At 49.4% G+C, this 60,948-nt stretch overlaps 1 protein-coding gene across 1 annotated transcript; it reads right to left on the bottom strand.

Moving 5' to 3' along the window:
- Nucleotides 1–849: 849 nt before the first annotated feature.
- On the bottom strand, nucleotides 850–51,713 carry CAMKK1 (calcium/calmodulin dependent protein kinase kinase 1; the record flags this gene model as incomplete). Its single annotated transcript, XM_082294469.1, has 16 exons — nucleotides 850–922; nucleotides 3,890–3,937; nucleotides 8,573–8,676; nucleotides 8,996–9,124; nucleotides 10,360–10,447; nucleotides 14,670–14,743; nucleotides 15,659–15,712; nucleotides 16,369–16,568; nucleotides 28,049–28,137; nucleotides 30,084–30,105; nucleotides 32,371–32,407; nucleotides 32,996–33,129; nucleotides 33,688–33,739; nucleotides 40,908–40,961; nucleotides 42,640–42,687; nucleotides 51,285–51,713. 16 exons carry the CDS (start codon nucleotides 51,711–51,713, stop codon nucleotides 850–852), a joined length of 1,635 nt encoding a protein of 544 aa, XP_082150595.1.
- Between the last annotated feature and the right edge of the window lie 9,235 nt (nucleotides 51,714–60,948).

Here is a 60,948-nt window from a genome sequence, read left to right as displayed (position 1 = left end):
GAACAAGGCCCATGGGTGCAGGACTGGGTGCAGCTGATGGGGTTGCATTCCCAGCTCTTTAGGAAGTGCAGCCCTGGCAGATGTCCCTGGAGCACTAAGCTGTTGTGTGCAGCAGCATATCCCCATGCTCCAGAGCACTGTGACACTCCAAGGCTCATTGCACATCCAGGGAATCCTCTGCTTTACAGCACTACCCTGACTAAAGCCATAGCTGGGGGCAGGACTGAGACTGTGCAAAACTGAGGAGTAAGAGGAAAAGGGAAGAAAGAGAAAGAAAGGCATAGGGAGGGACAGTGTTCACTCCAGCAGCAAGATCTCATCCTCACTGATACCCATAGGCATTTTGCCATCGACTCCACACCAGGAGCAGGATTCCTGATGGACACAAGTACTTTACCTGTGCATTAAATAAAACAGTTGCCTTCTGACACAAAACCTGGCTCCAATGCCATTTTTTTTTTTCCTGATGCTTGAAGTAGAGAACGCAAAAACGCAAGGACAAAGTGTCCGGGGGAAAAGGACCCTTGAGACAAAGGAACCCCCATTCCTCAGCCAAGACCCCTGACAGAGCCCCGAGGTGAAGCACGAGTGGAGAGCAAGGCACACGCACGGAGGAGCCACGGACACCTTGCCCAAGGAACGCGGCCGCGCTGCCGCAGGGCTCGCTCTGCTCCTCGGCGCTGCTCTGATCCTCCTGCCTGGCTTTCTGGCTTGGTCCGTTTCAGGTGGGTTTGTCTGGTTCTGGTTGTGCTGTGCAGGCCCCGGGCTGGGTGATGAGGGCGATGTGACACCACGATGGGCACGGCGGCGGCGGCTCGTGCGCGGCCTGCCCGCGGCAGCCGGGCGGCCTCAGGACGCGGCCTCGTCCTCGCACACGTCCGGCAGCTCCGGGTCCCTGGCTGCTTCTCTGCTCCCTTGTGTTCTACAGGGGTGGCAAGGAAACAAAGAGATTGTAGGCACAGAGCAAGGCAGGAGGTGTTTCTTCCAACCCAGGGCAGCAATATCAACAGGGAATAGCAATGGACCAGCAATGAACCAGCTGGTTGTGCGGGTACCATGTAAACACCTCGGCAGTATCCCAGCACGATGCCCTGCAGTGATGTGCAGCTTGTGCCTGGACACCTGCTTGGCCTCTGCACCCAAAAACTGAGCTCTCCGCTTCCCTGAATGCTCTTCTCCATGAGGAGACATCTGGTTCTAGGGGAAAGTCTTGCAGACCAGCAGCATGGTTTCCAAATTACCTAGTTTGTATTCCGAGAGTTCTGGCTTGCTCTACTTTAATCTGAATTTTTTTATAAAAATCAGAGTGATGGGTTGATCCCACAACTGCTTCTCCAGAGCCCCACTGTAAATGGCAGGAAAACTAAATGTTTCTACCAGAACCCAGTTTGTCCTACACAAAAACTGTGTGATTTCAGTTTCTGTGAGTTTGCCTGGTCCCCAAAGCAGCAATTCCCAAAACCTGAGAGCAGCAGCCCTAGAATCTCAGCCAAGGTAACTTACTTGCATTGCACATACACCACGATAATTTCAGCCTTTTCCTCCTACTCCTAACTTTTGATGTTTTCTCATGTAGAAGGCTTGAGCTGCAACACCTCGAGGAGCAACACCTCCGCCCAGCCCAGCCACCCCCAGACTGCATGTGACTGTGACTGGATGGAGAAAAGGGGACACCTGCAGGTGCCACCCACAGCAGAAACAGATTGCAGGCAGATGACTTCACCTAAAACACCCATTTCTCCACCATAAAAATATCCACACACACAAAGGAGGCGATCATCTCCAAGCAGTTGTGTCTCCCAGGTGTCCAGCCTCACTCACGCCAGTCTGGCTGGATCACAGAATCATGGAATGGTTTGGGTTGGAAGGAGACCTTGAAGATCATCTTGTTCCATCCCCTGCCATGGGCAGGGACACCTTCCACTGTCCCAGGCTGCTCTGAGCCCTGTCCAACCTGGCCTTGGACACTTCCAGGGATGGGGCAGCCCGTGCCCAGTGCATTCTGTGGAACCTGCATGGACAAGCCAGCTGGGCAGTGGAGTGTCAGTGCAGCTGCATGTGCCTGGAGCACGCAGTGTTTGGGGGGTGTGGGCTGGGGGCTCTGGGGGTATTTCCTGGCTGGGAACAACACAAACTACACACAGGTCTAACCCGATTTTTGAAGAAACCAGAAATGATCAAAAATCATGTTCCCTTCTCCCTTCACTTCAGCAAAGCCCTGCAATAAACCTGACCTTGAACCTATGGACCATTTCCCTGCAGGGGAGGCTGAGGAACAGCCCTGTCTTCAGTGCCTGTCACCCCCTCTTCAAATGATTGATCACCTCATTTAGCAGCACAGGCTCTGTTCTGTGGCAGCTCAGCACAGCCCGGCTCCCTGCCTGGCACATCCTGCTGATCCTGCTCCTGTCAGGGATATTCAGTGCTGTCCCACCACTCCAAGCAGCCTTTCCTCTCCAAACACCCCATGTCAGGGTGAGAGGACCCTCACGGTGGCAAACACCACCCAAAAAGCTGGGGCTGCCTGTGAAGCAGCAGAGATCCAGTACCAGAGCTCCATGTCTGCACAGGAGCCTGGCTCGTGCTGTGAGGCCTGAGGCTGGATGGGAACCTCCAGTAAATAACTCTTGGTAAGAAATAAGGCTCTATTTCCCCCACATTTTTTAAGCCACAGGGCAGCAAAGCCTGATCTGTGCAATTACCCAGGAGAGTAGGTGGCTGTCACCCACAGCAGCTGTGGGGGGTCACAGCCACTGGGCATTCACACGTGTTTGGTGTCCAGCAAGGAATGAGCCTCCCCGCACTGCCCTCCCAAACACAGGAGCACGGGACAGGGATGGTGTGGGACAACCTACACAGCACCAACACACAGCCCTGGCAAGTACTTCATTCCTCCACTGAGTCCCCATTCAAGGCAACAATCTGCCCTCATCCAGGCTGCTGAAGTCCCTTCCTCCCTGTGGAAAATGCAGCAGCAGGAGGCGGTGGCACCAGCTGTCCCCGCCGGCGCCACGTCAGTCCCCGTCTGCCTCCGCCTGCCTTCTCCTGGCTATTTTTGGAGAATTTCTGCAGGTCTTTCCTCACTCAGAGCAGGCAACATCCTGGCTCTGGCTCATCCATTTGTCTCAGAGCAATAAACCAGGCCAGGCAGAGTCTCTGGAGTGCTGGAGTTGCTCCCAAAGGTATTTAGAGATGTGTGGTTGTTTTCCAGTCTCTCAGTCCAGATCTTCCCAGCCTGGCTGGAGACTGTGTCCTGCCTAACCACTGGATCCTAGGACTTCCACTGAGCTGTCTGTAAGCAGCTGATCATGGTTTTAATTAATGTTATTTTGTTATTTAACAGAATTAACTGGACCAACACTTCCTAGAAGGGTCTGTGCAAGTGGTTGGACAAGTGACCATGTTTTGATGAAGTCCTGGCTGAGGTGGGGTGGTCACATGGAGCAACCAATTTTGGTCTGCCCAGAGCCCTCCCAGCACTGCACCAGAGGCAGAAGCACAAGGGAGTGGTGGAGCATCTGGAGCAGAGATGGCTCCAGCCCTTTCTTTTGCATAAGCACTAAATATTAAACTCAAATTACAAAGCTCAGCCTTTCCCACATTCTGTAGCTATTCCCTCTACAAATTTCAGCTCCTGCTGAAACCCAACTGGCTTTTTTCACCCCTCCCTCCCTAAAAGCAGCTGAAATGCCAAAGAATCACAAATAGAAATAATAATGAAAAGCATACATAAACATTAGTCATCACACCCCCAGAATGACTGCAGGAAAACTGCTCCTATAGGAAGGAAGGATGGACCCAAATGCTCTCACTACCACACAAATCACACAGGCTGAGGGGGGGACACAGGTTTCTACAGCACCCAGGGGAAGCACAGACATGGAATTACCTTAAAGACGGATGCAAATATACAGATGTGTTTAAGAGGAATCTGTCCCTGAGAGCGAAACAATGAGACAAAGAAAGAAAGTGATCATGAAGACAATGGCAGCAGGTGAAGGAGCTTGTATTTCTGTGCCTAACCAGCCTAGAGAGCAGAGCAGAATGAGGATGGAACATCAGCCACATTCACCTGAAGGACAGATGAGGACAGCACTGGTACAAACCCACTCCAGCCCCTACCACTGCGGAAAGCTCCAGGTGGCTCCCAGCACACTGCTGCTGTCCAGCTGTGCTTCCCTGGGCCGTGTCACTTGGCACCTCTGGGCTTTTGTGTCCTATCAGCACCTCTGCAATGGGGCAGAGCCACAGGAGCACTGGGCCCCTCACTGGAGGGACCTGCTGATGGTGGCTCATTCCAGAGGAAAGTTCCTGGTCCTGTGAGGATACCTACCTGCAGTGGGGCATGGCTCTTCTGACAAAACATGCAGTTCTCTCTTTGGGAGAAGCTGTTTCTGCTTGGAGACCTGGGCCAGCCACTTGATTTACCTCCTTTTCCCCCTTGGCTTCCTTGTGCCTAACCTATATGGATAACACGGCCCTAAGGGCAATGACAGCCCTTTTGGTCTCTTTTTGGGAAGGCTGGAAAAAGAGTAGGCTTTTTAAACACCAACTGATCCCCCATAGAGGAGCTGACAACCACATTTCATCAACAGTAATAGCAGCCATAATGGGAAAGTAAATTGGGTCTGTCAAAACATAGCAATTAATTTGATAGGTAGTAGTTGCAATAAATGAGAGCAAAAAAATGTGGTGAAGCCAGGGCTGACTCAATTAGGAGAAATGTGGAGCAGGCAGAAGAAATGCAGCAAACACTGCTACCAGAAACCCAGAACTTAGCTGTGAACGCTGAACTGGGCTTAAAAAATACTTTGGAGCTGGAAAATTAGAAAAGATCAGTTGCTTCTGCAGCCACTATTAATGATGGGTTTGAACCTGGCCATGGTCTGCAGGATCTGTAAGACTCCATGAATCACTGCCTCTCCTGGGGATCCTGCATGAAAGGCAGGATCCAGTGACACCTGGCCACTGCCCAGCTGCCAGGGTGAGGTGACAGCTGGCAGCACTCACACCATTCTAGGTGTGCAAAACAAGGACTGCTAAATGGGGCATCTTCATTTTAGTTCCCCTCCACCTGCTGAGTGCCTGTGCTGAACATCTGCCTTTTAAACTGCTCAGTGCTGATAAACAGAGCAATAAAAAACAGCCAGGAGAGGATTTGCTTCTTCCAGGTCTAAAGAGTGCTAAAAAAGCTTTCTCTCCTCCCAGTATTAACTTAAGAACTGTTTCATATCAGTGGTGTCTTAATGGTGTCCTCTAAAGGCAGGGACAGGAAAGCCTCCTGCCACCACAGACATCTGCACAGAGCATTTCCAGGAACAGAGCCCAGTAGGTAATGCAGGGAGAAAGTAAAAGAAGATTCAGCCACATGATTTAGTTTCCTTCTCTCCAAATCCCAAAGAGTGAGCTTGAAGGACAGCTCCATTTTAGGAGTCATCAATTAGGCATCAAATACCAGAAAGCTCTGGTACCAGAGCTCAGCTCAGCTGCCAGAGGATTTCCTACAGAGTATAGCCTCAGAAATGGCACAGATGTAAGATGCTTGAAGCAGCAGTGAATGGGGCTCTGGCAATTTCACATGCAGCCTAATTAAATAAATGGAATGTGAAACTGCAGTATTCTAATTGCTTTCCTTTTTTCTTCCATACAAGTTATTTCCTACCTACAACGAGAAGGAGATGCAATATTACAAAAGCTGACTTATGTCCCTCTAAAGACACTGCCACAAGGGAGGAGGAGCTCTGTGGAGGAGAGCTTGGGAGCGTGTGGCTCATTTCTTGCTCAGCTCCTCATGGGCAGCCACATGTCCAGAGCACAGTGATGGCTGCAGGCACTGCTTTTCTGGCATGTCCCCCTTTTGGGGTCCCCTGTCCAGCTACAAGGGTGATGGACATGCAGAAACTCTACAGAGCCTTATTACTTCAATATTATCTGCTCCTGCAAGATCCTAAAAATTTACAGAAATCCAGACTCCCTTGAAACTTATTTTAACTAACACAGCTCTATTCATAACATTGGCACTGATGTTAAACTTTATATGTGTACTAAGGGTGGCTTTTCTAGGGAACAACCCACTATGAATTAAGAAGTGGATGAGCTTGGTGTCTACTCTGTTTGCCCCTGTGGAAATAACACTGTCATCAAGAGATAACTCACTGAACAATGAACATTTCCCATTTAGCCACGGTTCACTGGAAATTAACATCATTAGATCCAAGACATCTATTTAAATTTGAAGTTATTTTCATTAGATTCAGTCAGTAAAGCATTTTCCAAAGCCTGAAATAATAATCCATATGCCTTAAAAGGAGCATCCCTGCTGTAGTGTTTAATATACAACACCATTTGTTGGAGAGACTTGGCAAGTATCTCTCTTTTAAACAACAGTTTCGAGATGGGTTCTCAAAGCTTCAGTTGTGCATGAAATAATTCAGGATAAAGTCAATTGTTACTGCCAAAAATTGGCACTGATGGCATGAGACTGAGAAATTAAGCACAGGGATTAGTGCAGTGGAGAACTGGCACATTCACATTGATTTTGGATATTTCTAAGTGCTCACACAGCTGGGCAGAGGCCAGCCCAGCATAGCTGCAGCTCCATCCCTGGCCTGGCACGGTTTTGTAAACTAAGGGCACTGGACACAGCAGCACAACAGTGGAAATTACACACTGCTTTAAGAAATAAACCTTTTAGTCTGTACAAGGAGCCTGAATAAAACACAGGGCCAGAATGAGCTGAGACAGAGAGAGATGCTGGGTTTGAAGGAGCTGAGAAGAATCTGACTAGCAGCTTTAAAAAAGAGACAAAAGTCAAAGCTTACAGTTCATCTTGAAGGCCCAAGAATATTTTATAAAGGACAAGACATTGATAATGTGGCTGATCAGAAGCTTCACAGCTACCTGAGATCAAATGAACTTTGTTTTTTCTGAGCAGATACTAAAGAACCTAGTTCCAGGCAGGAACCAGCATCAAGGGTCAAGGAGTTTTCCCACCACCTGCGTGAGTTTTCAAGCATCTCAAATGAAGGTGGAAGGGAACAGGTCCCTTTTGGAAACAGGTTCAGGGTGACCACCTTGAAATACCAATTCAGGCAGGGCTTGGAAAGAAATCCTGCCTTGCTCCGAGTTACTGTCTGGGAAAGTGGGAATAATAAAATACATTTTTATTCAAACTTAGGAAATGTTTCCCCATCTCAGAGCAATGCAATGCAGTGACCAGGAATGATAGTGAAGATATGGGTAGGGACATGTGTCCAATTAGCAATAACTAATTTGGAAGGCATTGAGCCAAGAGAAACAAATCAGGGCAAATCCCTTGTGCTGAGCTGGCAAAGGAGCTGTGCCTGCCATGCTCCAGATGTGTCCTGCAGCAGCACTCATGTACAGGGTGTTTAAATGTCAAACTGGTGTCTGGCCACGGACTCCAAGGCAAAGTCTTCACTAAAGCCTCCAATACACAGCTGGGGACCTAGAACATCATCATTCTTAATTGAGCTGAGCCCTTAAATCCCCACACACCTGTGAGAGATTCTCCTAATGGCATTGTCAATGGAGCAGTGAGACTCAGCACACCCTCGTGGGAGTCTGCTAGGAATGATACTGGGATTCTGGGTGGAAAAGAAGCATTTTGGGACAACACAGATTTGTTGTCAGTCACAGCCTTACAGAACCTGTGGGGTGAGAATTTTATTATATAAAAATAATTGTCCCAGATGAGGCTACTTGTCCAGCTGTTATTTACTGGAGTGATGGCCCAGAATCCTGGCTCTGAAAGGAATCAGTAACAAAAATGAGGGAGAAAGAGTAAGAACCAAGTAAAGGACAGAAGAATTCTCTCCCCATCCCTGTACACACCATCATGGTTAAAAAGTGCTGATGAATCCATTAGTCATCAAGATCTCTATTCCCTTTTTAATCCCAATATAGTAATTTATACCAACCTCCAAATATCCCCTCGCAATGTGTTCCACTATTTCATTAACTGGCAAAAAGCTGTGTGAAAAAACACTGTATGTGTTCTCAAGTGAAAAAGCAATTTCTAAGTGTTCTCTTTTGTCTGACCATGGTGTCTCTGCCCAGACTCAGGCCCCAGACCACAGGTCAAATCCCATCATCTAATTTTGAGTTAAAAACCCCACATACACTGCTCATCTGGTGCCATTTCTGTTGTCCATAGAAAGGAGAGGAGAATTAAACCCTCCAATATGTATCTATACTAGACCCTAATTAAACACATTTTAGTTCACCAATCTCTTAATGGACCTTTGATCAGAGCATACTATAAACTAACAGGTGAAAAAACAGACTCAAATTTAGCACCTCACATGTGTTTAGGCCAAACCCATCTTACAGAGAGAACTGCATCTATAAAAGAGCTTTTAGGCTGCAGTAATACACTGTATTTCAATCCCAGAGGACTTGAGGTAGATTTTTATCTCCAGTGTTTGATGCAGAAGGGAGTTTTGTCTTTAAATGCTACAGAAAAGATTTGCAAACTGCTTCCCCCACCCTCCCTCCCCACGCACCTTGGCCCTGCCCGTGTGCAGAGCCAGGCATGGCTGTAGGTACCTACATCAGCAGGTTCCCTGGAGCAGACATGGATCTCTCCTCCCGCCTCGTCTGGACCTCGAAGGGATTCCCAAAGGAGCGTTTCCTTAGCATGGCCTTCACTAGGATCTTTGAGGAAGAGAACAGACCAGTGAGAACAGCAGGGCTGACTCCTGGAAGCCAGTTCAAAGGAGTAACAACAGCTTCTTTAATAATTCAGCTGACATTTTACAGAACTACAGCAAAGAGCATGAAGCAAAGGAACCCACAGAACAGCTGCTTGAGAGAGCCAGGCTGCTGCAGAGCTCAGACACAAGAAGCTCACACTGGGTCAAAAGGCCAAGATTTCATGCCAGGAACACATGTGTGCCCTCTCCAAACCTCCTCCACCAGCTGAAGGCTTCAGCACAGCCCCCTGCTCAGAGGATGTGGTGTATTTCACACATACCACGGCTGGCAGGCTGGGGATGGTCTTCACAGAGTTCTGGACCTCCTCCTCGGTGACCTCCACCACGGAGCAGTGCTCCTCCTCCAGCGGCAGTGGCTCCGCGCCGCCCCTGCTCAGCCAGGGGTGCACCTGCACAGGGGACACACACAGCTCTGGGCTGGGACAGAAATGGGGGCACAGGGCTCACTGCAGGGGCAGCTGTCAGTACTGCTCCATTTCCCACTGCCAGAGATGTTTTTTAACCAGCTTCCTTGAAAATGGCTGCAGTCTGGCTCAGTGCTGTCACACCCGCTGCCACCAACCGGCACCATGGCACCCTCTGAATCAACTTTGAAACACTTTGAAAACCTGAGTTATCTGGAGCATTTTCATCTTTTTCTCTCGCATGCAGCAGAGCAAAGCCCCCTTTTCCTGCTTCCTGTCATGGGATGGTTTCTTGGCTGTGAACAGGAAGAAAGCCGTGTCCGAGGGCACGGGCTGAGCACAGAGCCCAGCCTGGCACTGGGGACACGTCCTCTGTCAGCATCCAAGGCAAGCCCCCAAGCACACCAATCATCTGTGCACAGCCAGGGACAAGGGCCAGCACTCAGCTCTGCTCTTCTACCCACAGGGTCTTACAGCATGCCTGCAAGAGCTGTCAAGTGAAATCCCATAAACACAGCTCCAAACCTAGCTCTGGCCTCCTGGGCATGGAGGGAAGGGATGTCACAATTTTTCCCTGAAGATCAACCTTTCTACTGTCAGCTTTGGTGGTAATACTGAGCTGGCTTGGGACAAAGCAAAGCAGAGCATGCTGATGGATCTCTCTGGAAATTCTGAGATCCTCCAGCAGGTCTAAAGCCTTGGTGAGGGGTGACAGGAGGACAGCAAGCCCACACAAACCCAGAATGACACCACAGCCTGTGAAGTGTTGTGCTCTGCCAGGCCTGTTCATTCTTTCTATTACTAAACATCTCCCAAATAATGGTGATAGAAACAAATGTGCTGTCTTGATGCCACTGACCACACAAGGACCAGAGGAGGAACACACATCCAGTCCCTGGAACACACATCCAACACTGCCAGCACAGGCTCTGCAGCTAGCAGCTCCCCTGGCAATGCTGATTCTCCCAGGGATTCACTGAGATCAGCCAGCTTTTGAGTAATTTTCATTTAAATAAGTAAACAAGAAAGCTTTTGTCAATATTCCCCAAGCAAGAAGCAGCAATGGAGCTGTGGCTGCAAAATGAGCTCTCCCTTTCTGAGGGAGGGTGCCAGAGAGAGCTCCCAAAACAAACACTGGGAACAGCTCTGCCACAATAGAAGGTACCACAGAACACAAAGTCAGCTGAGACTAAAAACTCTAGTACCAAGATCCAATTTACCTTTATTTCAGGGACTGTTATCCTTGTTTCTGGACTTTTATCGAGCATGCGCAGTATCAGTTCCTTGAGCTCGTCACTTATCTGTGCTCTGAGTGAACAAAACAGCAGCACACAGTTAATAGGGGAATTTTAAGTGCAGCAATGCACAGTTCTTACTGCAGTGACTTGGTGGAGAATCTGCTCTGCTCAGGAGATTATTTTCTCTGCAAACCTGGCTTGAAGCAGGAAGGCACCAAGATCACTGCTACAGGGCTTGGTTATCCTGTTCTCCCCACTGACACAACAGCACACACTCAAAATGCAGGATGAGGGAGCAGCAGAATGGGTCCAAGGACATTTTTAAAGACAGCACACCATAGGGGAATTTCTGAGGGGAGATTCTGGAAAACAAAGTGTTCTTGAGAGCAGAACTGGAGCCGAACTCAGAATCAAGAGGGGCACAGCTTGATTTGCTGAACCTGCATCATGAGCAACTGTGTGCTGGATGAAACACTCCCTTCTGACATTCAAGTTCCCAGCTAAGCTCCCAGGTTGTGTTATTTAAATTGCATCCAGAACACTGATTGCAGGCAGCCTGTAACTCAGTATTCCCTACCTGCAAAGCTCAGCCTTGGGATGACAAAAGGAGGGAATGAACAAATGCAAATAAGAGAAATACTTCTAATTTTTTACCACTATTTCCAAGATCTTAATGTGAGAGTGCCTAAACCCAGAAGCCTCTCTGTGGACATGGAGCCCTTGATCCTGCAGCCCAAAGGCTGCATGACTCCTGTGGTTAATGATGCAGGAGATGCCTTTAAAACACACTGGATCTGGATGATCAAAGTGCTACTGCAGTAAAATGCCAGCATGTGACTGAATTGTATTAGGCAGTTGAAAGTCTGTGTCACAAATGACTCCTGAAGAACTGCATTTCTTCGTGGAGATGGAACTTAGCAGCATAAAATATCACTCCCCAGGAAGGCTGGATTTGAGACTGAAAACAGTGGTGAGCACCAAGTGCTGTGCCCACCTCCTCTGCACCCCCCTCCTCAAACAGAGGAGGGAATAAACTATCACAAACCAAAATGAAAACCACATCACAGCAAGGGATATTTCAGTCTGATGAAAACAGAGCTGCTGTTTAATAATTCAGGAATATTTTATTTGGACTTTGGCTATGAGATCTTTACAAACAACCACAAGGAAATGCTGCTTGTTCAGAGGCAGAAAGGGGGTTCAGTTTGAAGTCTAAACACCTAGAGTTGCATCAAGGGTCTGCTGTACACAGGCAATACAGCCCAGACAAGGGGAACAACAGGATGAGTCCTCAGAGACTTGGGTGACAATTTCAGTGGGAATGGAAAGAATGGTGCTGCTCTTGATATGAGCTCCAGAGGAACAGCCACAGGCAGTGACAGTGCATTTAGCAGGTCAGAACAAACAGATTCCTTCCAGACACCACACTGATGCAGGTGAGATGGCATTTTAAAAATACTTAAAATCAGTTCTGTGCCGAAGTGTCAACAGCTTTACTTAAAATACAATAAATAGAATATAAAATCCCTTAACATTTCTGGGATTGATTTCTATGCAACACAGGATTAAAGTCAGAGGGAAAAATCCCCATAAACAGGATCACCAAGTGTCAGGGGAGTTATGGCCACGTAACAGATCACATCACCCTGTCTCTGGCTTCCCTTCTCTCCAGTCTGCAGCAGTGTGAACACTGTGCCTGATGGCATTTTTCATTTGAAAAGCCTGTGCTGTCTGGGATTTCTCACAGCCATAGTCCTGTAAGAGCTCTCAGGAGACTGCCAAGCCCAGAGCTCAGCATCCCTTTGGGAGGCTTGCCAGCACCACAGATCACTTTACAGGGTGCCCGCAGGTCAGGGAACATTGTCCTGGGCTTCACCAGGAGGGACAAGGCAGAGCTTCTGACTCTACTAACACATGTCTGAACAGAAACTTCAGCTTGCTTTTTAGTCATGCCAGGATCCTCAGGGTGTGAGCTAAACCCGTTTATCTCGTGTCATGCCAAGGACTCAGTGACATGAATGAGAACTCCAGTGCCATAAATATTTATCCTGGCATCTCTAAGGGAAGGGACAGGATGGTGACACCAGTACAGTCAGATCCCTCTGTCCTAAAGGTTGTCAGGAAACAGGCAATGAATTTCCATGGCTGTCTGCAAACAGGAATGTGTCTTTTGTAGCCATGGTGAAATAAACTGAAACCAAAATACTGCTCACTATAGAGAAGTGCTAATTCTGTGGGAGGTCAGGGTGGATCCACTCCAGTGAATTCCATGTCTCTGTTGCTGCCCCTAACAAATAGATGTGGTTTGGACAGCTGTCAACACCCAGTAACCCTCAGATCCTCCAACAACCTAATCAGGGGTGCAGCTTTTTTCAGACTGGGAGAACAGGTCACTGAGGAATCCACATAAATCACGCAGCCCAATTATCGCTGAAGAAAACGCCTGAATGAAGGAAAGGATCTCAGCACAACCATTAAATGTTAATAACTTACTGCAGAGGCAGATGGGAACAGTCACTTGTAAGCTGACTGCTAACCCAAATACATGGTGGCTGAGGGAGGGGTGGGAGTTTTGCCAGCCCTGAGCAAGGCAGGAAACGGCCAGGGGAACATAAACAGGTTTGGGTTTTTTTGGCTGTGGAGCTGTCAAGACAAAGCCCTGTTCCAACTGCAGGTGGGGACACAGCAGTGGAGCACGACCAGCCTCTGTGCTCCTAAAGCCTCAGGTCATCTGGTCCTGCCAGAATTGCTCCCTACCCACGCTGGGGTCTGTGTGTGCCATATAACAAGTGGCCTGACCCCCAAGTCCTTGGAGCTCCAGAGTCCTGTGTGGGCTCCACCCGGGCAGAGGTGGCTGAGCTGTCTGCAGTGGCTGTGCCTCGTCAGTGCAGGGGTAATTAATGCAGCCCCTGGAGCCAGGGCTCAGTCAGCCCAGCTGAGGCAGATGACTAAGAGGGCACCCTGAGTATCCATAGCTTTCTGTGGAATCAGAAGGAAGTCTGGGACTGCCAAGGCAGAGGCCCAGCCCTTTACCATAATGTGAAGATTCAGCAAGCAGCTCACAAAACAGTCTTGCCCTGTCACAGACGTTGGATACATGCACATACCACAGGCTGCCTGACAACATCCCTCCCTTCCTCTCTAATCCCACATGTGCCTTTCACCAGAGTTTTCATTTCTTTGTGCTTGCTTTAAATCGAGTCATTTTGATCTACACATTTTTATTAGAATGAGCAATTAGGTCAAGAATTCTTTGCCTGACTACTGTGTGGATTTGGGAAGGAAAACGAAGAGTCCAGCTCTGGATACATCACCTGACAGGAACCAGGGGAAACAGATTCTTCACCAAGATAAAGTCACCAAAGGCCTGCAGCTGGAGGAGATGCTGAGGAGTGGCCAGCACTCGAAGCTACAGGAACGGTGACCACCGGGCCAGCATGGCTGAGCACACGAGGAGTGTCACCACCTCCTGCCAGACTCTGACAACCCCACAAAGACTCATCACCTCGATACTGAACTTCCACTGCTCACAGGCCACGTGAGTGGCCTTGGCTTGTCCCCTGCACTGCTGAGCACATGCTGTGACCACAGCTGGCCATCCCACCTGACCATCCCAGCTGTGCCTCACAGGGGTTTCCTTCACTGACCAAAGCAGGGTGGGAGCAGCCCCTCAACAGCACACAGGTAAAGTAATTCCTGGTTTTTTCATAACTGGCCCCTCTCTGCCAGTGCAAAGACAAACCCATGCTTTCCTGGGGTGTGCTCAAGGAGTGGGGTTCACTGAGATGTGGCTGCACATCTCAGGACAAGCATCCTTCCCTCAGACAGTTCCCCTGGCTCCAAGGGAAGTCCACAGGAGAGGGATGTGTTTACTCAGACCAAGACTGAGGTTTATTACCACATTGCTTTTGAAAATGAATACATTGAATCATTCTGGTGGCTGCTGCACGGGGAGAAACAAAACCCCAACCAAACCATGCATCCAGCATCTCCAGAGTCAAGTAACTGGGGCAGAACTTCCTAGATCCTGGAATCCCTTCACTTCCAAAGATTTCAAGAGCCATTTCCTTTAGTCCCTGTCTGCACAGCAAGGACAGAGGAAGAGCAGAGGCACTTGTAGCCTCTCAACAACATCACCAGCACAAAACCCACGTGAAGGACCCAGGAGAACACAGAGCACCTCACCCACTTGTGTCTGTCCCTCCGTGGTGACCCACTGGCATTTGTGCCACACAGAGAATAATGCTGAAAACTGAACTTTATTTTACAATAGCAGGGTAAAGTTTACTCACTCTTCTGGGAATTCCACAGGCTTGGTCTTGATCCTGTTATGAAGACCCAGAATATATTCATCTATAAAAGGGCACTGTAAAACAAACAAGAGATTTTCCAGTTGTCTAAGATCCTGGCATCACTCAGGCATTTGTCATTCATGTAACACAAGTATACCCTCTGTACACCCCGAATTTACACACAGAGAGAAATAAATAAAATCTCCCCACACACAATAAATCAATTCATTCCTTATTAAAAAATAAATTCAGAGCAGCAGCAGGATCTGTGGAATACATAACTGGACTGGAATACCCTCCTTCATCCAGCCTGCCAGGTGATCATGAACTGCCTCTGCCACCTTCTCTGGCCACTTCTTACCCCAGAGCTGGATGCCTGGTGCCTGTGTGGTGGGAACTGCAGTGGTCTGTGCTTGGACAGAGCTTCAGGTGACGTTCCTGCCCACAGAGACTGTGCAACCTGCTGTACTGCTCATCCTGGGACAGCACAGCTGGGACATGGGGGTCTGGCCACAGGTGAGGGAAAAGCTATGGCAGGACATGGATTGTGCAGAAGGCAGCACTGAAGAGCTGCCTCTGCCAAACTGGACCCCCTGTCAGTCCTAGGTCAGCTTTGGCAGGCAGAGCTTTCTGTAATCTGGTTCCTAAAGCGCTGCAGCAGTTTGGGATCAATCCTACGCCTCTATCCACACTCTGGCTCATTTCTAAATGCAGGCAGTGTGGATAAACCCCCCCACAAACTGCTGGTGGTGCTGCTGATGCTGCTCTGGGTTTGTAGCACAAACAACAGCTCTGCATCCAGGGACCAACACTGGAAATTATCCTTTCCACAGATGACAGCGTCAGCTCCTTCTGATCTGCAGGGGGATTTGTGAGCTTGCTGAAGGTAGGTCTTTGTCTCTAATATTTGCCTTTATTTGGAAAGGAACGAGTCAAAAGCCAGGCAAGACAGAGCAGTGCAGGGCTCCAGCAGCTGGAGGGCAGCTTACCTTCCCATAAACAAAGCAGTACAGGGTGATTCCCATGGCCCACACATCCAGTGCCTGGAAGAGAGCACGAACAGGCAGTAAAGGAGAGGCAACACAGATTATCGGAATGAGCTGGATTTTCCCACCAATTCAGAAAACACCGTTTGCATGGATTTAACATTTTCTATGTCACTTTGAAGTTGGGTTCCTGAGGGCAGCTGTTGCACACCAGAGGAATGAGGGTTGTGCTGGGCCAGGCATTGCCCTGCTGTGACCAGCAATCAGCCCCTTCTTACAGGAAATTCCACCATTCAGGGCTGAACCTCAAAAGTTCTCCAGACAAAAAACTCCCCATTAGACCCTACCCCTATGTCTGCATCCCCACCCTCGGCAGTGCCTCTCACTTTCAGGGAATCAAGATGTGACCTTGGTGCTCAGCAGCCCTCTGTGCCTCTTGATTATTCTGGAAGGGAATCAAAGGCTTCCTCCTTTCCCTTTGGGCAGGGAGAGGGCTCTAGCATGGCTTCTGCCTAGGCAGGGGTCCACAGCAAAGTGTCTGCCCACTGCACAGAACAACCAGTGTGTGTTTTGCCTGGACTGGACAGAATCAGAGCTTCAGTTTTACTGAATGACAACCCTAATTTGTACCACAGTCAGGATGCAGGTGTGGCACTGCCCTTTGTGCCATGCCTGGGGGTCCCAGGAGATGCCAGCTGTGAGCAAAGACCCACCTTTCCACTGAAACTTTTGCCAGTCTGTGAGATGGCCTCCGGTGCCATGAAGGCTGGTGTCCCTGCCGTGCTGGAAAGCTGGGCATCATTCCCTTCAAACTGATTGCTGACACCAAAATCAGCAATTTTGACATGGCCATCATCTCCCAAGAGCAAGTTGGAAGGCTTGATGTCCCGGTGGATGATCTTCTGGTAGTGCACTGAAAAAAAACACCCAAAACCAGGAGCATGGTCTGCCACAGCAGCCAACACACCCAGGGGAAACCTTTCCAGGAGGGTGAAAATAAAGGTGCAAGCTCGGTCACCACACTCCCAGCTGCTGCTGGAAATGGAATGTTGTGGAGCAGGAGGGCCATTTCCTACTGCCATTCCTTTTAGGTACCTCACTGGGACACAATTCTCAGAAGTACATCCAGGAGTTATGCAAAGAACAGACACAAACTCAGGGGAAGCTCAACCAGTGGGAACAAGGAATGCTGCTGCAGAGGGAAAACACTCAAATCCTGCAGATTTACTTGGCCCTATCAGACCAGCTGATGGGTTGGGCCACCTGCTGTATTAAAGGTTTATGTGACCCAAATAAAGAGGTTCACTTTTAGTTCATATATTTTGAAACTGCAGTGCTGTGAAGCTCATCAAAAGGGGCAGAACCACAGGTAGAATGAAACAGGTGATGAGCAGCTGAGTGCTGAGTTCAGCCAACAGCTCAGAAAGCAGTGGGCATTTCCAGCTCAAAAGATGGAATAATGGAGCTCCAAGCTTGGAGCAATCCCCAGCTGGCACTCTTTCTATAGCCAAGCTTCTCAATGCAGCCCACAAACAGAGAAACAACCTCAACTTGCTTTGCATCACCCCAAACCCCCATCCCAGCACAAAGCTCCCAGCCATTCCCACCCCTCCTGCACCCAGAGCCATGGCCAAACCTGGCCCTTCACTCCACGAGGCTCCAGCAAACACTTCAGCTCTGTTTCAGCTCCATGAGGCCAACTGTGGGCACCAGCTGAAGTGCTTGTACATCAAACAAACCCTTGCAAAGAGTTTGGAGGCTGAGATGCACTGAAAACAGCAATAAAAACCACCCCTCTTGTGCAATATTGCAGTTGAGAGACATTTCCAGGCCACGGAGTGAGGCAGGGAGCTGTAGGAAAGTGGCTGATTTCTCAGGAACTTGGAGAACTTTAAAAATAAAAAACCCATCAACTTTCAGAACATGAAATGACCCCAAAAGAAGAACTGTAGAAAACCCAGGAGGACTTCACTGAAGGAGGAAGAGGAAATCCTCTAATCCTGCCCTCCCCAGAGGACCAGGACCCCCTGGCCTCACTCCTCCCCAGCTCCAACCACTGTTTTCACATTTCCTTCTTGCAAACAGAGCATGTTTGTTTTTATACCCCCCCATGAGCACTTTTCATATCTCCAAGGAAATACACACTGGGTGGAGGAAAATGCTGGTCTAACCCTTTCCTGCTTTACAAACCTGACCAACACACTGCCACAGAGGCAGCCTGCCCAATGGAGCTCCCCAGTTTGTGCTTTAGGATCAAGAATGGACAAACTTCGTTTAACTTTCTGCTCTTTTCAAGCCAGCTTTCCAGCAGGCCACGCTTGGGGAGGGGAAGTCACATTTGCAGGTATTTTTTTCTGCAAGGCCCTCTCCTCAGTTTAAAGCACTATTGGGGGATGCTGTCCTTGGCACATTCAAGAGCTGCTCTGGAGATCCAGCAGACAAAAACTTGCTGGAGAGCACCAGTACTTAGATCTTCTTCCAGATGTGCAGCAACTGCGTGGCCAGGCTGTAATGGGAGGCAGTTAATGCTGTAACAGCCTGCCTAGACAGTCAGGATAAACACTGAAACCCTACAACAACAGTAGTTAGGAGGAGACATCTGCTCAGCAGCAGAGCTGGTGGCAAGCTGACATTTCATTATGGTAATATAGGGAGAGCAAATAAGAGTGAGGGGGAAGTGAAGTTTTCCTTCACGAGATGATGAGCTGCCTTTCAGGCAGGTGTCTGGTGCCATGCCTGGTACCACAGGGCTAAAATTCCCAAAGCCTCTAAAAAAAACCCCAAAACAAACACAGACCACATGAATACATCCCTGGAGCTTGGTCTGTGAAAATTAAGGTGAGCAGGCACTCCAGGCTTTTTATTATTTCTTCCTTATAGGAAAGTAAAAAAACCACAAACCTTTTTCTCTATCATACAACCGTGTATTTTGTAAAACACATTCCCTGCCTCTGCATCATCTAATTGAAGTCGAGGAACACCGTGGGCAGTTTTCCAGCTGCCCTGTGTTTCCTCAGTGCCCATCTCTGCTGATCTCCAGCAGGTCTGGACACTGCTGACTGCTGGGACTGTTCTTTGTCAGAAACAAAGAAATTAGAAACACATCCTTTGCAAAAATCAAAGCCAAAATGGCTCATTTGGCCAATGAATATTTGAGTTTCCAGATGAGAACATCCACGTGCACTGGGGACAGTGACAGTCTGACTCAGGTGCTCAGAGGAGAAACTCAGCACAAGTGCCTGCAGGGCTGAGGACCCCAGGAGTGAGCCTGGCCTCTGGAATGTCACATCCCAGGTGCTTTTGAACACCTGGCATCCATTTAAAATAATAACAGACTGGGATGGGAAGGGGACAGATGCAGAGGGGAGGTGGCTGGGCAGGTCTGGGGCGGTGGTGCTGGGAGCAGTGTCCCACCATGCTGCTGTGAGTGACAGCAACCAAAGTCTCCTGCCAGCTGGCTGAAAGGATTCCTGCTATCTGCAAATCCCCTTCCCTGTCCAACTGCCTTGTGCAGAAGCAAGGGCCATGAGGGGAGAAGGACAGGGGATGGGGATGTGCACTGAACAGCAGCTGCTATAAATGAACATCACAGCCACAAAAACTGAAAGAGCAAGTGCTCACATCTGTCACGACATGATTTGGCATGGAGCTGCTAACCTGAAGAAGGCAACCTGAAATCCCTGCTCTGCTCCAAAGAAACACACCTCAAAGTCCCAGCCAGTTGCTGTGGGCATCCTCCCCTGCACAGTTTTCCAAAATTGGCTTTGGGCTTCAAAATGTACAGGCTTATCCTCCCCTGTGCTGTGCCTCACCACCAGTACAGTTCAGCACAGTACAGAGTACAATATTCCCCCAAAAGCATTCCCAAGTCTGCTTGTGGGCAACACACTAAAAGCTGGCTTGTTTGGGAGCTGCAGGAAGGAAGCAGGACTGCTCACCTGCAGGACACCAACACAACTAAACTTGGAAAAACTTCCCAACCCACCAGCTTCTGCTGCCAGTCCAGACCTCTTGCAGATACACATTGCAGGGAGAAAGGCAGGGATCAATTAACTCAGCAGGACTGGCCAAAGGCTGCCTGGATGTGCCTGCAGTGACACACATCACTGCCATGTGCTGCCAAAGGAGCCCAGGGACCAAGCTGTCTTGGGGGAAAGGTGCTGGTTAAACCAGCATGACCTGCACTTCCAGCACAGCCCACGGAGAAACGATGGTGTTGTCCCTGCAGAACTCCAGAGGGAGAGCTGAGCATCTGGGATAGAAAAGCCTACCACCACTGACACCCTCCAGACTGTTAATGACTGTACAGAAGGGACAAGGAGCACAGGACCCACCCCAAGGGGAGTAGGGGACAGCCACAGTCAGTCTAACACAATCACCAGCATAAATTAACCCTCTCATTTCACCATCCTGAAGCACTTGAGAGCAAGCTTCACCCTCTGTAGATTTAAGAGCAGCGGGTAGGAAAGGCACTGTCATTAGCATTAGTTCACTAGAAGCCAGGATAAGAGGTCCCAGAAACAAAACACTTGTCCTGTCCTTGGAATTAAGGACACATCGTGTCACAAAGAGGAGCAGGGCTGCATCAGGCTCGGCAGAGAAGGAAAAACACTTTCAACATATAAATAAAACTCCTAAATGTACTTTAAACAAACATAACCAAAATAATGATCTGCATTGCTGCACTTAAACATGCTCCATGAGAGTCTGGGGATTATTCTTCCTTTAGACCAACTGAAGACCTTCCCTTAGCTCCCTTCATGGGCAACTGGGGCCCCTAAGCTGAATCCATGCCTTTGAGAGAACTTCCAGCTGCTCTGTGTCCTGCTCAAAGAGCAAGGCTCTGGGTTTTTTGCTTGTGACAGCACAGAAAAGTCACAAAGCAGGCAGAGACTGCCCTCAGACCCAGTCCAGCCACGGGGACGTGGCTGCTGGATGCAGGAAGCCTTGGGAAGGACCATCCCATTGGTGCTGCCCTCCCAGACCATGCACAAGGCCACACCAACAGCTGAAAAACACAATTCCCATGCAAATGCACTTGTCTGCACCCCTCCCCAGGTTAAAATCGATGCTGAGCTGCCCAAGTGGAGCACTTTGCTGAAGCTGCTTTGGCAAACTGACAAAATGGCTCCACATGTTGCTTTTACCTGGAAAGGGTTTTGCTCTTAAAGCAGGGGTCAGCAGCTCACCAGAATGACTTCCCTGGGCTCCACAACAGCCTGAACTTCCTGTGCTGACAGACCTGATACAGAGCATCGATTGGTATTTCTTCATAATGAAAACGAAACCACCTAAGATATCACAGAGCCCTTAGGACAAAGTCTGACCATGCAGCGCTCTGTTAAATTTGGTTTTATTAGACCCATTCTTCAGTGGAAAGGTAACACTATTTCAGGCCTATTTGCATCTGGATAACAATCCCATGCATTCCTAGAGCATCACCCGGGCAAAGATCTCAAATGTGTTAGAAATACTTGTTTGTTAATCCTCACAGCCACCCCATGAACAAAGCAGGCAGGGCAGGTGAGTGCCTGTGTACTACATCTTATCACAACTTGTGTTAGAAAGCCTGACCAGGGATATCTGAAGTTATCTTGGTCAAGCCCTAGAGCTCCAGGGTGCTCAGAAACAAGGGAATGATGCCTGAAAGTCTGGTCTGCCTCCTGAACTTGGGCATGGAGCACTATTGCCTAACAACAGCCTGCTGAAGGCTGATGCTGTGGAGATGCAACCTCAAAGGAGGATTCAGAGCTCTCAGGGTATGAGCAATCCTCAGGAAAGGACCATCTGCCTCTGTCCCTCTTGATTTCAGACAGAGCTGTAGCAGGCACGCTGCACCTACTGCAGCTGGCACAAACCTGCACTTGGGTGTTCAAATTCAAGCCCATATGAAACAACTGCCTAAAATAAAAGGTCTCCCTGAAAGTCTGGCTTTTTAGGGCTTTTTGTTTGTTTGTTTCTTCACTACAATGTGTTTGAACTGAGTTGGTAACAACAGCCAGCTGTGGTCCAGTAGATGGGGGTGGAGAAAAGGGTAGATTTTGGGGAAAATCCACCTTTTTGCTGCTGGGCCAGCTGGCTCCTATCTGTACACTCCTATCTGGGTCTCCACAGTTCTGCCACTGCCTCCCTGCTCCATCACTGCTCCTCAGCAAAGCCCTGCTGAGCACATCATTCCTTTCTGCTCAGTCCCTCACCTGCCCTCGGTGGGACAAAACAGCTGTTTCACAAACACTCCTCAATTCCAGATCCCACAGGCTACTCCAGGAATAAACAGGCTTTCCCTTTCACTCAGAGGCAAGTGCCTGGGAACTGTCTGCCAACAAATCCACTAGAAGGGAGTGAAGACCCAGAGGGGGCAGAGATAGAAGTGCTAGAAAGAGATATTGTTCCTTAGTTCTTTTGGAAAAGGTGCTTTTCACTGCATTCCCCTCTGGAAACCTTGGAGCTCCAGGAGGTTAACACAAACTTGCTGAAAGCTCATTTAAAAATTATACTTATAAAACTTTGCAATGCACTGACACATCCTGCTATTTACTGAAGCCAGTGCTGAATTCTGCTTGATTAAAACCAGAATCCTATTCCCATTCAAGGGCAAAAGCAATCCATATGGTGCTACTGCAGAGTCTGCTTAGTATTAGGCTCACATCACCCCTGTAGCAAAGAAATGATTTAACACCCTCCCAAGGAAACTGCTGCGCCACCATCCAGAGCTCAAGACTGCTACTCATCCACAGTGTTCTGCTGAGGCAGGGCTGGAGGACAGGGGTGTTGTGGGCTGTGCAAGGGGAACACCCTTATCCCCTGCTCAGCTCACTCAGGGGCAGGGGGAGGATCCCAGCTGTGCTGTCAGCTCTCTCCACTGTTTTGCTGCTCTCTTGCTGCACCCACAAAGCCTCTGCCACTTGGATAAGTTGCTTAAGCCCAGGTTTTGCAAGGAGGTCCCACACCCTCAGCACCCCCCAGCCCTTTGGAGTAGCTCAGCTTCCCTCTGTGCTCCATCTTCAGCACCCGGCTGAGCACTGAGCTCCTGGCAGAAGGTGCAGTGTGGGTACTGCAGCAGGAGGAGAGAGAGGTAAGCTTGTCAGAGGCTGTCCTTGTGCACCTGTCCTCCAGCCCCCACGAGCACAGCCTGATCACCAGTGGCAGGGGACATGCAGAGCTCCCTGCCATGGCTGCACACACACGCCCGTGTCCGAGGGAGCACAGGGAACGAGGGGAGCAGGGTACAAACAAGCAGCAGGAACTGACACAACAACCTGCACAGGCTGTGCAGGGGCTGCTGCCAACCCCGAGCACAGGCACAGAACTGCATCAAACAACAACAAAAACCAAACTGCCTGATCTTTCTTGAGAGGCTCCAGCACATCTCTCTGATCTGCTCCATCAGCTAATTACTCTCACTCTTGTACAAAGTCCTTATCGATTAGTATCAGCAACACTTGCAGCTCATGAAAGGGTTTTTTGTTTGGTTTTTATCAGCTAAGGAGAGCTTGTCTGCAAGTGATAAAACACAAGCCAGCCTCTCTTCTCCTGGTGGTGTCATTTATAACACCCAGAGCCTTGCAGCTGCATGTGAAGCTCCTCAAACATGCTCTGAGTAGCTCCAAACTTGTACAGGCAAGAGGCAGGAGCAGAGAAGAGGTAGATCCCCATTTCCCACATGGGAGCAAGCAGCTTGCTGGGAATCACGGTAGAGCATGCAGCAGCTCCACCACAGCTCTGCTGACCCACACCAACCTGAGGAACTCACTCCTGCCAAGAGCCAGACCAGATCAAACAAACCATCTGCACCCCTGATGCTTTAGTGCACCCACCCTGGACTTACCCTGTAATAGATATTCTTCAGAAGACACAAACCTGTGTTGGCTCAGTTGTTGGTTTAATTTGCTTAAATTTCCTTTTAAGATAATGGAAATTTTACTCACATATTGATGACCAAGTAGATTAAGTCTTATGTCAGAAAAGCCAGCTTTGAAAAGCCAGACCCTTTGCTAAGGCTCCAGGCTCAGCATGCAGGGCCCTGGGTCACTGCAGTTCTCACTGCAGAGAGCTGCTGCTGGAAAGGTAATTTCCCAATGGCTTTAGCTGCATGTCATTACCCTCCCTTCAACCCCATAGCTCAGAGGAGGTGAGCCTTCCTCTGCAGAGCAGAGACCAAAACTGTGAGAGGGCAATTGTGGACTTTTACAGAGAATGCAGGAAATAAGGTTTTTTCTTCTTCAGCCACACTGACAGAAACTGTTTTAGCTTCTCGTGACTCGAATACTGAGCTTGCAGCTCCACAGCAGCAGGGACAGTCACGGGGCTTCACCTGGACTGTACCAGTCAGCAGGGTTTTCCCCTGGGTCACACAGTGTTTTGCACTGAGTGTCTGCTCCTGGCCTGTGTCACAGCCAGGCTCCTGCTTAGACAGCTCTTTCATCTGCTTATTCTTATTCCTTACTCAGGCTCTTACTAAATGAAGATACTCGTGTCCCAGTCCTAAAATCAAACTGGGAGACCTGCCTGGCATATCTCTCATGTCTTTTGATGAAGCATGATGACTGCACACCCATTTCTGCTGAGCATCTCTAGGAAAGCAAAGTTTGCTGTACTACAAGGGAGACTGAAGTTTAAATAAGCCCAGCCAAGCACTACTAGAGAGGAGTTACAAGTGGAAAGGGAGGCAATTGCACATATCCCTAATTCACAGAGATGCTTAAGCACATACTTTAGTTAATGACTCAAATAATCCAGCAAACTTTCTCATCCAAAGCACTCGAGCACACTCTGGAATTACCACTCCAGTGGTACTTACACACACAGAGGCCAGCCTGCCTCCCCAGTTCCTGAGGGGGTGTGCAGGGCCAGCAGTACTGGGGAAGCCTTGAAAGTGGGAGCAAAATCACTTTCCTTTGCAGGGCCCATTTCACCAGGAACCAAATAGAAGTTTGCATGTGCTTCAACAACTGCTGGCACAGCCCACACCACAGAGCCCAGGTCTAAGACAGGTGCACTAAAACAGAGCACATGAATCAGTAGTATCACCATGCCTGAACTCAAAATATATTCCCAGCACTGCAGGGGCCAGAGGAAGGGAGACTCAACCATGGGCAGATCTCCCTGACTCTCAGCCCTTGAACCTGTTTCTTCCCTGCTCAGTGAACAAGGCTGGGACTGTGCTTGTATCACAGTGCACTCCTGGCACTAAACACACTAAACCCAGAAACCCAGCCAAAAGCAGGTGACAGCACCGTGCCACTGCCTGGATCAGGGAGCTCCTGGCTCTCTCCAGGGCACTGTCCCTGCCTCCCACCCTGCCTAAGCCAGGCTTCCCACCCAGCTCTCATCACCTGGACCACTTCCTCCCTCCAAACTTCCCCCACAGCCAGCCCTCTTGCAGGAGGCCTCCACCCCAGGCAAACTCCATGTGGACCAGTGAGTCCAGTCCCCACAGACACACAGTGGTCACGGACCACGTGCCACCACCAGTGATTTAAGAGGTCAGCCCACATCTCCCACCACCTTGGCTCCTGCAGCCCCTTCCTGCTCACCACTAACGCCTTTCAGGCTCCAACAGGAATCCAGCTTGCAACTTCTAATAAAATCCAACCAGCAATGATGCATTTGCTGCTGTGATGACTGCGAGCTTCAAGCAGCTGCATGGTTATCGAGCCTCCCAAATTACACAACAATTATGGATGCTTACATTAAAATTACCTTGCAATCTCTGGATTGCCTGGCAACACTTTTCCTTCAGCATTCACAAACGGAGCACTTTTCCTCTTAATTATATAATAATTGCAATGCATTTACCCAGCAGTTCAGAGAGAACACAGTTTTTAACTTTCATTTGCTAATAAAATAAGTGGTTACTCAATGGCCCAAAATAAAGCATCCTATTGTTCCTGTTGCTGGAAGTGCTTGGGCATCCTGTAATTTATAGCTGAATTTCACTCCCTCTGCTTAAGACTACACACACTTCGCTGGGTTGTTGGTTTGTTTTCTTTTTCTATCTAGTAAACTCAAAATTTCCTCTGAGCAGGAACTGTTCCTGCAGCAGCATCCAGCACAGCAGAGCTTGGATCTCCCAGCTGAGGCACAGAGGTTCTGCTGCAGTCTGAATGCTAATGGGAATATAAAAAGCTGCATCTTCACCCTTCAAGCTCTACTCAAAGACAGTCTTGAGATTCCCATTCATATATTCACTTCTACCAACTTTCTGGGGTGACCTGACTAATTTTGACAGCACCTGGAAGCTTCTGGACTGTCAGACTTGCAAAGACTGATTTTATTCCCTGCTGGTTTTAGACAAAAAACGAGGTGGTGCTGCATTTCAATGTGGAGAGGGACTGAGACCCTGCAAACCATGTTCCTGTGCCTCAGCAAGGCTCATCATGCTCAGAGACTTGTTCTCTCTCAGTGGTTGAAGCCAGGTGAGTGATTCCTTCTGGTTTAAACTGGCTACCTCATTATTTTGTTTGCTATCCCTCGGTTACTGTGTTTTTAGAGAAAAAACACTAATTTCCTGTCCAGCACTTCCCTGATACATAGGATTTTACAAGCCTCTGCCATAGCACCCCTCCCCAAGATAATTTTCCAGTCTTAAGAGCTTTGGTCATATCTCTGTACATAAGATATGCCAGGACCATCCTGATCATCCCTCTTGGGCCTCAGTTCTAGGGAGCTGTTTCTACAACAGGCTGAGCCAAGTTGCACATAATACTCAGGATACTCCTTGTCTGTACCTAAGAGCTCTTAGAGATCCAAATAACTGCATAAGAACATTTTCTACTTTCTTCTTTCTTTCATTCCAAATAACTCCCCAAATCTTGTTACCCTTGTTACATGTCACTAAGTAATGGGCTGGCATTTTCAAGAGAACTATCCAGAATAATGCCCGAGTGAGAAGAGATAGTTTAGAGCCCATCACATTGCACATATTTTCAGTGTTGTTTCTTCCCCTCATGCATTACCCTGCAGTCAGCAACACGAATTTTTGTCTGTCATTTTATCATGCCATCACTTGCTCTCATGGCATTTTCCTGCCAGTCTTCCCAGTCACTTCTAACAACGACTGTCCTGAATAACTCAGTGCCATCATCAAACTCTCTTACTGTCCTCTACTCTTTTTCTGGTCATTTAGGAATACACTGAACAACCCAGCCCACATTATGGATTCCTGTTTAACTGTACTAGTGACTTTTCTCTGTTGTGAAAGCTGAATTCCAACTTTCCTGATTGTCTAGTTATTAATCCACAAGAGCCCATCCAACCCAAGAGACTTAGGAGCTGCTTTATGAGCTACTGTTAATGGATCTAATCAAAAGCTGTCTGGCAATTGAAACACAAGGTAAAAACAGGATCCCCTTATCTACATACTGCTGTCTCCTCTGGAAAACAATCCCACCTGCAAGGTGGGAATGGCCTCTGCAAAAGCTGTGCTGCCTCTTTCTCCCCAAATTCACCACAGGCAATTCTTGAGTGTATCAGTGTGCAGAGGAAGCAGTCAGTGGTGAGAGCACCAAACTCACAGAGGCTGTTTGCAAGGAGGACACCAGGACCAAACAGGCACAGAGCCAAGCTCAGCTCACCAGCAGCTGAGGTACAGAAACAGTAACTGCTTTCAGTTAAGACCATTCCACCTGGTGTCTTTAACTCAGGGACCCCTCTTTGCTCACCCCTGCCAGGTTCATGCCAGCAGGGACATGTCAATGACAATGGGGTCAGAAAAATCCCTGCTGTCATTCACAGACCTATTGTGACCTCCCCATACTCTGCAGAACAGCCACTCAGCAGTGAATCTGGCCTCAGCCACATGGGGACAAGGTGTCACCAAAAAAGGTGATGATATTCAAACAGGCTACAAAGAGGAACCCTGCTCTGGAGTCTGGGCAGAGCCTGGGAACACACTTGATCCACCACCTCGCTGGGAGGGCACAGCAGTGCTGGACTCTCATCACCCACAGCCCTGAGTGACAGGGAGCCATTCAGATGGATTCTGCAAATCCACAAGGACAGACACCCCCCCCGTGCTGCTCAGTAGCTCTGCCATGGCCAGTGCTTGCCCTGCAAAGCTGGAGACAGGAATTTGTTCCTTGACTGACTCAGTCCATGAGACTGCAAACACTCACTTCCTGGCTCTGCTATTGCCTTCAAGGACAGTCTCCAAAAAGAAATGGAAGAAAAAAAGAGAGGCACTATTTCCCTAATGTCCTTTCTAAGGGTTCTGTGACACTTACTGGGTAAACCCGAGCTGAGTGGGGCCACCTCAACAGCAACCCCATCACAGGCAATCCAAGGGGACCTCTGGCTCATCCAACACCCCCCCAGTGTCGAGATGCCCCTCCCCAGCTGTGCAGGGGCTGAGGCACAGCCTCTGCAAAGCACTGCCAGTGCTGGGGTACTCACAGTACTCGATGCCCAGCACGATGTCTCGGAAGTAGAGCCGAGCCTGCTCCTCGCTGAAGGGCTGCTCACTGGGCACCTCCATGACAGGCCTGTGGGGAAGAGGGACAGCAGCTCAGTGCTCTGCAGCATGGCAGCAGCACCCCTTGCTGCAGGAGTATGTTCTCCATCACCACGGCCCAGCACTGAGGGCCAGGCTCCCGAAAGGCTCTGGGTGCTGTGACACAGGATGGAGGCGTGTCCATCCTTTCTGGACGTGGTGATGCTTTGGTTACTGAGCCTGGCTAGTGATGGGTGGTATTGCATAGTCCCTGAGCCAGCACGAGCCACAGAGCCCTCATAATCATCAGGATTAACTGCTGATGTCTGCACAAAATAAGACAAACACTATTCACTGACAGTCCTAATGGGAGAAGAACAAAGCTGGACCTGGCCTTTGGTTTCCTGCTAAAGCTGCTGATGGCTGTGAGCACCAGCATTCCCATGAGATCCCAGGCAGCAGCGGGGCCAGTGCCTGTTGCTGTGCACTGGATGTCCTGCCAGCTGGGAGCTGGGGCTCAGTCCTGGTGCAATATCATTGTGCAGCTGGTCTACACTGAGGCAGAGTCTAGACATGAACCACTAGCTCAAAGGTTAAATGGAAATATTTTCAGTGCATTGTGCTAAACTGCTTTGAAAGCCTATTTAGCTGCTCAGGGTTCAGCCACCACCAGAGCTCAGCCATTCAGCCCTGAACAGCCAAGGTTACCTGGTCAGCTTCTCCTCTCCTTTCCTTTGAATGCCACCACTGCTGAGGGATGCACAGTCTCCTCTAAAAGCCTCTCTTCTGCCTGTGCCTGCTGAAAGCTGAGGGCAAAGAGGCTGTAAGAGCTAGTCAGAATCTCCTGTTCCCCTGTGGATGAATGGCTGGGGCTAAGGACTTTGTTGCCCTGGGGGCTAATCCTGCCTGTGCTTGGCAGCTTGGCTTTGCATTTGGACATACGTCCACTGACTGGACGAGTGAGTGCTCCTGAGACATCATCCTGGCAAGCCAAACCCTGGCAGAGAACAGCCCCATTGCCAAAAGCAGGCTCTGTGATTCTTCCCCTCAGCACCCAGCAGCAAATCCTTCCTGCAGCATTTCCCTCTTCTCCCTTGCTGCCCATCTGATTGATGACCTTCATCTCCCACTTGCATTTTCCTGCCACTGCCTTCCCTCCCTCTTTTATGCACATTTTTCTGTTGCTGAAACCAGGGGGAAAGTGTGAGTGCTGACAGAAATAATGTGAGGGCTGGCAGAGTCACTAATGGAGTCTAATTGCCTCCTGCCAGAGGCAGCCAGGCTGCACTTGGATGAGCCACAGGTTCCGTGGCCTCAGCTGTTTACAGGACCTCCCCCAGCTACAAGACAGGCATCAGCCTGATCACCAGGGAGACTGGGGAGCCTCTTGCCAGCAACCCACTGGAGCTGGCAGCTTGTTCATGGGGCCAGAGAGAAAAATAACCCCTTTGGGTATCTCCTCCATCCTGGACACAGCAATCATGAGCTCACTGGGACTGCAGAGCTGCAGAATCAGTGCAGGTGTAGCAAAGGCCAGTGAGGAACGTCTCACCACCATATCCCTTCTTCTACTATGCAAAAGAAATGTGCCAACAGAACAGCCTCCCGTGAGAGGTTACTGCTGACGGCAAAATAAGGCAGCAGGTGGCAAGTAAATCTTGAAGCAACCACACACCCCTTGTGTCAGAGGAAGCCACAATGTGGCTGGAACCCAGCAGAATATTCCTATTCAAACCTCTTCTTCCAGGCACCTGATAAGGAATTGTCATAAAATTTGTTTTCCAGATCAGAGTCTGGCACCAGGATGTGTCTTCCCAGCACATTTCTATTCACCACATCATTCCAGGCTGTAGCAGTGCAAAGACAACTCCAGCTGGGTTTTGCCTCCCCTGCAGACAGGGTTTGCCCCTCTGGACATACCAAACCTCCATTTCACACAGGAAGCTGATGATGAACACCAAAACTTTCAACAGAAGGGATCCCAGGAGGGCTACTTACCCTTTCCTCATGAGGTCAAACACTGCAAGAAAAGGAAATAAACCATGAATGAATGAGAAGAGCAGCCCAGGCTTGTTTGTTATTCATCACCTACAAAAACACATCCATTCCCATACCTGCAAAATCAATTTATCTCCACTCATTTCTCTTCCCTCACCCATGACAAGGACACCAGAGGATGCAAAATGAAAATATTCATCTCTTCAGCACAGAAAAATATCCTCCCCCCGCCAGTTCCATACAGGGAGACAGCGGGTGCTAATTTATCAGCCACGGTGCTGCTGCTCTGGGTGTCAGCCCTCGTTGATTTGAGCCCTGTTGTACCTCCAAGGGAGGGTGTTTGGTGTGATATTTCTGCTAAATTGCTGATAGTGAAGGAGATGCTGTAAGAACATGCTGCTCCATTTCTGCTGTGTCAATCAGCAGCACAGCTACAGCTCTGTCAGAGCCAAACACTCCCTGGCGGGAGCGACTAAAGAGGATTTGCTGGTGTGAGTTGAGGTTTGCAGAGCACATGAGTTTGTGTGTCTGATTAGGGCGTTGGGGGAAAGTGTTCTTCTGCTCTGCCCTGTTCTGCAAACAGGAGAAGGATCTGCTTTTATGTAGAGTAGGACAGCTCTCTCCCCATGAATTATATGGGGATTTTTTGCACTTCTCAAAAAATCTGAGCAAATCCTCTCCCCAGAGCACCAGAGGAGTGGGACCCTCTGAAGGTACAAACACAACAGGGCAGCCTGAATTGGCTCGTCTTGCCCTCCAGGTGGAAGAAGCTGCAGCTCGTGGAAGCATTTCCTTATCCAACCACCCTCTACCTCTGCAGGTTCCTCAAAGCTTGCTGACATCCCATCCCAGACCCCTTCCCAGTGACCACACAGCCAAGTGTTCACAGCAGTGCCTGATCCCAGCAGTCATGGGCAGAGAGCAAACTGCACTTCCTCTAGACCTGCTTTGCACTGGGGGGCACTTTGGGAAGGAGAAAGGTGCAGCTATCATCAGCTGGGTCAGCAGCAGGAGGGAGCAAACCCACTTGCAGGAGGTTCAGTCCTGAGCAACACTTGAGCATCCACAGCTTCTCCTTCTGCCAAGGGAACTGCAAAGGCAGGAGCATGCTGAGCCTGAACTACTCATGGGATCCCAGAGAGAGGAAAGGGGTGATGGAATATGGACAACAGGGACATGGCCACTGCTCATCACTCAGGGACCAGCACAACCTCCATTGGGACCAGGAGATACCCCACCTGTTCTGCTGCTATTGCTGGGACAGTTCTCTTGCTCCACAGGTAGAGCTTGGTTTAGCTTTGGCAGTTTTTTTCCCTCTGCAGCTTTCTACTTCATCTCTCCCCTTTCCTCCATCCCCAGGAGTTCAGGTCTTCAAACAACAGCCTCAAGCACCCTCCCCACCACGAGTGCCATCACTTTGAGATGCTGCCAGATGCCACTGGAGCTTCAGCCCAGAGGGAAAAGTGCTCTTTCAAAGGCAAATTGCTTCATTTGCTAGGCAGAGTCCTCCTTCAGGGCAGCTTCAAAAGTGTCCCATAATTATTTCATGAGGAGCAGCCTTTGAACCTGCTTCATCAGGAAACAGTTCAGGGAAGCACAGATGTAAAAGGGTCAGTCAGCCCCTCCTCTGGCCTATCTCAGAGGGCACCTCAGGGCCCCCCAGGCCTGTCTCTCAATGTTTTACCCAAATGGGGGTTAGGTTGTGGCTGGCACTTTCAGGGTTTGGAGGAGAGGAAGACAAAATGAGTGGAATTCCCTCGCCCTCTACATAAACACCCAGTCAGGCATGGCTTCCCCACCAAAGGCAGGAGTGCTGCTCCCTTAGGAGGTGCTGAGGCTCAGCAGGGTGGTCAGTGGCTCTGCAGGGGCAACAGGGAACAGCCCCAGACAGGACTGGAGCGATTCTGGAGTCACTACCACTATCCACAGCCTACAGAAGTCTCATAGCAGGAGGACAAGGAAGCCATCCTGCACCCGTCCCTTCCCTCCTGGCTCTGGGACCGGAATCAACTCCAGAGAGGGGAGGGCAGAGCAGCTGTCAGGTCTTTTTAGTGTCCCCATGGCAAAGAGATGTGCACAGCTGTACTGACACAAGGTTGCCTTACCCTACTGCACGGGGCCTTTCCATCCCAGCTGCATTTACAGGCGTTTTAACTTTGCAGAAAAAAATAAGTCTGCTGAAGTTGGCACAAGTTTCCTCCCGTATTGACCCTGAGTCCTGGTACGTGTCACTTGCATCACTAGGCCTAAGCCCAGATGGTTCTGTTAGCTTATGAGACTCACATACCCATGTACAAGTTGTCCTCTGCAGGATCATCAAGGACCTGAGAGATAACAGAGAAATAAGGGGGAAGAGGAAAAAAGTGAAAAACAGCAGGAAAAAAGATTTTTAAGCAAGTAACACTCCCAGTACACTGTGCTGAGCTGCAGAGCACTGAGAACAGCTTAGGCTAATATTTAGAGAGTCCTGCAGAGAGTAGGGTTTTGAAGGACACAGATTTCCCTGTCTTCAGAAAAATCTGGGCTTCTGCCTGTATTTGGAGAAACAGCCTACCAATAAAGGCACTGCTTGTCCTAACCTGACCTCAGTCAATAATGAAAATGGCACCAAAGCCTTGCACTTGTGCACCTTCCCAGGCTTGTCTGCCCCCAAGTTTCAGTGATCAAAGCTTACTGCTATTTCTACCAGCACAGTGAGCTGCCTTCTCCTGGGCACCAGCCCAGAGCCCAGGGTGAGTGTGCAGTTTGTCCTACACAATCAGTATGACTTTGCTTGGAATCACCAGCCTAAATTTCTCAGCATCTATTTTAAACCAATTCTGGCTGAAGTAGGAGCAGCTGAAGAAAAATCCTCTTTTTGCAATACCAACCAGACTTATTTCAGCATAGCTTAGGGTGGAGAAGCAGCTCACCTCTATCAGCTTAACGATATTGATGTGGTCCAGCTTCTTTAGGATGGCTATTTCCTGATAGACTCTGTCCAGGGGTGCCATGGGTTTGGGCTGCTCTCCGGAGGATGCTTTTGACCCTCTGGGAGGAGGCCGACCTGCAAGTGTGACAGGACAGTGAGGAATTCCTGCACACAGGATGAGCAGCCACTGGCCCCTCTGCAGATACCTCCAGCTGTTCTGGAAGATCTCATCACCTTGTTCTCATCCCAAAGCATTGCAGTCTCCCACATGGAACTGAGATCTCCAAGTCCCATTCAGACCAGCTGCTCCCAGCTGCCCAGATGGGTCTGGGGCATCCCACGGCCCAGCCTGGACCCAGGTGCTATCCCAGGGGTAGAAGAGACTCTGAAAGGAGGGGGACTACCTTGCTTAACTTCCAGTGCTTAATTAGGCTTCATAAATGGTGAACATGGAAGAGTCACCACTTCAAAGAGATTCACAAAAATCAGAGCCAGGAATCTCATTACTGAGTGTGTTGAATTTCCCTGTGGCTGTATCTGCCCCCTCACCACCCACTGCATTTTAACCAGCTCCCAACTACATGGGCAGCTTTCATAGGAGGTCAAGTTCTGAAGTCCTTGCAGACAATGTTTCTACAGAGAGATTGGGCTGAGGGAGGACAACAGGCAGACCTCTAAATGTGAGATACCCACGTGGAAATCCATACTGCTTCAAGAGCTTCTTTTTGGAGAGGACTTTCATAGCCTGGAGGAAGAAGAAAAAGCAGTGTTAAAACTGAACATAAGCCAGAGAGCTGATTGCTGTGACCTGGGAGTCTGCTGGGCACCAGGGACTGGCTCAGGGCTGCTCCTCAGCCCAGAGAAGGCTCCTGGTTAGTGGTGGCTGCAACAGACAGACCCTGACCCAGGCTTTCCTAAAAGCACTGCTAACCATCTGTTCTGTTCATTTTTCACCATGAAAGGTTTTGATTTATTTTCAAATGGACAAAGAAAAAGGAGCCCAATTTCTGCACTTGGGGCAGAAGCTTGAGGGAAGAGGTGGGTGCCTCTGGCTGACCCATTGTTTTGGATGATGTTATGGCCATGCTTCAGGTCAGAGCCACTTCAAGGCTGCTTCATCTTATGTTTTGTCTTGTCAGGGGGTATAATTAGGAAACTGAACCCAGGCAGCTGAGGCATGGGAAAGGGGCAGGGTAATTCTTCCTGCCATGCAGCTGGCATTAGCATAGTGGCAAAAGGCAGTCTGAATTTAATAAACAGTCTTTGTGCTTCCATCTGCTCTGTGCATTAATAACCTTTTGGAGGGCTACTCAAAGCCCCTGAGTGGCCCAGCAGATGAAAACTTAATGAGAAAACAGCTCATGGCACAATTTGCTTAGGAAAACAGTCTGTGCTTCCAGAAGCTGGGATGGTCACTCGCTCCTTCCCCTAGCCTAAGCAGTTACTCTTATTAATAAAGCATCCAATATGTAATTCACACTGGAGTGATCCCTACAAAATCCAACTAACCAAGGAGTCCTGCAGGACACAGTCAAACGTCCAGGAATTCTGCATTAATACCACAGAGGCAGGGTCTCTGCCCACTACCTCTTTTCAGCACACATACCAGGAACAGGTCCCCAGACCCATTTCAGCAAGCTCCTTCCCAAGTGCTTTTCCTGGCAATGATGGCACCACATGTCCAAGCATCCCCACCTCCCATTAGTGCTCCCACTGCAGACAGGTTCATGGCTCGCTGAAAGGATTGTTATTTTTGGTACTGATCCAGTGAAATCCTCTGGATTTGCACCCGTGTAATTGACAAGAGACACTGTGCAGTGTCTCAATCCTGCCTGACAGCTCCAAACCAACTGTTGGAAATGATGGTGTTGAGAGACAGACTCAGAAGTGCTTATCTCTGACTTAGCACAGCTCTGTGTCCAATACAGGCAGCCAAGTGACTCATGGTCTGCTGAAAGAGGATCCAAGATGTGCACAGCCACCTCCAAATACGGCCAGGACCAAGCCTGGAGGACTTCCTACGCTCCCCACTTTTATCTCTGCATAATGAAAATTTATGAGAAAAATCAAAGGAATCAGTACATCCATTTCTCTTTCAACCATTGCCAACCCAGGAGGAGAAGGCTTCTCTTGCTCCAATCCCATCTTGAGTCCTCGCTGCCTTCTGGCAAGGAGCTTTAGAAAAAGGAAAAAACAGAAGATGCAATTTGCTGCTGAAAGCTCAGCTCAATTTGCTGCTTGAGGGCCTCAGCCTAAGAAACTGAACCATCACCACCAGCCACGCTCACATCAGGACAGTCCTCCCCAGGAGAAGCTGGAGGGAGCAGGAAGGCACAGAGAGGAGCAATAGCTAAGACAAGACTTGCTCTCGGGGACAGAAATGGAGGGAACAGGAGCTACTGCTGTCACCCAAACTCCTTGAAGGACGCTTGAGGGGCAATGGGGGGCTACTGCATCGTAGGTGAGTTGATTGCAAACCACCACTACTGCTGGGAAAGAAGCACCAGGATATGCTTATACTAGTTTTGAAGCACCAGCATCTGCTACTGCACAAGCAGGGCTGGGTCAAAAGAGAGGACCTGTCCCACTGCACTGGCAAACTCAATCAGGGACAAAAAGCAACAGGCCAGAACCACTTAATTATCACAAGAGCAGAGAGGAGGGCACGTGGCTGTGAAGCCTCACTTTAATTACAGTGAGCTGGTAGGACCAGGCTTCCTCCTGAATTGTGGCTGCTGTAGTGGGAGCATCTCAGGGATGCTTCAGAAAACCGCTCCTTCCGGGCTCACATGCATGACAGAGCCAGAGATGTGTACTCACAGGCAGAGCTAATTACCCAGATAATGCCTTTCTGATAAAGAACCAGCTCAGAGCCAAGCTGAGGGATTTTCCCTTTGCACAGGCGCGTGTTGCTTCAATCTTCTCGGGAAAAGGGAGCCTGGAGATTTCCTCCACACATCCTCCTCCCGATGTGGACATGGGTCTTGACATTTCCCTTTGAGAAGCAGCAGGAACTGTGTGCTTTTCTCTGATGTATGTTTATTATCTAAGTTTACTGCTCTCTTCCTATCAGCCTTACAGCTGGAAACCACAGGGAAGCTGCGTGAGGGAAAGGAGATCCCAAGCTTATGGAGAGGAGGAATGCCTGTGACACAGCAGCTTTCACAACAGCGAGACCACAAGCTGCGGGTAATGACAACGGCAAAATGGCCATTTGTTTTGGGAGGGAAGGGTGGCAAAATGATTGAGCCAAGGGAACCCTTCACCTGTCCTTGGTGATGCTCTCACAGCTCTTAGAATGTCATTTTATATGCTAAGGAAGAGACTTGTAGTGCAAGGGCAGAAGCCTGTGCACAGTCCCTACCTGCAGCTCCCAGGGGAGTGGGATGCTGCTCAGACATCCCTACTAACCACCTAAATCCTCTACCAGTGCATGAGGGCACACTGTGGGAATGCTGAACAGACCGGAGAGTGTTTCCAGCCCTTCTTCACCTGTCCTGCCTAACAACAACATCCCTCAGACAAAGCAGCTGAGAGGGAAGCTCTGCTCGGAGAGAGGAGCGTTATGAACAGAAAGAAAATCCTAAACCAGGCAGGATTAGCTGCCACAGCCTTAAAATCCTGCTCCTGCATTTGTAACCTTTAGTCCCATCAGCAGAATTGCATCACCAGGCTGTGCCCCATCCATGCCATGCCACCAGAGCAGGGATGCTGTCCTGGAGCTCGCCTGTCCCCAGCTGCCTCCCAAGGATCCTGTTGTTACCCCGGGTGACCCAGCCCCTCACAAGCCCTCAGCATGGGGTGTTAGAGCAAGCCAGAGAGCACTTCCCTGCTCCTCACTGCTCTGGAGTGCAGCTGGCAGTGGTTCAGCAGCTGTTATGTGAGCAAGAGGATGGGAAACACAGGAGCTGTGCCTTCCCTTTCCGCCTGGATGGCAACCAAAGTGGATTCTCCAGGAGCTGGAAAGTTCAAGGCTTGTTGCTGGCCACTGTCTCAGCAGCAGTCCTTTGTTCAGCCACTGCTTCTATAAACTTGGAAGGAATTTCTCCCCATCACTGAGACTGGGTAGGAAACAGCCCTCCTTGCAAAGATTGTTAGGTACAAACAGAGGCAGAGACCACAATCACACAAATCTTGTTTCTTAGGAAACAAGATTAAAAAAGAAGGATGAAAAAAAGAAAAATCCACCGACAACCTAAACGCTATTGCCTTATTCCAGCAGTAGCATAAAAAATGCCCATCATAACCACTTTTCTTTGCAAGCTGATTTAGAAATTGAAAATAGGAGGAAGACATGACCTGAGGCATCAAAGAATCAAATTCCATCAGCACAATGATTCCAATCTAGATCTCTGCCAGGACACATTTGCCTTTGCTTTTTATTTGCTGCTTTTTCACAGAACTTGGCCTTTGTTTTTTCCCCTAGTCATCGTCAAAGCATCTCCTTCAAACTGAGACACTGAAACCTTTCCAGTGTAAAGGGTTCCTTGGCAGAGCTCCACAGAAGCTGCTGTAACAGCTTTGTGTGCCCCAGGAGCAGCAGGGTCCTCTGCTCTGGCAGCCAGCTCTGCTTTCCAGCAGGGTCTCGTCCTTGGAGGGAGCATGTGGTCACATACCTGGTGCAGAAATTCCAGTTTCCGTGGTCTAACACATTCCCTGCATCCACTGATGTGAGCCAGGACACTTTTACAGCCCTCCCAGGCACTGCGGGTGCTCACAGCAACCAAGGGCAAAGCTCTTAGAAGCACTCCCTCATCTTTAATGGAAGGTAAAAAACCCACAAAGTAAATACAATCCATCTACATTTTTTCCCAAATGTGGTGATTGAATTTTTTTCTTGAGAGTTTTTCCTAATTCTAGGCCAGATCTGAAACTCATTAAAGCAGAAGCAATCTTTCCTCTTGCTTCGACAGGAGCTATACTCAGTCCTTGGTCCCTATAAACTGTGCCTTTTTGAAGGGAGCTAGCAAAGGGTCCCACACCTCAGCAAGAATCAGTAGCCACACTCTGAATTAGACCCCAAAATATATTTTTTTCTTATTTCTTTACAATTTTGGTCCTTGTTATTGCAGCACACCAGCTTAAAGACAATAACAAGGGCAGCAACACCCTGGCCTCATGCTAAACCACTGCAAATGTAAATCAGTTACAGAAACAGCGTGTCATAGAATGCTTTGGGTTGGAAGGGACCTTAAAGATCATCAGTTCCAACTCCCTGCCATGGGCAAGGACACCTTCCACTAGACCAGAGTGCTCCAAGCCCTGTCCACCCTGGCCTTGCTCACTAAAGGCCAACCAAGGGCTGATTTTCTCCAATTAACTTCTTACTGCTTTTCACCACGGAGTCAAAAAACACCCTCCATAGCTAAATCTGGGGGAAAACAAACACACAGAAGAGGCTCTTCACCACTGTTAGAATCACAATTGCTTCTATTAACTGCTGGTAAGAGGCATTAGGTACCCTCGGGGGTTGGGGTACACTGCTGAGGAACAGCCCGGGATGGGAAGGATAAGCAGGGCAGGATGGAAGTCGTCTCAGCTCTGGGAGAGCTCGAGGGTCAGGTACAGCAGGCAGGTGGGGAGCTAAGCCACCATTAGCCAGTTATGCAATTGGCACTGTTTCTCTGAAGCTTTGAAAAGTCTGCCAGCTCCTGAGCTGGTTTAATGCCTTGGAAAAGCAGAGGTGTCTCCATCACAGCTTGCCCTCCCGGAAAACACAAGCGCGGGCAGTGGGGAGGATGAGGGGTGCCAGGCATTGGACTGAAGCTGGAGAAGGGGACATCTCCCACTGCCCCAGCCACGAGGGGAACAAGGACATGGGACAGAGTTCAGAGGTCACTGCCTTTCCCAGCAGTGCAGCCGCCTGCCCCCTCCTCTCCTGCACAGACACCACCGCGACCACGCACAGCAGGCACTGCCCTGGGCCCATCTCTCCATACACCTCCCAGGACCACCTCCACAGCCCCAGGATCCCAGCTGGGATCCAGCTCAGCCCCAAAAGGAGGATGGGGTGAAGCAAAGAGCACATCCCTGCAATGCTGGCACTAAAGGGGTCTGCATGCCCTGCCTGGCTTCAGGTGAGGCTCAAACAGCCTCCAGGCACAGAGCCCCTCCCAGGCTGCAGCACCTTTAAAGTGTTTGCTTAGATTAGAAACCAAGATTAAATGGGGATTAACTAACACACACCAGGCTAACCTGCACACAGGCTTTCACTTTTGTTTTTTATTTGACCAGCTAAATCTACATCCATGGAGCTCATTTGCATCCAAAACAGGGACAGGAACGCAGCAGGCAAAGCTATCCTAAGCCCAGCTCTCCCCTGCCGAGCTGTGACTGCTGCCCTGCCCACGGGGGCAGCTCAAATGAACAAAAGGGCAGTGCCAAAATGTAAGGATTACAATTTTCAAAGGAAAAATATTTTCAGCCGGAAACAAACATGATTTACGGATGTGATGCATTCCCACTCCATGCTACTGGCCCTGGCTGCCTGTGCTGGTGGGACAGATGGATCAGGGAAGCCAGGGCTGGCACCATCACTCTGCAGAACAAACCATCCTGCTGCAGGGCATGGCAGGGAGGATTTGGAGGGCAGCAGAGAAAGGGAGCCATTGGAAACAGCTCCGGTGTGGCTGTGAGTCAGCTTGGAAAGGACGGGAGATGGAAAGAATTGTGGCTCCTTTCCTTGGCCAGCTCCAGGCCACCTTGTCCAGATTTTTGTCTCATCTCTTCCATCCCTCATTTCAAGACATTCCTGCCACAGTTTCACGCCCGCTGGAAGCACGGAAAGGCTAAGGAATACCCACGGGCATACAATTCCCACCTGACCCTTTCAACCTGGTGTGTCACTTGTAAATCCAGGAGTCAGGGAGGAAAACCTATCTGGGGAGCAGTGGGGAATGAGCATGCTTTGCATTCCACAACATATCTTATTCCCCATTGTCCCACGGCCAGCAGGGACAAGCAGCAGCTCATGAGACTGCCTGGGTGCTCTGATGGGCTCATTTTCATCTCCATGCAGGAGCAACAGCCAGACTCTCTCACCAAATGCAGTGTGGAGCAGTAGCTCTGGCAGGGCTGTGTCAGGTTCAGGTTCAACAGCACTGCAACCACGCAGCTCTGCTCAGCAGATTCCTGCTCTGGGATCCATCAGAAACAGCTGGAAGCTCTTTCCAGAAGCCTCCGGCACAGCCACACATAGCAAGGCAGTTTTCCTTCCTTCCAGCTCCTGCTTTCAGCCTGAACAAAAGAAGCCACAGGGCAAGCCCAGGGACATGAGCATATCTGCAGGCAGATTTTGCAGGAATCCCAGCTGGGATGGTTGGGATTCACCTGCCTCTGAAAGAGGAGGCACAGAACAGGAGCCTTCAGCATAAGCAGCTTTTTAGAATATGAAACTCTGCAACTCTGGCTTCATTAAAACCCAAGATTTGCCTTCTGTCTTGCACCCTACACCTCATGCCCTGACAGTGAGCCTCGCTCAGTGTCCCCCAGGCATCCCCCAAGGGGGTAAGATGCAGGGAGCCTGGCACTGCCCAGCCACACCACACTGTTCAGCATTTTCCTGAGAAACGCCCCCATTTCCTTACAAAACGCCTGCTCATTCCAGGCCAGGCTTCCAATGCACAGCAGGTGCTGAATACCACCACCCACATGCCTCTAATTTCAGGTGACCTCCTTCATAGCTAGAAAATGCCAAGGCAAATCAGCAACATGCTTCTGCAACCTGCCTGTTACATAAGGCACCCACCCGGTCCCCTCCCGCGCGCAGCGGCTCCGTGCCCAGCGGGAGCTTCAGCTCCTTGCAAGCCACCCAAACCAGAAGTGCACATGCTGAGAGCAGCCAGGTGGAGAGGACCCAGCTCTCAGGGAGGCAACAGCAGCAGCAAAGAGGAGCAGAGGAGAGACACACTTACATAATACTTGTCATCGTTCTCGTTGTAGGCCAGTTTCACAACGCCGTAGGAACCCTAAAAATAAACAGGAATTGCACAGTCAGTTCAGCAGCTTCACCTCATCTTCTTGCTGCTCAAGGCTGGTAGACCACAGCTGGGATAAAAACACCTCCAAGGCCCCAGGCCACGCTGACCCCCGAGCAGTCTGCAGGTGATGTAGCCCTACGGCGAGGTTGTACATTTTGGCAGCTCTGTTGCAGCCATGGGGCACTGGAGGATTATCAATGTCTGGAGGAGCTGAGTGCTAGCCCATCATCTCCAGCCCTGAGCCAAAGCCACCATGTCTGTCTGAACTCAGACATCGGTGGGAAGCAGAGAGAAAAATTTTCAAGCATATTTTTTTGGTGCAAATTTGGATATTCTACATGAACACCTTTCCTGTTCTACTACAAGACCATTTTCAGCACAAGACCTCTCCCTTTCTTGATAGCAAATGGACTTCAGTGATGACCTGCCTTCCACCTGCCACATGTTGCCCAGGCAGATGAATTGCTGCTGTACCCACAGCTCCAGGGACAACCTGAAGCCAAGCCCCATCCAAACTGCTGTTTTGTCAAAGTTCCATGTAAACACTCTTGTTATGCTAGTGAGACGTGACACCACGACCAGGTATCATCCCTGACAGATGCCTGTTGAATAAATCAGTGGCATGAACACTGGAGCCTTCAAAATATTTCTCTTGACTTCACTGAGGGCTGAAATAAGGTCCTGGTCTCAGAGGAGACCAACAAGCCACCTGGCTGATCCAGAAGCACAGCAGGTCCAGCAGACCCTCTACCAACCTCACAGTGCCCATCTGCTTGCTGTGACCCACAGGGAAGAAGGCAGGGACAAATCCACCTGAGAGAAGTTTCACACTCTCCTTAAATCATACAGAAGTCCTAAGTGGGTCTGAAGCTGTGTGAGAGTTGGGGATGGCATCTGCTGTGCCAGCAGTAGTACCTCCAGCCTTGCTCCCTGCCTGCCAGCAGCCAAGTGCACAGCCCACGGCACAGATGGTGGGGGTGCCATCCCACAGCCTGGGGCCTCTTGTTTTGGAGGCATTTGGGCTAATGAAACTTCTGGTGAAGGTCTCTGCAGCTCAGGGTGCAGCCTCCTCTGACTGCAATGTTCCAACCGCAGAGGCAGACACGGCTTCCAGACAGCACCACTGCTCGTGGACCCATCTGCAACGGTGGCACACGGCCAAATGTGCAGGTGTCTGAGCTGCTCACCAGCCCAGACCTCTAAATAACTTTAGAGGAATCTCTTTGGAATCATTCTGCAGCTTTTAAATGTGCACTAGAATTAAACAAGCATTTCACATGACGTAAAAACTTTAACTAGTCCTGATGGGGACCAAACATCTGTCCTGATCATCTTTTTGGGTTTTTTTAAAATTTTATTTTCCTTGTTGTGTTGTATTAATGCATCAAAGGCTGTACTGTTACATTTGGCAAGCAAACACCCTGAAAGGGAGCCAGCTCAAACACCTTCTGAGGAAGGAAAAATAAATTTAGATTTCAAAGGAAATAACTCCACTGTGACCTTGAACAAAACTTGCTCAAAATAATAACCCCCAAAAAAACCCCAAACCAAACACAACTTGCAAGGAGTCTTGGCCAGTGACGTCCCTTGGGCTGGCACAGCCTTTCCACCCCTGCTCATGTGTGTGACACAGGCTGGTGTGACCAACGTGAGCCCCAGTACATACCTTGCCTATTTCACTCTGCAGCTTGTACTGGTTTAATTGCACACAGTCCTGCAGATCAAAAGGAGAACATAATTAGAGTACTGGTAAAGGAAATGACTGAGTTTGAATCAGGTTCAAGTAGTGGCAGAGTGCTGAATAATTAAAGACTTAATCTTACTTAAACTGGTGTATGTTACACTACAAGCACTGCTTTTTTTTTTTGACAACCCAAGAGAAAATACTTATGGCCTGAACTCTGATTTTGATTGTGCTGGTGTAAAACCACCCCATTTCCCCAACACTGCTCTAGGTTTGGCCCAGGGGGCCGGACAGCAGCCCCTGACCTGTTTACATTAACCCTCTCTACTGGACTGTGCTCAGTACCAGGCAGGAAAACCCCTCTCCCAGCTTCCCGGGGTTTTCATGGCCTGGCAGCTCCCAGCACCCACCCCAGGATCACAGCATGAACCCATGCCCTTCCCCACATCAGCCTGGCAAAGACAGGGACACTCTGTGGCCGTGCATGACAGCTGTGGCTGCACCCAGAGGAACCCTCACCTGGATCATGGGCTGCTCCTCCAGGGGAGCACACAGAGCCAAGTTCCTCTGCTGTGCCACACAAACAGTGGATTCCCTTCAGCTGATATGGTATTTGCTAAAATAAATCACCCCAGAGCAGGTCTGATCTCTGCTGGAAGGAATCCAGCACTGAAACCCCACGGGGTGGGGATGTGATGAGGGGGTGCTGAGCTCCTCCACAGACCAGGACCAGTGAAGGGGGAAAACAAGGTGGAACAGAAGATCCTTGCAGCCACCTGACATAAAACCCACCCTTCCTTTAGAACTGTACTGCTTAAAGGAAAACACTTCCACAGCAGCAGCACACTGAGGGGGTCTGTGGGGGACAGCACAGCACACACCTTGCTGCAGAGCTAAGCTCCTGGCAAAGAGCTGGACCTCTGCAGTGCTGGCAGCAGGCAGAGTGGGCTGCAGGGCAGTTTGCCTTGGTCCTCACTGAACACAGCACTGAACTGCACTGCAGGGGAGGGAAGAGCCCCAGACTTGGTGGGGTGAGGAAAAGGAGGAGTTTCCAACGCCAGGACAGGGTGTGGGCTGATGCTCTTCCCCAGCCAGCATTTCTGAACATTTCTCCCCAGGACTGCCACGCACTAAAGCAGGCTGGAAATTCACAGCCAGCCTCTGCACTTCTTTGGGAACAAAGCTGATATAAAACATGCAGACAGGTAGATTAGCCTTCCCATAAACCTCAAAATATCCCTGCCATCTACAGAAGCAGCACCACAACATAAAAGCAGTGCCAGATGCCTTCAGACCACTGGTAAGAACAGGGGGTGTCAGAGTCCCTGCCCCAGGCAGCATTCCCACCAACAGCAACACTCCTCTGCCTCTCAGGACCCAGCACAGGTGTGGAAAATGGTCATTTTGACTTCTCCCCATCACCAACCAGAAAACATTCCTAATGCTCCTAACTCAAGAGATCGTCACAATAAAAAGTAAAGAAATGGGGGACTGATAACTTTTAAAGCCTACAAACAGTGGCTTGTCAGGAATACAAGGAATGGTTTAAATCTTGACCTTGTTCCCAGGGAAGGAAGTTTTTTCCACCTCCCTGACAGGGAAGAGTAGCCAACTGTGAGTAACGGGGCCATAGAAGTGTATCAACTCTGCTGCTAGCAAAGCACATGTCTTTCCAAAGGTAAAAACCAATCCATCAGAGCTGGGAGCACCAAGAGAGGAGAAGGCATGAGCCAGCAAAAGCCAAGATGTAAGGCATGAGGCCCCTGAAAGGACACCCCTCCCCAAAGGAGGGGGCGCATGCAGGAACCCAGGGTATGGACACGTGGAGGACAAACTCCCCTGCAAACCCTGTGCCAGCAGATTCACTTCCCAGTGTGAGGCTGTGCTTTGCATCGTGGTGATTTTCCCAGACTCAGCAGGAACACTTGTCTGACAATGTCTCCTGGATTCCCTGTGCTCAGCTTTGTACTCCTTGCCTGGTCCTGTGAAAACTGCAGTGCTGCAGAGGGTGAAACACCCACTGGAGCAGCTGGGGCAGGCAGGAAAAGTGACCATTCCTCCAAGAAGCTTCCAACCACCTCACATCTCCTGCTCTTCAAACCAGCAAGCTTGAAAAGACCAGGTCTTGCTACCAGGCCTCCTCCTGAGCAGGGATCACTTGCAGGAGTAGATACAGCCTTCCACACATAGCCATTGTCTCTTTGCTCTGCACTCAATATCTTGTTTCAAACCAAGGTGGCATCTCTAAAGCACCAAGTGCTGCTTCTTCTTGCTCACAGACTGCCAAGAAAGCCATGGTGGCATCTTTTCCCTCCCTCCAGAAGGAGCAGAGCCCTTTGTGTGGAATGCAATCCATCCATCCATCCAAAGTGCACTGCAGCTGAGGAGGGACTGTGCCTTATCCCTGTGTCCTAGCCACCAATTCCTTTGACTCTGACCTCCCCACCATCCCTCTTAACCTCTGGCCACAAATTATCATTCTTATCCTCCACCAGACTGACCACTTGAGGCATCTCTCTGGTGTTTCACTGCTGCTAGATGGAGCTTGTGACACCAGAACCCCCATCTTTAGGGATAGTTTTTTGAAAGGGGTGGATAAACCCTGGGAGGGAACACCCAGAAAGGGTCCAAGGGAAAGGCAATGAGATCTGCAGCACAGCCTCCCAGAGTTCACACTCGCTGCCACCACATCCCTACCTGGCCCATGCCCCCATTGCTCCCCACTCAGATAATTCCCAGTGGGAAGCACCATCACCTCAGCTTCTGCCGTGCTTCCAGCACTTGAGCTGAACACAGCCAAAATCAAACCAGATTATAGGTGCTTTCTACTTTTTTTCCCCTTGCTGAAAAGACCATTAATTCACAGCTGAAGCAACTCCTGCCACGTGTTGCTGCAGACTGGCAGGGTTGTTATTCTGTTACTTGGTTCTCCTGCAGGAAGTGGGAAAATTATCCTATTCCTTTATCAGAGAAAAACACCTATCTCTGGGCAAGTGTTTCTTTAAGATAACATTGTACAATTCCCTTGATTTCATCACATGCCGATGTATTTGCAACGGCTGATAAATACAAATACAGCGAGAACCTTAATGAGATCCTTTAATGAAAAGCTGTCACCAAATTAGACTGAGCCAGTCCAAGTGTGCAGGAATTGTTTTGCCTTAAAAAACAAGATGCCCCCTTTGTTAACATGTCCAAGGTATTAGTCAAGCCAGGAAAGGGGGGGAATGAATGCCACAGAAGACAAAAATCGGCCAAAAATCATAAAGCACAGTGCAGTCCAAAGGCCAGACCCAGTTCCAGAAATCCACTGTGGCCACCACTGGGTGACAGAAACCCTGAGAAACTGAGAACTGAGCCTTTGCTGTCCCATGCATGGGAGATGCATGGATGGCAAGGGAGAACCAGAGCTGATTTCCAAAATCAGACATTTCTGAAAACAATCAGACTGCCTACATACATATAAAGGAGAATACATATATAATGGAGAATTTTGCCCCCTAAACAAAGCCAAATTCCCCAATGTGAAAAGAATTTTCAGCAATTCAGAGATACACTTTAAAGAGAGGCATGGAAGAAAAATGAGGAAACACTGGTTTAAACTCATCCTGCCTAGAAAGGGAAGTGAAGGCAGTTCTGAAAACAGGCAAAATGAAAATAAAAGCCAGAAAATGGGTATTAAAGACAGCAATGAATTCAAATTACACAGCTGTTCAGGGACAGACAAGAATAGACAGGAAGCCTAGCCCTCATGGTGGTAAGAAAAATAAACAGATTTTTAAACAACATCCAAAAAGAAGTGCAAAAAGAAAGCCCAGTCCTGCTGCACTGCACTGGCCATGGCTGGGCAGAGAGCACAGCACTGGGGCTCAGCACTGGGGCTCACCCACCCGAGACCCCAGAGCTGATGCAGGAGCCCGGGCACCTGCTGGGTCCCTGGGATATCACTGGGAGAGTGAGGAGGATGTTGGGACCCATGGGACCAAGGCAGACCCTCCCCAGCCCCTCCCCAGCTGCAGCTTTGGGCTTTCTCCTTCTCTCAGACCTTACCCTTAGACAAGCTGGAAACGCAACTTTAAATAAAAGTTAATTAGTCCAAGGAAAAGAAATTAGTAATGCCTGTGGGGCAGCCTTCTTTGAAGAAATGCTTTCCAGGTATCTTTAATCTTTTCAAGAGCTCTAGTTTGAGCACCACAGTAAGGCCTCTAGAAGAAATTAATCTTAGAGACTCGTAGGGGCTGGAAGGGGAAGCTCTCAGCCCATGCTGAGTAGGAGCTCAGTTCCTGCCTCTGCCCTGGTCCCACCTGAGTTTACCTTTGTGCATGGCAAGGGAATCACTCCATGAAGAAAACCAGGCAGCTCCCAGGCCCTGGAGGAGTGTGAGACCTGGACCAGCCCAGCACCAAGGCACTGCCTCTCAGCTCTTGACACCAGTTGCTTCAAACCAGTTGGCCAAACAAGCAGGGAGCTATGACAAAGACGGGGAAAGCCAAGGACAGAAAGGACAAAGCCATGATTTATTTTCCATGCCTCTGCAGTAAGCCATGGACATCCAGCATAGGAAAATTCCCTTTGTCAGCTCTTTCTCCTCCCTGCATCTGCAGGCCAGGAGCATCTCTGAGGAGGGAGAAGGCACTGGCCTGACTCATCCTCTCCACTCCTGCTGAAGCACACATAGCTCCAGCTGATTGCTACCACTGCAGAGACACCCAGGCAGGGGGAACTGGAACAGTCTCCTACTGATCCCAGAGGCTGGAGAGACAAATGTGGACACCAGGGCAAGAGGAACCGGGGTGCAGGAAGAGGAAGGGAACATATGAAAGGGAGAGGAAATTCAACTGGAAGAGACTGGAGAAGAGACTGTATAAAGCAATTAACTGTGCTGGCAGGCCTGGGGAGAAAGCCTGAAAAAAGACATCATTTTATTCTTCTCCTGGCCGCTCTTCAAGTAAGATTTTCTTGGCTACCTAAAAAGGTTGGTTTAAGACAGCAGAATTTAAAAAAACCCAAACCAAACCCACCAGCACGGCACTTTCAAATGCCACGTTCCAACAAGCAGCACCTCTTCCTTTTCACAGACCCAAGACCTGCTCTTTTAGATGGGACAAGCTCTGTCAGTCACACAGTGACAAGATGCCCATGTACAAACATCTTCAGAGAGTCTTTCCCTGGTACATACAAACACCAGGGCATCATCTGGGCAGCAAAGCAGAAGCTGCTTTCAGCAGCCTCAGGAAAATCCTTTCCTCTTGCCCTTGCTGCCAGCACTGAGCAGGAGCCAGGAACATCACATCAAGAGGAAAAGTGGGCCAGCAACCTAAACTCTGAGGCCTGTGCCTCAGCTCTGCAGCTTTATGGACCCTTAATAGCTTCAGCTTAATCACTTCTGTGCTACAGCTAAAGGCAAAGCCATTCCCTTGTCAGAGCAAAGCCCTGATAGGCGGCAAGGCAGCAGAATCCATCAGGCACCCCAGCCAGGGAAGGTGGCACTGAGAGAACCTTCCAGGCCTTAGGCCACAGATAATCTAAGAAAGGAGGGGAACAAACAGGGAACTTTTTAAAGTACAGATCAATTTTTGATAGAGAAATGACAGATCAGGTTACTTAAGAACACAGTAACGCTTGCAGAGTTAAAATTGCAGATCCAGACTTGTCAGCAGTGGCTGCAAGACACCAGCAGCTGCCAACTCTTTGTCCAAGGGCAGTTGGCTAATTGGTGTCTCTGGGAATAGCCTTTGTGTGAGACAACAAGCCTTGCTGCAGCCCTGCCAGCCCAGGAGCCACTACCTGCCTAAATAATAAATCCACAAGCCCTGCTCAGCAGGCAAGTGTCCATGGAATCAGTCCCAGTGACAGGACAGCCCCAATTCACTGCCTGCTGCTGGCACTGCATAAATCCTCCCTCATCCTCACAGGCTCAGCTTCAGCTCTTGGCCCTCTTCATACCTGAACAGAAATTTTCCTCCCAGCCTGTGAACGAGTATTAAAGCAGCATTAAAAAGCTCAGCAGTGTCTCTAAGAGAACACAACGTTCTTCCACAATTCATCAGTGTAAGAGAGCATTCAGCACTGCCGTATCTCCATACTCTGTCTCTGCATAGCACATCTCTCCATTATTTCTCCAGATCAGCCCAGGATGCAGCACCACTAACAGCCAGGAACTGAGCTGCCATCCTGCTGGAGAGGGAAGCAGACTCATTCTGAGATGGCTATCAGCACAACAGGAAATTGTGACACGCAGCTGTGCCATCCATCCCTGCTCCTGACAGGCAGTGCCTGCACATGGGTACTGAGAAGGCCTGAATGCTGCTGAACTCCATCTCCAGCTTTGCACAGACTGGAACTGACCCAGGCAATGGCCATGGGCTGGAGCAGTGGATGGTCTGCTACTGAAAGGCACTGACTGAGGGTGCCAGAAACCCAATGCAAGGGGAAAGAACCAACTCCAAAATGGCTTTAAGCAGGTGAGAGGCACTGACTGGAATACAAATGTCCAGCTTGCCTAGAACCAGGTGTGCCACAGAGCCATTTGCAGGCAGGCCAGGGCGATGCTGTGACTGGGGAGCTGGATCTTGTCAGCGACCCACCAGCTTCGCTCCTCACTGAGGGTCTGCGTATCAGAGTGACCAACAGACACCCAGCAGCAGCTGCTGCCAAGTGCACCATGATTGTATTTTTCATCACAGGCTGATTTTATCCCCAGTAGCACCAAAAGCCTCAACATGGAGACCCTGGTAACTTTTAGAATTCCTGACAGAGAACTAAAGACCTGCTCTCCGTTTCTTTCAGTTCCCTACTGTCTCTCAGCTGCACAGCTTGGATGTGGACTGGCAGTGCCTCTCAACACAACAACCCTTTAACAGCCACTTGGCAGAAGCAGTGGTGACACTGGAGCTGGGCTGTGTGCAGGCTGCACACTCCCCTTGCTGTCACACACCTGACACACACTGCTCATGATTCAGTGCCCAGCCTCAAATTTTACCCAGGCATGCATCTTCCTAATCCTTCTGTTCCTTATAGGATACAGATGCTATCCCTGTAAGGTGGGAAGGAGCAGCACAGCTCCTGAGAGCACCTCTGTGAGGGCAAGTGCCCACCTCAGAACGTTCCCAGCTCACCCAGGCCCCCTTCCCACTCCTACCACAGCCATTCCCCATTAATATGAATGATGGTTTCCAGTGAGCACAGCTCTGCTGTGCAGCTGGGCTGCACCACAGCGCTGCTCTCTCGGTGATATCAAAGTGACCGTGAAAGAGGCAGCACTGTGAAAAGAGCTGCTGCAAGAGCAGGGACACAAGGGCTCCACATCTGCATTTCAAACCAAGCATTTCCCACCCCCAGGCAGTAACCCTTGCTCCCCAGGATGCAGGTGTTGTGGAAGAGGATGGAGTACTTTGAATTTGCTTGCAGATGGGAATGTGCCAGTCACACTTGACTGCAGTTACGTTGAAAGATTTCAGAAAAGCCTCACTCCTGGCACAGTAACAGCACTGCAGGATGGGAGAGCTGGCACTCAAGTCACGTCCTGCTTCCAAGAACTGGCTCCTTTCCCTCCCTGCCTCCCTTATTAAAGCATATGGCTGCTGTCAAAGAAGCTGCAGTCTCTGCAGTGCACCTTCTGCAGGTATCCTCCTATCAGCTGGGGATGCACCACCCATCCCACAGCTGATGTGACTTGCACAACTCCCCAGAGGACAAAGGCTGATTTGGTTGTGCACAGCACCATCCTCTCCAGGTGTGCAAGGGGAAAACACCCACTTCTCAAAAGGGAAACACCAAGCCACACAGATGTTAAGCTCCTGGTCCCTTGGACCCACACTGGCATAAATCTAAATTCCAGTGATTTGGGTCCCTGTGTTGCTGCAGGCATCCAAATCATGACACTGGGCACTGTGGTCTGAACAGCCCCTCTGCTCCCTGTCCTCCCCAGCACTGGGAATTGCAACCATCACCCACTTCCATCAAAACACTCAACCACTGACAGCACGTCACAGCTCCTCCAGGGCAGCTCTGGGACCAGAAGAGCAGCTGCAGAACAACCACAGCCACCCAGACACCCCTCTGAAGGAGAGTAGGGTCACAGCCCTCCATTACCACTGCTGGTACAAATGCTTTAAAGACAAAAGAAAACCCTGACAGGAGCCAGGCATTTAAGCTCTTTATAAAATTAAATCATGCCTTCAATTATGGCAAAACACAATAGCAGATACATAATCTCCAGAAGTTTAAATCCATAAAATACCATCAGCAAAGCTGCTGTGACTGGTGAATTCCTGAAGGGCACATGCAGCAGGGACACAAGAACCAAGTCATTTGGCCACAGCCCTTTCTCTGAACAACCTGAAAGACCTTCTGCCTGCTACCACGACACAGGGGTCATGGTCCCTTAACAAGACTATCCCAGGTAGGTGAAGGCTAAAGGAGCCAAATGTCAGCGCCAGGGCTACGCCCAGCACAGCTCTCCAGTTCCAAGCTAATATGATCCCTGGTTCCAGGGATTCTTTCCCCCCACTTAGAAATAGCACTGCTTTCAGACACACTTCTCCAGAAGACTGAAGGCTCCCATTACCACCTGAGAAAGACTTATCTTACCTCAACACCTCAGCTGTAGGGGAGAACATGCCTACCTCAGAGTCTGATATAGAGACCCGATTGGACTCTATTGTTGGTCTCCTCATTATACGTGGTGATGGCCCTGTGGCATAAGGGCCACAACCTGGAGTGTTGCTAGAAGCCAAATAACCTCCTGATGATCTTTCCTGAAGAGACAACTTCCTACTTGATAGACCAGGTCTAGTTAGAGGTCTCTTGGGAATATGCCTCAAGTGAGCATCTTCTGACTGTTGGGAAGGCAGAAGTTCATTGATTCCCATGTCACTGCTGACTCCATTTCTTTGGATGTCCTTTATGTTATCAGAAAAGACTGTGTCATTTTCTTCACCATTTTGGTCACTTCTGTCCGGGACAACAGACACATCTATGGCTGCCACCCTCTCCACCAGTTCAGTCTGTGTGTCTATGCCTCCATCCACAGCATTTGCTGCAGAGTCCCCCATGGCTGTGTCCAGCTCGTTTGGTCTCAGATGGTCACACAGAGAGCAGCGATGTTAGTGCTCAAAGGCTCCATGAAATACCTGAAAGGAATCACAAACAGAGGTAAATAACAATAATGTTCACTCAACACAAACATAACCAAACAGCCATCTCTGACTTCTTCCAGCATGCCAGAAAGTGATAGCAAAACACTGGCAGGCTGTAAACAAGGTACAAGCACTCAGACTGAACGGCAAACCCAGGCATTGAGCTAGACAGGAAAGAGATAAAAATGAGATTTTATCTGATGTGTAACAAGTGACACAGCTAAAGAGAACTTCTCCTTCTGTAGCCAGACCTACAGCCAACCAGAGCTTACAATACTGGAAGAAGCATCCCAACAGCTGAGGGCCAAGGGTCAAACTTTCGACCTCTTGAATTCTTATTTATAGGATACAAGAGCTTCTGGCATGTACTCAAACCCAACAGGCATAACAACAACTCCATAACCATTTAGGGCTCCCCAGTGGTCTCTCTGCTGCCCTGTAGGCCCTTAGAGGGCATCACAGAATGGCCAAGCCTGACGATTTCCCCACTGCCATTTCCAACATAGTCAGCAAAAGCAGAATTTAAAATCAAATCCAGTTCCAGGGTTGCCCCTGGCCCCACACAGTTGCAGTCTGTGTGCAAACACATGTTAATCTTGCTGCCCACCATGTATAAAAACTATAGTGAGTTACACAATCAACAATGCTTAATGATTAAAGCATGGTGGGAAGCAGCTTTTCCTCGGGAAAAGACCTACAGAACACCAAAGTGCAATACAAAGCTAAAGCTGCTGCATAGAATCGCTGTTTCCTGGATGCTAATTTCAGTCTCAATTTAAAACAGATTTCAGTCTTCCCAGCCCAGTGCAGAGCAGGAAATGATCCTCTGCAGCACATGGCTGTCAACACTTAATCACCTCTGAAGATGCAGCACTGCATCATTTCATCCCTCTGTCCATCTTCTGGGGACAGCAGGGGAGTACTTGACTTTACTCACAGCATCCTGGCTGCATCCAGTGAATTCAGAGCAGGCTTAACCCTGAAATATTGCAACCTGTGGTTCTCTGTATTCAAAGCAGGTTGTGCATAAAACTCCTGCAAGTCAGGTGACACTTGCATCTACATTTCATTTACATGAGGACAGGGTGGGGGTGAGCGAGTCCAAAGAGCCCCATCCAGCATCAGCCTGGGAACACACACAACCCTTGGCAAGGAGCACAGGTTGAGCAGGGCTCAGAGCTGCCCAGCAATGCTCAGTTAAACACACTATAGTGAACTCAGCTGCACAGGGATGACCTCCTGAGTCCCCCAGGGCAGCCAAGCTCAAGCAACCTTTTATATCAATGTGAAAACCAGATTAAGATCTCGACTGGAGGCTTCACCTTAGGTCATGTGCCAATCATAGGGATACACGCTGGGCACTCAGTGTCACAGAAAGGGAATACCAACATCTAAGATATTCCTCTCCACATCCCACTGTTCACCTCCTTTCCCCCCTCCTGTCTTTTCTGCAGGCTTGCTTGAAACAAATTGACAGAAGTGTCACTCACTCAAAACAGTAATGAAATGGTGAGATCAGCTTTAAAAGCTTCTATTAAAACTATATTTAAACACTTCAATCCCCTTTGAAAAAAAAGGAAAAAAAAAAAAAAGAAAAAGCACAAATCCCCTTTGGAGCCAGGGTGCAGGCACTGCAGGTGGCTCTCAGCAGCAAGGGAAGGGGTGTGGGGTTCTGTGCAGCAAACACTGCATGTGGTCCCACAAACCCGGGGCAAAGCAGCACAAGCCTCCCCTCTGCCAGGCCTCCCTGCTCTCCCAAAGCCCCAAACACAGCCTGCAGGCTAGCAAGCCAGCAAGGATCCTCCAAAAGGATTTGTGGGAAGCCCACCAAGGATTTGCTGTCTGCAAAATGCTTTTGTGAAGTTTGGAAAGCTTCTGAGCTAAACAAGGAGCATCAGGTCAGGGCAACTGCAAGTCTGCAGTCACCCCACTCTGCACTCCAGAGCCTGGGGAGCAGCACATTTCCCAGTGACACTCATGGGATGCCTGCATGCTTGGCTCTAGGGGAAGGTCATCTCCTCAGCCCCAGGGAAGCACAATCAGTCTCCAGCCCTGCCTGCAGATCAGGGCTTCCCGGGGCTGCTCTGCACAGCCAGGAAAGCACCATCCACATCCCTGCTGTCTGCAGCCTCTGCCAGGGCTGGGCTGTAGCTCTCCTGGCAGGCTGGTACATCACAGAAATCATTCCAAATGAAGGGAAGGAAGGACCGAAAATGCTTCCACCATTTAACCCAGCCTGCCCAAGGGATAGGAGGAAACCTCCGAGGCCACCCTGTGCTAAAAGCTGTTTCTTCTGCCTATAGAGAAACAAACCCGAGGCCTTTCCTTGCAGCAGCTTTAGCCCCTGGACAGCCACAGCTCACCTCACTCCTAGGCAGCATCAAGAGGTAAATGAATCCGCAGCTGAAGCCTGCAGCTCCTACACCTTCTTCCCTCCTCCTGCCACGAGATTTTCGCCATATGTGGGAGCAAGGGGAATGAAGAATCTGCCTGTGCTGCTGTGTGGCTGGGCGTGAAAGCCCACAAACCACCCACCTGGACTGAACATTTGTGAGTCTCATGCTGCTCAGCCAGCAGGAAAAAAAGGCCAGGAGCACCGGGAAGAGCAGCCCAGCAAACAGTGATGCTCATGTCAGTCACCTGAGCAGCTCCTCACCACCCAGACCAGGCACTCGGGGTGTCTCCCCCTCAAAAGTTGAAGCAAACGTGCTCAGTTCTAACCCACAGCACAGGCTGCGAAATAAATCTCCAGCTAATTGACAACTGAACTAGATAAACTGAAGATAAACCCCATAAATCAGTTCATCTGATCAAAACAAACAGACCCATACAGTGTTGAAACAAATAATACAGTGCCGCTAAAAGCAGGCTAAAAAATCTAGCAAGACTTTAAAGAAAATAACCATTTATCTGTAGAGCTGGGCTTTGTTTCAGGTTCTGCTGTTTTGAAGGATTCCTTCTCACTGATAAATCCTCCAAAACTGTATTGGAAAGCGAAGATTTCCGAACAAACAAATCAGTTACGTGCAGCCCAGTCTCACTGTGCATAAACTCGGTACAAAAGACAACTCTTAATTTCGGCAAGGCTAAATCAATGGTGGATTTGCAGTTTTTCAGGCTGTGCCACAACCATACCTTGCTGTTATGGGAAGTCCCAGCAAAACAGAAATTCCACCACCACCATCTCCCAGCTCCTGCACAGCTCCGCTGTCCCTGCTGATCCCCCACAACACTGAACACCTGCTGTAGAGCAGAGGATTATGCTGCACACACGAACCAAAGCTGCAAACAAGCTTATATGAGCAAAATTAATTTACTTACAGATATCTTATTTTACCATTTTTCCCTGTAGCTATTCCTCTTGCTGCAGGCAGACTGCCACTTCAACCATGATTTTCACAGTGTATTTATCAAATGGCTGCACATGTTTCCCAGACTGGCACTGAGCAGAGAATGGTACAAAAAACCCTTTTGAAAGGAATATGATCCTGGAGAAAATCTCTCTGTATTTTATGTGGGAGATGAGCAGATGCAATTAGTTTTGCTGCTCAATAAAGTATTCCAAAGCATTGTTTGAAAAATAAAAAATTGTAAATCTAGTTTACTGCTTGGTCCATCCTCTTGGCTAACTAGAAGTGTTCCTGTCAGAAAAGATGGGGAGGATAAAAGGTCCTGAGCCTCAGCAAACACAAATTCATTTCCCAATTTTGCTACAGGCTGTGAAAAGCGACTTTATGGCTTTGTTGCAGTTCCAGGTTAAGAGGAATGATGCTGCTTCTCCTTCGTGTCCCTGAGAACACACCTGCCCCGTGCTGAGGCACCAAAGGCCCTTGCAGTAAAAGAATCCCAGAGAATAATAACTGCAATGAGCATTTGCACAGAAAGGCTTCAGGCAGTGATTCTGCTGCTGCCCAGTCAGAGGATTCAAATGCTGGCACCAGGGATGTCACACTGAGACCCTGCCTGCAGGCACGTCCATTAGGTACCACTTGACCACAAAAGACCCACAGGCACTGTCACAGAGAGAGGTTCCAAAGATCACAACATCTTTACCCTTTTTTCCCTGGTGCTTTACCATACACCAGCAAGGTCAGGAATCAGGCCAGGTATTCCAATCGGTGCAATGATCCATGTACCAGGACAGGCTCAGGTGAGACCCCCCCCAGGAACGCCCCCAGCCTGGGGCAGAGCTGGCAGCACACCCAGTCCTGTGTTTCCTTCACACATTGCCCCCAGCAGCACGGCCACGACGAAGAATCCGCTCTGACTGCTGTCAACAGCAGCAGAAACTCCCTTTAAGGAGAAAAGCAGCATGTCCTGGGCTGGGCTGCCAAGTCCTGGACAGCTCCTCGAATGACATTTTAGAAATATCAGGTCAGCAAGTCCCTTCCAGAGCCAAAGCTGTCTCCCCACACCAAGCAACACAGACTGGGAGTATTTCCATCCTGGAGTGTTGCCTGTGCTCCCAGTTCTGCAGGACTTCCCCAAGCACTGCTACCCTGACATGAGGGGGATAATTCCACACCCCCCCATCCTGAGCCCATCAACTTTTTATATGTGTTGGAGGCACTTGCCCCAAGCCCAGCCAGCTCACTCCAATACCTTCAGTCTGGAGAATTTTGAGGGGAACCTGGGTCCCACAGCCAAGCACTGGAGCAACATCGGAGCTGCCAACAAACCCCACAAGTGGTGTGCAACACATGGAACTTCAGATATCGTGCACCAGCCATTTATGGGTCTCACTGCTGTGGTGGGAGAGCAGCTAGAGGGTTCATTTTTCCTGCAGTAATTAAATTCAGAACATTTCAGCTCTGCCCACTCCTGGCACACCAAGCAGGGCACCTGAGGGTGAGACTACCTCCTGCCCATCTCCACTCACACTGCTGCTGCCAGGAATCAGGCTGCAAGACACAAATGAGCTTCTTGGCATCTATGAAAACCAGTTTCAGACATCGCTGGCCAAAAGGCAGCCCAAAGCAAGAGGCAAAGGACAACAAGAAGTTGCAGCTCTGTGAAGCTGAAAAGAAGCAAATCCCTGCAGTCCTTGCAGAGATCATCAAGGCAGGTGTACACCAGACTGCCCATTTGGACTGTGTCCTCCCTGGCAAGGGGCAGCAATCACTTTAGGTACTAATTTTTGACTAGAAGCAGAAGACATTAACACAACCTAAATGATAAATAAGAGCTTACTGTTGGTGCTTTTTGCACACACCCCACACGTTTGCTTTGTGCTGGGGCTGACAAGGCTCTTGTTTCAGGGCACAGACAAGCACATCTTGCTGAGAAATCACTCAATCCTGCTGTAATCATCCAGTCCCTCTTCCCTCCACAGCTCTTGGCAGTGAGCCTGGCTGTTGTGCCACAGCTGAAAATCAGATCTAAAGCGAGGTGCTTTGATGCCTTGTGTGAAGCTCCTCGAACACAGCTTTACCAGGAACCACAGAATGACAAAGAACAGCAGCTTTTGCAATTCAAGCACTGCATGAGAAATCTGAAAGGCAAGTTCAGACCCCTGCTCCTGCCAGACTTCTCAAATGACAACAAACATCTGCAGACCATGGTCTGGAAAATGCAGCATTCTACCTCCACCTCCTCCTTAGTCCTTTTCAAGGCAGGGTGCTTTCCAAAGGGACTTTGGGGCCAGTTCAGCCCCTGAGCTACAGACAACAAGCACCCCAAGGTGCACAACTCTGTGCTTGTCCTGTTCTCCCTCTCTTCTCCCTGAGAGACCCCATCTGAAGGCAGAATCTGGGGTTTGGATCTGATGAAGGACTGACACTTTCATGACCCTGGATGTAAAGTATAGATGCACATGTGAGACACAGGCTGAGCTCAGCAGTGATCTCCTGATATTATCATGTGAAAAACAGAAGTTTCCCACCATGAAGGCCATGTAACCACTTTTAAGAGCAATTAACAGCATATTTAAAATATGTTTTGAAACTAGCCAGGATGCTGAACCAAGATCTCCAGTCTACCAACCTACAATTCAAGAGATAACAACCACCTCATGCACAGTCCCGAGCCTGGAAAGTTTTACAAAAGATTTCCCAACTCCATTATATTTCATCCCTCCATGTTCTAATTATATGGTTAAATACATTTGCATAATCAGATGCAATTACACTAATTGCATATATAAGCAATAATCAACCAAAAATTACTCTGAAGAAAAAAGTTTCTACTTAAGGAAATTCCTGTAACAAGAAAACACTGAGGAATGCCAAGTCTGTCTAAGCAAGAGTGATATTAACATTAAACACTCCACATAATGCAGGTGAAACAGGAGCCCTGCCAGAGCATTATCCAACTGAGTGCAGCTCTGTTGGCACATTTTAACCATGTCTTTGGTGGGGACAACACAAAAGAACTGAAGAGAAGTTGTGCTCCTTTGTACTCAAGCCCTGGCTACAAATGGCTTCAGTAAGACAGGTTTGGCTGCTGTGTTTTATAGTAGAGGTTCAGCAAGACTTGTGGGCATCAGATCTGATGCCAGACTATATTCACTTCTGCTTTAATCTTTTAAAGCTGTTTATCAGTGTATGAGCATCAGAGCTGCTTTTATTTTGCAAATTACAGCTGGGAAAGCACGAGGAACAGGCAACGAGAGGCACTCAGCCCACATATCCCAGAGTATTTGCTTTCAGGGATGCCAAGTGCTGTGACTCACCATCTCTGCAACAGCCCAAAGTGACCACAAACCAGCACATCCCAGCACCCAACTCCACACTGACCCTGATGACAACCTGAGCTCAGATTATAACAAATCCCATTTGCCCTTGTGACAAGGGACACAAAAGCCCTGTGGGGGAAGGACCCTGACCACTGTGCCAGCCTGATCCCAGCTCCTGACACCGTGGCAGTGAGGGATGGGAGGATGGAGGAGGTTGGTGTGGGCAGAGAGCCCAAGCCCAGTCCTGCTGTGTGACCACCAGCCTTACTTGGTGCTTTGCCTCACTTCCAAGTGACCCTAGGGAAAGCAACGTGGAGGATTCTGGCATATTAATGTGCACACACGGCCTGGACAGCATGGGGACCTCTACTCAGGTGTCAGAGGAGAACAAAAACCCATTTCCAAAGCTGCTCTCAGCTGACACCAACTCAGACCTCAGAGCCTGCCTACCCCAACCCCTCTTCCAGTCACCATCACGAGTGCAGGAAATACCTCAAATGCAACCTGCATGCTGCCCAGGGAAAGCTGACCCCCATAAATCCAATGGAAAAGCAGCCTCCCAACCAGCCCCTGTAGGAGTACTTGGTGCTACAGCTTGAGGTGGGCATGGACAGCATCAGCTCACACAGAAGGGTCCCATGTAGGGTCAGTGCAGGACCTGTGCTGTGGAGGGAGCAGGCTCCTGGGGCTGAACATGAGCAGTGAAGAGGAGGAAGAGGAGGAGGAAGTGCCATGGTTTGCTGTCACTTGCTGGGCTGAGAGGCAGCGTGATTCCCAGGAGAGGAGGCAGCCATGGCAGGGAGCACAGCTTGCTGGAGGTGGATTTAAACAGTCAGTGAGGGGGTGCTTCAAAAAATAACTGAGAATGTCAGATTATGTGAAAGTTGAAAGTCTTAGATTATTTGTAAAATACTAACAAGTAAGGCAGTAGTCAGGCTCTATTGATTAATGAACAAAATAATTGCCTCAGAATCAGGGAGGCTTTAGTATTTCGGGCCTTCATTGCAATAATGGCTTTCCAAATGTCTGTACCATGGCAAGGTAAATGGCAGGTTAAAAAAAGAAGTTTTTCGGTTGTTCTAAGGGGAAGGGATTGGTCTCAGGTGAGCCATCTTCTGCTGCAATCTGTAATGAACCTCAAAATTGCCACAGAAGATGATACAGACACGTGTTTCACTGTTTGTTGTGATAAACAAACTGAAAATGAAGAAATCAAGAGGACCTGAACAGCCTCTCAATCTGCAAGGGTGAAGTCCAACATTCCACAATGGCCAAATCCCCACTGATCTCTTGGGAGCAGAAGCAGGCACCCAAAACAAACCTGTCTCCAAGCCAGTGCAGCTACCCAGTGCCTTCGGGGGACTCTGCTGGACAGCACAACCAGGGCACCAGCATGCAGCCTATGGAAAGCACCTCTGTGGCACGGAGAGCAAGAAAAGGGAATAGAAGAGAAACAGAACTGAAAACAGAATTCACGGCAATGAGCTCATGCACAGATTTGTGTGAACAGCCACAGCACAAGGCACCCACCCTCTGGTTTTAGTGTAAGGTCTGAATTTTAAGCCTGGTAAGCCCAGCCTGCAGCGAAGGCTCTGGAGCAGCAGGGAGCCTGCCCACCAGGCAAGCCAGCTCTCACACACACCAGCCTGTCACCCTGAGGAACAGAAACCAAGTGCACACAACAGCTGATCTTGTGGGACTGCATCCTGCTTCCACAGCGGAGCCCATGAGACACACGAGTAATTAAATAAATTAAGGAGGAGGGAAGAAGCCACCTGGAATTGTACAGATAGGCTGCTGCTTTAGCAGCAGAGTCTCAGCCCAAGATGCACATCGGCACCCAGATGCTTCCAGGACATCTCTTTCCACCTCCCCAGTTCATGCATTTCACCAGCGTATTTCTCAGCCCTGCCTGCCTCCCCTGCACCCACTAGCACCTTCTATACTGACTGCCATGGCTAACTCTGCTTTCCAGGTGCTCACAGAATTCCTGCTGCTGCTCAATATATAAGAATTCAATGACAGAAAACAAACCACTGCAGAACAAAGCTGGTCGTTCTGTTTAAGAGCAGCATAGTGGGATCTGGGAAAGGACACATACAGATCATCAACACAGCAAAAGAATTCAGCATCAAACACCTTTGCCAGGCTCAGATCTCACAGCACCGACCAGCACTGTTTAAACAATTGTTTAAAAAGCATCTACAACCAACCGAACAAGCCACCAGGCAGAACAAGTTCACATTTATACGTGTCAGGTCTTAAAGGTTTATCTCCCTCCCAGATAAGGAGAAAGCTTTCAGCTGCCTTTAAGAGATCTGGAGGTATTTCAGGGGATATATCAAGTTCCTTAGTTCTGTAAGCCAGCTGCAGTGAAAAGTCTTTTCAGCATTTTAAAAACATTAGTTTCCACCTGTTCCAGGACTGCAAATCTACAATAAAAGTGTAAGCACAGAACACTGCAGGCTTTCTTCTTCC

The sequence above is a fragment of the Coloeus monedula genome (genome assembly GCF_965178545.1).
Source record: "Coloeus monedula genome assembly, chromosome: 20".
NCBI lineage: Eukaryota > Metazoa > Chordata > Aves > Passeriformes > Corvidae > Coloeus > Coloeus monedula.
The sequence above is the reverse complement of the archived record's forward strand: the minus strand, read 5'-3'. Positions and strand labels throughout refer to the sequence as shown.